At 35.0% G+C, this 72089-nt stretch overlaps 2 protein-coding genes across 5 annotated transcripts; one reads left to right on the forward strand and one right to left on the reverse strand.

Moving 5' to 3' along the window:
• The first annotated feature begins 14749 nt into the window (after positions 1–14749).
• On the forward strand, positions 14750–25284 carry LOC129899238 (uncharacterized). The gene is made up of 6 exons (XM_055974121.1): positions 14750–15065; positions 15143–15335; positions 16293–16379; positions 16536–16922; positions 23663–23816; positions 24252–25284. The coding sequence occupies exons 1-6, from the start codon at positions 14998–15000 to the stop codon at positions 25085–25087; spliced, it is 1725 nt and encodes a 574-aa protein (XP_055830096.1). The 5' UTR covers positions 14750–14997; the 3' UTR covers positions 25088–25284.
• Positions 25285–33848: 8564 nt separating this feature from the next.
• Positions 33849–37635, reverse strand: LOC129901439 (uncharacterized). Of its 4 annotated transcripts, none has more exons than XM_055976611.1 (3): positions 37454–37635; positions 35648–36256; positions 33849–34120 (listed from the first exon to the last, which is right to left on the reverse strand). In XM_055976611.1, exons 2-3 carry the CDS (start codon positions 36108–36110, stop codon positions 34071–34073), a joined length of 513 nt encoding a protein of 170 aa, XP_055832586.1. In that variant the 5' UTR covers positions 36111–36256; positions 37454–37635; the 3' UTR covers positions 33849–34070. The 4 variants fall into 4 exon arrangements, with proteins under 4 accessions (XP_055832586.1, XP_055832588.1, XP_055832589.1 ...); XM_055976613.1 differs by lacking the exon at positions 37454–37635 and adding an exon at positions 36709–37123; XM_055976614.1 differs by lacking the exon at positions 37454–37635 and adding an exon at positions 36363–36574.
• Between the last annotated feature and the right edge of the window lie 34454 nt (positions 37636–72089).

Genomic DNA, 72089 nt, shown 5'->3' on the forward strand with positions numbered 1-72089 from the left:
AATTACTATTCAATAACTAATTAATAGTTAAATCCCACCACTTATTTTAATAAACATGGACAAGTGGCATAACATATTAAATAAATTATCAATTTAGTCCACTAAATAAATTAATTATTTAAATTTACCCCTCAACTAAATAACTATAGTTATTGAATAGTCCAAAATACCCATTAAAAATTTATGGGATGGGTCTTTTATGAAATAAGAAGCTCTAATTCTCAAAACGACCTAATGGGTCGTTACAACAGATACCAATTTACCCACCGTTCGTCCCCGAACGATCAAAAGAAGAGCGAGGGTTGAAAAGGGTACCTGACTCGACGAATAAATGTGGATATCTTTCACGCATATCAACCTCAATCTCCCAAGTGGACTCTTCAATAGGACGATTCCTCCACTGGACCTTCACAGACGCAATCTCCCTTGATCTCAACTTGCGAACCTCCCTATCAAGAATAGCCACCGGCTCCTCCTCATAAGATAAATTCTCATCAAGCAAGACCGAATCCCAGCGAATAATATAGTTTCCATCACAATGATATTTCTTCAGCATAGACACATGAAACACTGGGTGCACTCCAGACAAACCTGGAGGTAAAGCCAATTCATAGGCCACCTCTCCAATACGCTTAAGAACTTCAAACGGCCTAATATACCTCGGACTAAGCTTACCTCGCTTACCGAACCTCACCACACCCTTCATGGGTGAAACCTTCAATAACACTTGCTCTCCCTCCATAAACTCTATGTCTCTGACCTTTCGGTCTGCATACTCTTTCTGCCTGCTCTGAGCTGCTAGAAGCTTCTCTTGAATGAATTTCACCTTCTCTAATGATTCCCTCAAAAGATCAGTTCCCCAAGGTCTCATCTCAAATGCATCAAACCAACCAATAGGAGACCTACATCTCCTCCCATACAACGCCTCAAACGGAGCCATATCAATACTCGAGTGATAGCTATTATTATACGAGAACTCTGCCAGGGGTAGGAACTGATCCCAATGACCACCAAAATCTATCACGCACGCACGAAGCATATCCTCCAGCACTTGAATTGTCCTCTCAGACTGCCCATCAGTCTGAGGGTAAAATGCAGTAGTAAGATCCAATCTAGTACCTAACTCAGCATGTAAGGTCCTCCAAAAGTTAGAAGTAAATTGCGTACCTCTATCTGATATGATAGAAACCGGAACTCCATGTAATCGGACAACCTCGCGGATATAGAGTTTGGCTAACTTCTCTGCATCATAAGTCACCTTGACTGGAATGAAGTGAGCAGACTTTGTTAACCTGTCAACAATCACCCATATAGAATCAAACTTACCCAATGTCTTTGGAAGGCCGACCACAAAATCCATTGCAATTCTTTCCCACTTCCATTCAGGAATGGGCATTCTTTGAAGTGTCCCTCCAGGCCTTTGGTGTTCATATTTTACCTGCTGACAATTTGGACAATGGGCAACAAAATCAGCAATGTCACGCTTCATTCTGCTCCACCAATAATGCTGTCTTAGATCGCGATACATCTTGGTTGCACCAGGATGTATAGAGTACCTCGAACTATGAGCCTCTGCAAGAATAGTCTGGATCAAAGTGTCAATACGGGGCACACATACCCGCCCTTTAATCCTCAAGACGCCTTCCTCATCGATCACAGCCTCTTTGGCCTCTCCCTGCAAGACCATATCACGAATCCAGCTCAGCTTCTCTGCTTTTCTTTAATCTTGTCAAGGAAAGAAGATTTTGCCTCTAAACAGGCCAAAAATCCTCCTTCCTCCGTTACTTCTAGCCTCATAAAGTCATTAGCCAGAGTTTGAACCTCTCTAGCCAATGGGCATTGGGAAACCTGCAAATGAGCTAAACTTGCCATACTCCCTGCTTTTCTTCTCAAGGCATCGGCCACTACATTAGCTTTTCCGGGGTGATAAAGAATAGTGATATCATAGTCCTTTAACAATTCCATCTACCTCCTTTGCCTCAAATTCAAGTCTCTTTGAGTGAACACATATTGTAAGCTGCGATGATTTGTATACACTTCACACTTCACCCCATATAGATAATGTCTCCACTATTTCAATGCAAATACAACCGCAGCTAACTCCAAATCATGAGTGGGGTAATTACGCTCATGCACCTTTAATTGCCTTGAAGCATAGGCAATTACTTTTTTCTCCTGCATTAGCACTGCACCTAAACTAGAATATGATGCATCACAATAAACAATGAAATTCTTACCTTTTACTGATAGGGCAAGAATTGGTGCAGTAGTCAATAAGGTCTTGAGTTTCAGAAAACTCTCTTCACACTCATCCGACCACACAAATGGAACTTTCTGCTTGGTCAGATTAGTCAGCTGGGAAGCAATAGAAGCAAATCCCTTGACGAACCGGCGGTAGTAGCTAGCCAAACCAATAAAGCTCCTTACCTTTGAGACATTAGTGGGCCTTGACCAACTCTTCACTGCTTCAATCTTCTGGGGATCCACCGTCACTCTATCTTTAGAAACCACATGCCCTAAGAAAGACACTGAATCAAGCCAGAACTCACACTTGGAGAATTTGGCATATAACTTCTTCTCCCTTAACAATCCCAGAACAGTTCTCAGATGCTCTTCATGTTCTTTTTGGATCTTTGAGTAGATCAATATATCATCAATAAAAACAATAACAAAGAGGTCTAAATATGGCTTAAAAATTCCATTCATCAGACTCATAAAAGCAGCAGGCGCATTTGTAAGCCCAAAAGACATTACCAAGAATTCATAGTGACCATACCTGGTTCGGAAAGCCGTCTTTGGTACATCTGTTGCCCGTATTTTTAGCTGATGGTAACTAGACCTCAAATCAATTTTTGAGAAAACATAAGCACCCTTCAACTGATCGAATAAGGCATCAATGCGAGGAAAGGGATACCTATTTTTAATAGTCACCTTGTTCAGCTGCCTGTGGTCTATGCACATACGAAGGCTACCATCCTTCTTCTTTACAAATAAGACTGGAGCACCCCAAGGAGAAGCACTCGGTCTAATAAAACCTTTACCCAACAACTCCTGAAGTTGGGCCTTCAACTCCCTCAACTTAGCTGGGGTCATTCTATAAGGTGGAATAAAAATAGGGCGAGTACCGGGCTCCAGATCGATACAAAAATCTATATCCCTATCAGGTGGCATACCTGGTAAGTCTGCGGGGAAAATATCCATAAACTCACACACTATCAAAATAGACTCAATCGATGGCACTTCAGAATGGTCATCCCTGAGATGTGCTAGAAAGGCTAAACAACCCTTACCCACCAACCTTTTAGCATGAAGAAAAGAGATAATCTGAACTGGGGCGGGAAGATAGTCACCCTCCCACACCAACTGATCCATCCCAGGCTTGGATAATGTCACAGTCTTAGCATTGCAGTCTAAGATAGCAAAATTTGGAGAGAGCAGGGTCATACCCAAGATTACATCAAAGTCAACCATCTCCAGAATAATCAAATCTACATAAGTTCTGCTCCCCACAAAAGTCACAAGACAAGACCTATACACTTTCTCAACTAGCACAAACTCACCAACAGGTGTAGAAACACGAATAGGCATGTCAAGTAAGTCACAATGTAAATCAAGTCCATCAACAAATGCGGAAGATACATAAGAAAATATGGATCCAGGATCAAACAATACGAAAGACAAGCTATCGCAGACCAGAAGAGTACCTGTGATAACAGCATCGGATGCCTCTGCCTCTAACCTCCCAAGGAAAGCATAACAATGGGCTCTGTCACCTGTCTGACTATTTCCTTTGCCGGGCTGTACTCCAGTAGTTCCAACCTGCCCGCCACCCCGGCCGGACTGGCGACCACCACGACCTTGGCCACCACGTCCTCTAGAATGACGGCCCCTACCATAGCCGTCGCCTCCACCTCTAACTGCTGGGACTCTATAACCCTATTCATGCTAAGCCTGACTCTACCTTGGACAATATTTTCTGATATGTCCAGGCTCACCACATCCGTAACAAGTCTTAGGGTCAAGAGTGGGTCTTTATGAAGACGAAGTAGACTGAAGATAACCCCCAAAGTTAGAAAAAGGCTGACTAGTCTTTAACGGACCTACATCTGAAACCTGCAATGAAGACTTAATAGGACGGGTCAAATAATCTCCAGAACTTTGCCCTCTGGAGTAAGAACCAATAAACTCACCTCCTTTACGAAACTTCTTGAATGTTGTCTCTTTAATGAAGTTATCTGGCTTCACCCCCTCTACCTCTATCACAAAATCAACCACTTCCTGAAAGGATTTTGCTGAAGCAGCAACCTGTAAAGCTGGGATTCGCAAATCTGACCTCAATCCCTTCACAAAGCGGCGAATTCGCTCCTCTGGACTGAAGCAAAGCTGAGTAGCATATCTAGCTAAGGCACGAAACTTGGCCTCATAAGCGGCAACAGACATCCTCCCCTACTCTATATTCAGGAACTCGTCTCTCCTCCTGTCCCTCAAGGTCCGGGGAATATACTTCTTCATAAAACAATCAGAAAAGGTTGCCCAGGTCATAGGTGGTGCCTCTGCTGGTCGGCACTCCATGTGAGACCGCCACCACATTTTGGCGTCTCCTTGAAACTGGTATGTCACAAACTCAACACCAAATCGCTCTACTATATCCATTTTATGAAGCAGCTTATGACAATCAACAAGGAAATCATAGGCATCCTCAGATTCAGTACCCCTGAAGACTGGGGGTTTCAACTTCAAGAACTTAACAAAGAGATCATGCTGGTCACTTGTCATTACCGGTCCTGTAGTCAATTGAGGAAATATGCTTGTCCCCAAGGACGCAGTCATGTGGGGAGCCATAACAGCTGCATGTTGAACTCTTGGAATATGAGGTACTGGGGGAGCTAGTCCCTGATCGGATAACCCACTAAGATAGGTGAGAACCAGGTGGATCATCTCTGGAGTAGGCTGGGGTGGTGCTTCCCTCTCATGAACCTGCTCCTCCTCCACCTCAACATCATCTCTAACTACCTCATCAGCCAGCGGAGGGGTCGCTGCTCTTTCCCTGGCTGGCCCAGCTGTTTGGACCCTGCCTCTGGTGGACTTTCTTCCGTGACCTCTACCACGGCCTCTCGTTGCTACTCTTCCTCTGCCTACAGCCCCAACGGCTGGCTCAGGTGCTCTTGTTGCTCTAGTTCTAACCATCTGCGAAAGTAAAGTGAAGAAGGTCAGATACCAATTTGTATCACCTAGATACCAATTGGATTCAAGTAATAGCACAAAAGCAAGAAGGAATGGAGTTTTCCTAAAGTCCTATAGCCTCTCGAAGAAAAGTAAAGGCGTCCCCGTACCGTTCCGCAAGACTCTACTAGACCTGTCCTTGTGTGATGAGATCGATGAACCTAAAGCTATGATACTAAGTTTGTCACGACCAAAAATGGGCCATGAGTGGCACCCACACTTAACCTCCTAGGTGGGAGAACCAACGATACAAACCCCAACTAATAAATATGATAATAACGCGGAAGCTCAATTAAATATGTTTTCCCAAAACCTGAAAGTCATCACATTAAGGACATCTAATTTCTAAAACTAAGTCTGGAAGTATCAAACACTAAAATAAACAAATAACAAAATATGTCCGAAAACTAAAGACACTATGCCATAACCGAGAGAATCCATCACGAGCTAGAAGGATAGCTCACCCTAAAATCCGATGATCTTAAGACTAACTAGAGCTGAGGTCGAGTTGAAGTCTGTGGAATACTCGCTGCACTCCACAAAATTTAACAAGAAAAAAAAATAAAAGTAGGGGTCAGTACAGGACAACATGTACTGAGTAGGTATCATCGGCCAACTCAAAATAGAAATTAATATGCCTTAAAGTTCATGCAATTTCCCATATATACTCCATTTATTGGGAGGAGTTTAAGGACACTTTTCTAGACCGTTCCTTCCCTTTGGAGTTGAGAGAGGTTAAGATCCAAGAATTTATCAACTTGAAACAAGGAAACATGAGTGTGAGGGAATATGCCTTAAAGTTCATGCAATTTCCCATATATACTTCATTCATGGTTGCCAAACCTAGAGCTGATATGAGCAAGTTCGTATAATTATGAACCATGTTTGAAGTCATGCATGCACTATGATTTTTATGAACTATGATCTAAGGATATTTCTAAATGAAGTATCAATATGAATTTTATGGGGAAAAAACTTGTCATGATTAGGATGCTTTAGATTAGTGTACTTTATGAGTATGTTACGAGATCCTGATATGTTCAAGGAGCTATTGTTACGATTTAAATATTTTATAATGAATTTGGTATTACTAGATTCTTATCATTTTCTAAGATTACAATGTGTACATGTTTATGTAAGATATTTTTTTGAGAGCATCACCTAGAATCGAGCAGACTTTGGAATGGAGTCTCTTCCGTTAGTAAAGGTCGGGTCTCTAAAAGCAATCCCCAAGTCCCATAACTACGTGCCACCATAGGAGAAAGGATCATCCGTTAATTGAAGCTTGATTCCTTATAGCTTAGTGGATCTACTTAGGCAATGTTTATGGTCCTTACCTTGGCAAGTAGGACAACCTATTTTTGGTGTGGGAAAGACATTGGACTCCATAGTATAGCTCACACATTTTATGTCGGTTAATAGTATCTCTTACAAAGCTTTATGACTCACACTATGTTATGTTTACCTTATGATTTCCTTATGAGTTTTTACATTGACCATGTCTTATGCTACTCATGATGTTTTAAAGTTTTTTACTGTCACGGCCCAAAATGGGACCCACACTTAACCTCCTAGGTGGGAGAACCAACGATACAAACCCCAACTAATAAATATGATAATAATGCGGAAGCTCAATTAAATATGTTTTCCCAAAACCTGAAAGTCATCACATTAAGGACATCTAATTTCTAAAACTAAGTCTGGAAGTATCAAACACTAAAATAAACAAATAACAAAATGTGTCCGAAAACTAAAGACACTATGCCATAACCGAGAGAATCCATCACGAGCTAGAAGGATAGCTCACCCTGAAATCCGATGATCTTGAGACTGACTAGAGCTGAGGTCGAGTTGAAGTCTGTGGAACACTCGCTGCACTCCACAAAATTTAACAAGAAAAAAAAATACAACTAGGGGTCAGTACAGGACAACATGTACTGAGTAGGTATCATCGGCCAACTCAAAATAGAAATTAATATACATAAAATAATAGTGAAAAATCAACAACAACACTTAACAGGTGGCAACCAATGAACAATTACATAACCAGTCAATAATATCAAGATCACACATAAGGACTCAAGCCTCCACATCACACTCTTTTGAAATATGAGCTTTTGGAGATTGGGTAGTATTAAGTAATTTTAATTTATTTCCCTTTAATATTACCGTGCCGGAACGTGACACCCGATCCAAATATACTGTGCCGGAACGTGACACCCGATCCAAATATACCGTGCCGGAACGTGACACCCGATCCAAATATACCATGTCGGAATGTGACACCCGATCCAAATATAATTAATTTATCATTCTTCATGATTACATTCCACTTCATTAATAATATTTTATCAAGCCTTCTTTATTCAAGACACCATTTTTGATAGGGCAAGTTCAAGATTATGGATTTCATGGCCTCGGGATTTTAGACCAATCACAACAACATATCAATCATCCAAACCACAACAATTAAATGTGTAGTAAACTTCACACATATTACTCAATGAATATCAATCACAATTAAGAGTCTATTTATGATATAGAATAAAACCATAACCTACCTCAACCGAAGAACCGAATCCAAGCAAATTAATTCACCAATGTCTTTCCTTTCTTCAATGCCTCAGAACGTTCCCAATCTACCAAATATATAATATCTATAAGTAAACTAGTCCGTAGACAATAATATTATTTATATGTTTAACCTAGACCCAGCAACTCACCAACTCTATAATTAATTTCCTAAAATCCAAGCCTATGGTTAAACCCCAATCCTTCAACATCATAACTTTAATGGTTTTTATATAATACAATACACCTAATATTTAGTTATATATACTAATTTTATCAAAACTTGAATCCTAATATAATTATAATAAGAAAATTCTGACAAATATGGACTTATATATTTGTTCACGGATGCAATTTGCAGAATGGGTCATATTCCTATTAACTACTGCTAAGAAATTGTTGCTTAATCATTGTGCCAATGATTGGCCACTAAATCACTTTTCTTTTTGCCCAAAATCAAAATGCCACTGTGTATGGCAATATGCATGTTTAGCTTTACACATTCAATTTCTCTCCCTCCTTCACAAGTTGCTAATATAATAAAATAATATAACTACTACCTACCTTCATAATAAAGACATGATTTACCTGAAGCAATTTGTGGCTTCCTTCAGTGCTATACCGCCGTGCCTTTCTCTTTTCTTTTCATGTTTCTGTCTCTTCCTTCGTTTCTTTTCTTTTACAAATTAGGGTAATTAATTACTATTCAATAACTAATTAATAGTTAAATCCCACCACTTATTTTAATAAACATGGACAAGTGGCATAACATATTAAATAAATTATCAATTTAGTCCACTAATTAAATTAATTATTTAAATTTACCCCTCAACTAAATAACTATAGTTATTGAATAGTCCAAAATACCCATTAAAAATTTATGGGATGGGTCTTTTATGAAATAAGAAGCTCTAATTCTCAAAACGACCTAATGGGTCGTTACATTTACTAATGTCTTAAAGGTGTTTACTAAAGCTTTTATGACTCACAAAGAGCTTTAATGTCCGTTTGAGCTTTAAGGACAAAGCACAAATAAAGAATGGTGTGATGAACCGCCACATCATCATGCCACATAGGTCTTATGTGGCATAAAGTTGTCTATGTGGAAGCTTCATAGGAAATAAGACCATCCTTAGTGAAATATTCTAGAGAAATGTGGGGATTTCCCATGGTAGATCCTAGAATATCATAGATTTACATAGAAAGTCTTTGAAATATTCTAGGATTGTAGAGTATTCTAGAGAAGGAACTTATTTGTAAATATGTGGGGACTTACACAATAATTATTATTTACATATTAGCTCCTAAGTTAGTAGTATAAATAAAGAGGCATCCATTTGTAAACCCATCAAGCAAAATAAAATCAATCAAAGTTCTCTACAATACAATTCTTCCTAAAAATTCTCGTGTCCTCTCTACCATTCTCTTAGTGATTCCTAAAGTCTTAAGTTGACTTGTCATAGTAAGATCGTGAGTAAGTAGTGCAAGAACATGAGCAAGTTGTCAAATATCGCATGTGTGCTTAGTAAAAGACTAAGAACGTGATAACGTGGTATCAGAGAAAGGTTACAACTAAGGAAATGGCAAACAACGGAGAAATCAACACTGCTAACACTTAAGCCAACGTCAACCAGGATGCATCGGCAAGAAGAGATATGGCAAAAAGAGGAATGCTGCCAACAAAAAATAGGTTATATCACTTGAGGTTGAGCCAAATGAAGGGATTACATTCCAAGAACCTTCTGCCACTAAGGTGAGCGAGGATGATATGGAGGTCTTGCCCAAGGACATCTCACTTTATAGAGAGTGAGTCACGAAGGTTAATGCAAGTATGGACGCGGTCAATATATTTGGCCAATGCTTGGGAAAGGTAGAAGTTACTCTAAACATCCTTAAGGGGCATAATATTGAAGGGATTGAAAGCATTCAAAATGATTTGTATAGGAGTACATAGATCGAGATGGAGACAATGCAAACCATTTCTACCTTAGAATGTAGGCTCATGGAAGCGTTGAGCACTATTGATGCCATAAAACCAAAGATAGAGGCACTCGAAGAGCAGGTCAACATTGGCGTGACTGAGACTCCCAGGAATGTTGTCGTGATGAGGGAGACTAAGATCGAAGCTTTCAAGCTACCAGTGTTCAAATGGGTTCGTAATGCAAAAGAAGTAGAGAACTTTCTTTAGAATTTGAAGAACTATTTTCGACATAGAAATGTGAAGGATGACAATGCCAAGATCAATACTACAATATTGTACTTGTTAGAGATTGGCATTCTATGGTGGACAAGTAAATTGACTGATGTCGAGGGAGGTTTGTGTACTATTAGCACATGGGATTAGTTCAAGGCTGAGTTCAAACGACAATTCTTCCCAAATAATGTCTTGTACAAGGCATGATGTAAACTTCGAGAGTTAAAGAAGACATGGAGAATACGTGATTATATCAAGAATTTCACATGTAATAAATGGTGCAAAATTAAAGTTAAAAGATAATGGCATGGATGAGCCTTTTCTCAATCGGCAATAGCATAGATGAGCCAAACTTTTAATGGATGGCATAAATGACCGTTTTCTCAAAGTTCGATGGAATATTTGAGTCTTTTCTCTTAAAAATATTACCTATAATAGGACTTAGGCTTATTTGATTGAAGAACAAGTTATCTCGAGATTAGTGTATTGTTATCCCACCCTCAATGTGGGATAAAAATAACACTACAATCTTGGGATAACTAATCCTAAAAAGTTATCCCATAATTTTTTTCCTACCAAACATGAGAGTAAACTCATCCTAAAATTAATCTCGGAATTAGTTATCCTTATCACAACTAAACATAGGATAAATCCATCCTAAAATTACTCTCAAAACTAGTTATCCCTTATTCCTCGTACCAAATGAGTCTTAATTTTTTAATAATTTATATGATGTTTGATAAGTAGATATAAAATAAATTATTCATGCATAAAATTAATACGATGTTTGGTTGATATTTAGAAATCTACATAACTAATATATACATATATATAAGTTATGAGGAAATCTATATATATTTTATGCAGGATAGAAGGTAGAATAACTAATATATGTATAAATAATGCATTAATACCTAATTTTTGCATAACTAGTACTTATATAAAATAATACATAGATTCACTCATAACTGGTCCTTACATTACTAATACATGTATAACTCTAACAAGCTACTAAATGACCCCTGAGGGTTGTGTAGCAATTTTTTCCTCTTTGTTCCTCTCTTTTGCCTCTCTCTTCCCTCTTTCTCTTTCGCTCCCCTCTCTTTCTTTCTCATCCCTCTCTCTATAGTACCTTTCCCTCCTCTCTCCCTCTCCCTCTCTCTATCCTTCTTCTCTCCCTCTCTCTCCTCATAAGTTGTATTACTCTATTTTTCACCCATTAAGATTATATCTAATAGTTGGACTCTATAGTAGAGATATAATTATATCAATATCAGAATTGATACAATATGTAATAACTTGATAACAACTAATATATATTTTATCAATTCTGCCATTGATACAAAAAGATAAAACCTTGAAAGAAATCCATTGATACACTTTGATACAAGCAACGATTTGTGGAGATTGTATGTGATACATCTCTACCTCGTGAGTTCATATGATACAATGTGATACATCTCTACCTCGTGAGTTCATATGATACAATGTGATACATTTTTCTCTCACAATTTCAAAGTAGATTATTGATATAGTCTGATATAGAAAATAATTTGATGGGATTGTATCTGATACAATTCCCTTGAATGATTTCATCTGATACAGTCTTCATATTGATTTAACTTGTATTGATACAACCGGTATTGATACATATCTAAGATACAACATGTACTGATACAACCTCCATATGTATTGATACATATTCATACAACTTGTATTGATACATATAAGAATTGAGATAACAACCTTCATATTGATACACATTGGTACAACCTATATTTATCGAATACAGTTTGTATTTGAGATAAGTATTAAAAATACCTCTGAACTTGACGCAAATAATTAGTTTCGTTTCTGAAATATTGACAGGCTTAAAAACACCCCTCTACTTGACTAACTAAACTTAGATACACTCTGATCTGCCACATGACATAACAAGTGGTCTCAAACTCTTGTAGGAACATGTGACTCTTAATAAAAATCTGAGAGAAGTGTTGAAAACACTCATAAACTTGTTGAAAATTTAGGAGTGTATTTTACTCATATTACAAGATCGAGGGTGTTTTTAAGTTCAATTAGTAAAGTAAAGGGATGCTTTTAAGGCTGTCAATATTTAAGGGATGAAACTAATAATTCACGTCGAATTTAGGAGTATTTTTAATACTTCTCTCTTTGTATTTAGTATCTCTCCTCTCTCTATCCCAGATCTTGCTCTCCTTTTACATCTCTCTTCCAATCGTGTTTGCCTCTCTCTTCCCTATAATAGCCTTTATGTATTGAATACAACTTATATTAGTCTATATGTATCAAAACTGTATTCATTGATATCAAGTTGTATCCGTTGAATATAGTCTGACGTCTATATCTAGCATCTCTCCATTCACTCTTTCTTACCTCTTGCTCGCCTCTCTCGTCTCTTTTCTCTCTTTCAATCTCTGTTGCTTCTTTCCTCTTTCAAATCATTGCTTTGAATCGTAGTTAGAGAACTGTAGCTACTGATGATAATAATGATTCAAGCTATTAACATATTTATGTAAGTTCTTCTTTGTTATTTAATTGTTGTTAATTCACGTAATCTTTAATTTTCCAATAGAAAAAAGAAAGAATTCTCATCTCTCCAATTTTTTTCTCCAAAACCTTATAGTTGTACAAAAGTATTACTTATATCATAAAAGTAAATGACCTCTCCGGCTACTTGGGGGGGGGGGGGGGGGGGCTTGTAACTTCTTCCAATAAAGAATATAAGATAGATTCAAACTTTATCTTTTTAATTATTGCACTAATAAAGAGAAATTATCAATTTAAAATGAAATAAATTCGTGGTAGCTAATTATGTCATATGTGTGGTTGATTGAGGGTGTCCCATTTTAGGCAAAGGCTCTACTTTAATTAATTCTTGAAAGTGAATTTCCTCGTACCTAACTGCAAATTAAGGAAGACTATTCTTCCATGTCCATAAAAAAATTAAAAAAAGGCAAAATGTTGGTTTGGAGGGTGGTCATCCACACGGATGATCTGAGATTGATCCCCTCTCAATGCCTTTTTACTCCAACCTATAGCACATGGATTGTCTATGTGCACAAAATGCTCACCACAGAGTGTTCACCCAAAGGGCAGAGGTTGTGGCAAAAGTTGCAGTAATTACGGATTATAAAAAAAAGGCAAAATGTGATAATTTTTTAAATCATGACGTTATATTGCGATTGCATGATTGAGGCCTACCTATAAACAAATAACTGTTAGGAATATTCTATTTTAATAACCACATGAAAATAATAATTTTAAATGGATGCATTTCTAGCAATTAAGGCTCTCTCAAAATATTGTATTTCTAATCACAAAATTAAAAGCTACATCAAGCATTGTATACAATAATGTACATTTTATCTCAAAATTATAACCTCTTCTCATAATAAGTAAGGTAACTAACAACAAAAATCACGACACATCCAATGTAATCTTATAATTAGGGTTTGGGGAGGTAGAGGGTAGAGTGTACACATATTTCACCCTTACCTTGGGAGGGGAGGTAAATAGGTTGTTTCTGATGGATCCCCAATTCAAGAAAAAACATATCTAAAAAATTGAAAAAGAATTAAAATAAAGTGAAGAAATCATGATAAAATATTTTGAAAAAAAAAGGAACAATAAATGCAATAAAATAGTGTGATAATCAAAGTAAAAGCAGAACTAGATAAAAACAGAAATCAAATGACAAGAAACTATACGAGAAATACTGCTACTACTATGGTATGAAAGGATAAGCAAGACAACGCTTCACTACCTATTAACCTTCTACACTAATATATGTCCTCTAAAACGGCATATCTTGTTAAGCCACAACTGCATCATGTCTTGTTTAATCATCTCTTTTTAATACTCCCTCCGTAGTAAATATGAACGGAGGGAGTACTTCATCAAAACTATTCATAGCCACCTTTGGGACATTTGTGTCTCTCCTTTTTATATATAAAAAAACCCATGCATTTTGTTAAAAGAAACATGTGGTTATTGTTAAAATTAAATAAAAAGAAATATTTTTATCCTAAAACAAAAAAGGAGAAACATGCGGTTTTGTTACTTTTTTTTGGTTGCCCATCTAGTGTTTGAAAATTGCATTTGAGCTTCAGTTAAATTTAAATTAAATTCTACACTGCAAGTTCATTTAGAAACAAAATTTTATTCATACTCATAACTCAAATTTAAAATCTCTAATTAAATCTAAATTGTCTCACCATTATATCACAATACATCCCGATGAGGTCTTATTACTTTGAGCCCGTTTGGTTTGGCTTTAAGTTGATCAAAATCAACTTAAAGTCCCTTTTTAGCTTTTGGACGTGTTTGTCTAATGCTGACTTTAAGCCATAAAGTTCTTAAAGTCAGTCAGAAATGAAAAGTTAGGATTTCTAACTTTTTTTTCCAAAGTGCTTAAAGTCATTTTCTTTAACCATGGAAATTACTTTTATATCCTTTATATTTTAACTAAATTCTTAAACTACCTTTTTTTATTCTTTTAACCCTAAAATTCACATCATAAGCACTTTTATCCAAACACTCAACTGCTTATTTATAAAAATAACTTTCAGCACTTCAAAATTCTAAAAGCACTTTATATATAAAAGTTACTTTTTTTAAGCCTATCCAAACGGGCTCTTTGTCTCATAAGTATTTTGGAATCCTAACCAAACACAAATTACTACTCTTTTTTTTAACAGAGTTTGCAAAGTTTTATCAAAAGAAGTTATCAAGTTCCATTTGACTTGGGACTCTCACCCTTTTTCTTTGGCCAACTCAGTAACGCGTGCCTCCACGCTCTCCAACGGTCAGTCCAAAAACGGAAACGGCGTCATTTTCTTCATCGTTCTCAGAGTCTCCACTGGTTTTTGTTCTTTCTCACTCTACACTAAATCTAAAACCCCTTTCTCTCTCTTCAATCAATCTCAGTGAAAATTTTCTAGTCTCGACATGTTTTTACGCTGAAATAGAGGAAGAAAAAAAGATCCAGAATGTTCGAGAAAAGGAAGAAACAGAAGTGTTTTGTTAGTGAAGAAGATATAGCCATTCTCTTACAAAGGTAGAGTTTTGTTCAATTTTTGGTTTTTTCATACTTGGGCTATTGAAAAAATTGGACCTTTTTGTTAATTATTGAAGGTATTCGGCAACAACAGTGCTGGCAATGTTGCAAGAGGTGGAACAGGTAGCAGATAAGAAAATTGATTGGAATGCAATGGTGAAGAAGTCTACTACTGGGATTACCAATGCAAGAGAATATCAAATGTTATGGAGGCATTTGTCTTATCGACATGGCTTGGTTGATAAATTAGATGATGAGGCTCAACCTTTGGTAAGTCAATTGACAAAAATAGTTACGTCTTTCATTAGCTTCCGTTTGGTCGTAGATTTTGAACTCGAAACTTGAAAATTTGAGTATTGAAGTTGTGTTTGAACATGCATTTTGCAAATATTTGAAGATTTCAGATTTTAAAATCTGATTAGATTTCATGGACAAACAGATATTTGAAATTAAATTTGCAAAAACTACTCCCTAAATCTATGGCCAAACGCTAGCTAAGTATGTTTTGGAATTAAAAGGTCCAAATGGATAGAAGTAATTCACAACTGAACCAGGTTGTTTTAGATGAACTAGCCCGACAGTTGTCATTTTGCATAAAAATACTCTTTTTGAATGAAAGTGACATTTTATTGAGATAGTGTGGTAACATCTGTGTATAAGAAGTGAATACTTTGTCGATGATCAGAAAGCTTAGCAAAAATAAAAAACACTAAGCTTGTGGATGATCCAAAAGTTAAAGACAAAATAAAAGCACTAAGCTTGTCGATGATCCAAAAGTTAAAGCAAAAATAAAAAGCACTAAGCTTGTGGATGATCCAAAAGTTAAAGCAAACATAAAAGGCACTAAGCTTTACTAGTAATGTCCCTTTCCCTCCAAGTACACACATAAGTGCTAGGTGTGTGAATTGCTTATTGTTATTCATACTCTAAGTTAATTTTGATAAATTTGGGAAATGTTATGCCTGTTAAAGTGGAGTAGATGTTTATCATCTGTTGTTAGTTTTTCAGTCTATTGATGTGGAGTTGCATTTTTGTCTATAAATTTGTGATCTTGTTTGAATCATTATGTGGACATAATTTTAAGGGCATGTGTCTGTTTACTGATGCATGGTGGTCAATATCTTTTGTTTTTCGTGAGATGAAAGATCCACCTTATATCTTGAACCATATGTTGGTTATTTTCAATTTCATGATATTATTTGTTGATCTTGTACTTTTTGATGATAGGATGATGAAAGTGATTTAGAATATGAGTTGGAAGCTTCCCCTGCTGTAAGCAGTGAAACCTCAGCAGAAGCTGCAGCAGGTGTGAAGGTAAGTCAAACAATCTGCCCAGAGTGGTAATTTCCTTAAGCAAATACGGTTATTTGTGAATAACTGTTTGGCTGAACTGCTTGCTTCTTTCTTTTACACTCAAATATGTTGCATATAACCAATTGTGTGGTTTGTGGGAATTTTGGGTTTGGACAGATGCTAATTGCTTCTGGGGCTCCAAATGATGTCAATATGTTAAATGGTTCAACCATTGAGGCTCCATTGACTATAAATATACCAAATGGCCAAACATCTAGAACTGCTATGGATAATTCATTCCAAGGTACTTCTATGCATGGGACAAATATTATAGTCCCAGTTGCAGTGCTAAAACAGCCACTGTCAACTGTGGTGGCTGCTGAGGGATTGGATACCCATGGACCAGGTTGTACCAACTTGCCTCCTCGGCGAAAGCGTAAACCATGGTCAGAAGCAGAAGACATGGAACTTATTGCTGCTGTCCAAAAATGCGGCGAAGGAAACTGGGCAAACATATTGAAAGGGGATTTTAAGGGAGACAGAACAGCTTCCCAGCTCTCTCAGGTTTTCCTTTGTATATGATTAATATATCTCTGTCTTTATCAATGAAATGATTAATATATCTTTGCATATTCTCCAGTTTATTATTAAACTGGAAACATATTCTGCAGTTTTAATTACTCTCTCTAGTTAGTAAATGATTTTACCTTATTAAGGGTTAGCACCAATGTGGTGCTATTTGGCATCATATTTTGGAAACTCTCTTTCCGTCAACATGATAGGTAGAAAAGTTTTGTTAGAGAAAGTAGTTGATCTTTCATTGCTTAGGTTAATCTTTCATTTGGAGGTAAGAATGTTAATTTTTTGAGTTTTGCGGTTCACTTAATTAATTCATCCAAAATTATACCCCTTCTATTGGCTCCAAAGAGTACAAAACAATAAAATAAATCGTTGTCTGGCTCAGTTACTTGGGACCGTGACTTTTGAGCCGAGGGTCTTTTGGAAACAGTTTCTCTATCTCCATGAGGTAGTGGTAAGGTTTGCGTACATCCTACCCTCCCCGGACCCCACTTTTGGGATTTCACTGGGTATGTTGTTGTTTGTTGTTGTTGTCCAGCTCAGTTAATTGATTTGTTGTAGATTTGCAGTTAGTAAAAAAGACAGCATATATCCAAGATATTTTCGTAATCATTCCAGCTCTCTAACTAGAGTTTGCTTCATTATGAATCTATTGATTGAGATACGGAAGGGAGATCTTATCAGTTTTAGAAAATGGAAAGCTGCTTCTGCCTTCTAGTGCTTCACAAATGATAGGAGAATTGGGAAGGAATAAAAAGAAATAAAACTAAATAAAAATTGAGTGGAATGCCCCCACTCTGTTAAATCGTAAGATGGTACTAACTACTAAGGAACATCGAAGCGTATGCTGGGCTTCTCCTCAATCTTGAACAGTTGGTGTGTTTACCTCATCTTGGATTAGGAAACTACCAACTCATGTCTTGCAATATCCAAAGTTTGATGGTTTGTGAATATATTGTTCTTCCATTCAGACTGACTTTGTTATCCAAGCATTAGGTTTTGATTGTTTCAAAAATGGCGAGGTATAAGTTTTTTTTTTTTTACCAATTCACATTTTAATAGGAATCTGTGGATGGATCTTCAATTCCTCCATGGAGCCGTTTTGTGCGATTACATGTTTAATTCTCTTCAAATTTATTTCTTCCTTCTCAAAAAAAAAAATTAAAAATGGCAAGGTATGATGCGATGCCTTTTGGCAGTTGTACAATGCATTTAGTAGTCTAGGTTTGCTGCATGCTTATGGTGCTTTCTTTCTAATAATATTATTTCCTCTGTCCCAATTTATGTGGCACACTTTCTTTTAGAATTTGTCCCCAAAAAATGTCACCTTTCTATAATTGTAAACAACTTAACTTTAAAATTCCCCACACAAATATCTAAGGTTTATTTTAGACCACAAATTTCAAAAGTTTTTCTTTCTTTCTTATACTTTATGTCTAGTCAAACGGGGCCACATAAATTGGGACGGAGAGAACACCTATTTTAAGGAAGAGGGATGGTGTACTTGACCAAAGAACAATTCAATCATTTGTGATCACTATTTCTCGATAGTCCCCAGTTGGTGATGGAGCAGTTATCCTCTCATCTATATGGTGTGAGATTATGGGCTAATTTCAAGAAATTTCTTGTCAGTTTGATGGTATAAAAGGAAAACTTCTTACTTCTGATATAGGACTGTTACATTCTTTAGAGAATAACTTTTCCTCCTTTTAACTCCTCATTATCTAATGAAACTTCTTTTTTTTCCCCTTCTTAGTATGGTAACATGTTATATTCATCAGCACCCAAAACAGGGATAGAATAAAATATTTACAAGTACGAACCTCTGTAATTCTTACAAGGACGCAAAAAGGTCTAACAATGATTCTGCATCATCTACAAGTTGTTTTTTACACCAAAAATAAAAAAGAGAAATGCAGATACTCTTGATTTTCTGGGTTAGGCTGCTCTTGCCTTCAAAACATCTTGTATTCCTCTCCTTCCAAATTGTCCACCATATGCAAGCTGGAACAATCTTCCACCAGTTCTTGTGACATGTTCTTCCCCTTATACTGTTCCAGCTGTATATCAGCCATCAGGCCAAAAGTGTCTTTAGGCATCACCCAAGTAGTTTCAACTAATGCTACAAAGAGTTGCCAGAGTTGTCTAGTCTAGCAATAACACAGTGTAGAAATAAATGGCCATTGGTTTCTGCTGGCATAGAAAGCATCTAGGACTGAGCTGAAAGCCTCTTCTCTGAAGAATTTCCTGTGTGAGTCAAGCTTTTCTTATAACTAGCCATGAAAAACAGACAACTTTGAATGGTGCTTTGATCTTCCGTACCTGTTAGTGTTTCCAAGTCCAGGAGGTGCTGTCCTGTAGATTATAGATAGTTTATGCTGCTCTAGTTGTGAATTTTGAATTGCTGCTTCCTTTTCATGTAAGAGAGTCTTCCTCCTCATTTAGTCCTGTAAAGCCTTTTAGCATTTTGAGGAAATCACTTCAGTGACTCTAGTAACTTCCCAGTTGTTGAGAAGCATTCTGAAAGATGAGTTCCAACCCTGGGAGCTCCAAGATTCTTCTATTGTGGCATTAGGTGAAGACGAGAGGACAAATAAATCAGGGAAAAGGTCTTTCAGTGCTCCATGAATATCTAATGAAACTTTTTGCTAATCCCTGCTACCAATTTGAACCAATCAATCGTTTTAGGATCACCGTTTCTTGGTATATAGCTATATCCACTCATCTATGTGGTATGAGGTTATGGGCCAATTTCAAGAAATTTGTGTCAGTTTTATGGTATATATGGGAAACTTGTACGGGCTCGGATGTATGACTGTACATTCCTTAGAGATAACTTTGCCTCCTTTTAACTCAATATCTAATGAAACTTCTCTACTGAATCCCTGCTACTAATTTTAACCAAAACCAATGTCTGAAATCCTATCTCCCATTTAAACTTTCTTTCTTTCTTTCTTTATTTATTTATTTATTGGGTCGGGGGGGGGGGGGGGGGGGAGTGGTAACAGTTAAAAAAAAACAAGGTGGTCTACTTGCTTTATGATTTTCCATCAGCTTTTGCATTTTCTTTCTATTGAAAGGAGAAAACTGCCTATATATACAAGTCCGTTTTATGAAGCTATTGAATGTGTACAATGAAATGATTTTGGAGAGCCTTAAATTCATGCTATTCCTTTGGACAGAGAGCCTTTCTCCTATGAGTACAATGCAATGGTATGGTTTAACTTGTATAAACAATGTGACAGGGCAACTATCAGAATACTTATGCCCTCGGCATTTATTATCAAATGTAAGCTCTTACAGTGCCATATGGATATACACATTATTTGCAAATGTTGAAATATTACTTGCAAATCAATGTTTGTCAATTGTCCATTATTTCAACTTGAACTACAAATAGAGAGTTTGAAGTTGAAATAATCATCTGACCAAATTTTATCCAAATTCTATCCATTGGGGTTCTTTTTCTTTTATTTTTTTTAAGGAAGATATCTCCTTGTATGTCTTGCAATTTATCATTCAACCTAACATTTATTACTACCTAAGACTTTCTTCTTCTTTGCTTTTTTTTTTCTCTTTCTAGAGGAGTCGGGTTAGAGTGAAAGGATTGTGATATTAATTAGGAATAAATTTTAAGGCCTGATAAAAGCACCAATGTTTAAATTGTCAAAGTTGGTTGTTCGGCAACAAAGTGTGATAAAGGTTGGGAATTTTTGATAGTTACTAGAAAATGTGGGGTATCAGTTATATATTGCGTTGTTTTGTAAAATTACTCCAAGCATTAACTTCATTCCAAATATTTTTGTAAAAAGTTTTTTTTTATTAAGAATTTTTGTAAAAAGTGTTATCCGAGCACAACATTTCAAATCAATAGTTTGACTAAGTCAACAACATAGCTAGTATAGTTCCCTGTATGTAGACCTTACCCCCTACCTTTGAGGGATAGAGAAACAACTTCAACGAAGTCATGACTTCAAAACAAAAACTTGCAAGCTATGTCCAAAAGCCTGCTATTGTTTTAGATGCTAAGTCGGGTTACAGTGTCCAAAAGCCTGCTATTGTTTTACATTCTTGTCATATCTTCTTATAGCCTTTGTCTGGGTGCAGTGTGGTTGATATTTCTTATCAACATAAATGTTCTAGAATATATTTATCTGATCAGAAAAGATCCTCTGTACCAAATGTATTCCCATGACCACCTCCTTACAATTGTTAGGTCAATTTCCGTCATAGTTCTGAGACTGCATATGCCATGGGGCAGTATAGCGTTGCTGCCTATGTTTTAAAAAATTGTGAGAAGGATAGACACCTTCTTTATGTAAGGACAGCTAAAATAGATTGTGAAACTCTCTGTACATGTATATTGCGAGAAATTATAATAGTATCTTTCTTCTTTCAAATATTTTGCTTTTTCATTCTATTAGATGGATAGAGTTGTATAGGATTTTGTTTTGAACATCTTTTTTTCACTTAGGTGAATTATTTTTTTAGTTTATGAAGTGAAGCATCAAGGGGTTCTAGCCCGTAACCATTCAAGCATAAGGATACTCAAAAATTTACCTAAAAGAGATTATCCCTCAATTCAACTCCTTTTCCTTTAATAAAGCTCCGTAATTCTCTTTCCCTACTGCAGTCTGTTTAATCATATTTTTGCTTGTTCCTCCACTTTCATCTTAAGACTTACCTTTTATTCTGATAAAGGTAATGATTATCGACCAATAGGACACTTCCCAGTATACAATTAGGGGTTGTTTGGGTTGAGATATAAGGATGCTTAATCCTTGTATAAACTTTGGGTGTATTCCTTAATACACCTTAGTTTTCCATATAATAGTCAGCATATACCTGATACAGTGTTTGGTAGAAAACTTAGCACAAGTTATGCCCAAATTTAGTTCCAAAAACCAACTGTTGTATTGCCAATACTTATATAACTTGTATCAGAACATGTGTGTTATTTTATGCATGATAGGATGTGGAATAAGAATAAATGTATTAGCAATACATGGATAAGAGTATCTACATAAAAAAATGTCCTTAAAGTAGATAATTTCCCGTTTATCAATCCACACCTTTGTTATTCACCGCATAACAACCAATACTTTATTATTCATGTAAACAAACTTTAAATTAATATATATTGCATAAACAAGCCTTGTATTATAACCTTACATGACTAAACTCTAAATCAATAGACCCGGTAGTACACGAAAAGTAAAAAACTTGCTCTATGGTTCTTTATAAGTAAATTCAGGCATCTAGACAAACAAGAATTTTATGGATGAACCAAAAAGTTTCTAAAACCACTGACACACTAGTCAGTTTTGGTTGATGGTGCTGAAACTTCTATGGATACAGTGATCAATGTGGGGACAGTTAGGGTTCAAATTACAGTTTAGGATGTGATAGTACTTGACCATTTGAACAAGGAATTGGAGATGCAAAGTATGGGATGTTACACATTTGAGTCTTATGTGTGGATAATTTGAAGAGAAAGTAAGAAAAAAGTCTTTCAACTTGGAAGGGATTGAAAATGATTTCATAGAGATGGGGCTTGTCTTAAATTTATCTTATCACTAGAACAACTTATTATTATCTTGTTCAAATTAAAGTACAAATAATTTAAGTAGCTAGTTATTGCTTACATTTAAACATATGATACTTCGACCAACTCTAGTGGCACACTAGGTTTACTAGTGAGACTTCGGGTCCACCAAATGAAGTTTTGAGACTTGAGTGTTGTTAAAAGCACACTTGAGGCATACTTAAGCCCTAAAATTAGGTGCAGACTGAGTCTGTGCTTCGCCTCATGTAGGTAGCGCTTGCACCAAAGCACAAAGAAATGCATCTCAACAAAAATGAACCCTTAATTTTTAAAAAGACCCACTAAAAGAAAATTATGTTATTACTTATTTGGAATAGAAAATTAGAAATTTAGTATAAAAAAGGAGGTCATCAAATCTAAAAGGCTAAAATTGCATCTAAATAAAAACTTAATGTGGTTTCTCCACCTAATTAACATGACTTTTATTCATATTTCACTTAATTGTAGTTTTTCCATTCCTTTATCTACAATAATTGTTTTTTGTGTATAATTATTTTTTCTTGCATTCTCCTTGTCAAAACAAAAAATATTATCTTGTTGCATTCTATGTATGAGCTTCTCTTCATCTGCGGAGTTGTTATCTAAAATGTGTGCATTAATTGCGTTTTACGCTTAAAGCCTTGATGGAACTTGGAGCATTTGGCAGTTTTCACCATTGACAGAACTGGTGAGACCTTTAGGTTGCAAGCTCCATCCATCCAAAGTGTTAACAAGATTTGGTATGCAATCATCTATTGGCAATATTGGTGACGTTGATGTAAATGGTAAATGGACTAAATTAGTAGTATTGTATGTCTTCATTGAAAAGAGTATTGTTTTCCTGTAACTTCAACCCAGCATTTTACTTTTCCTGAAGAGAATCCTCCCTGTGATATTCATGTCAAATCGATATTTGGAAAGATATAATAGATGTCCGTTGTTATCTAGTATGGTTAGAATGTCTGGGTTTTCCCAGGTTCAAATCCCGGCAACGGAATGAGATGCAAAAGTGTGTATTTGGTTCTAGCATGGACTAGATGCAGAAAATAAATAGGAGAAGTTATAAATATTTTGTGTCTGTTATAAACAATCATTTTTCCTTTTAAATTTACCATGAGATTGTGAATGTTTCTTTGTGCAGCGATGGGCCATTATTAGGAAGCGACAGGGGACCATGATCGGGACTGGCTCACAGCTTTCAGAGGCTCAGCTGGCAGCTCGTCACGCAATGTCCTATGCTCTTAATATGTCTATTGGAGATAAGTTGAAAGCAGCTTGTCCAGTTGGCACTGGCGGTAATTCTCTCAAATACTGTATGATGTAAACATATCTGTTCCCACAGAAGGAAAAGGTTGGGGATAGGAGGAGGTTAGTTATTGTTGTTATGCTGTCTAGGGGCTCCGCATTGGGTGTATCACGTCGCTGATAGGATCCTCTGATAACCTAAATGTATGTTGTCGTTTATGGCATCTGCAGTTTGTCTGCAAAGAGGGTAATTGATGATTCAACTGTTCAATGGTTATAATAAGATTCTGCTGTTAAAGAGACTTTAGAAGGTCTGAGTTCTATATTCCAATTAATAACGTCTGCACGCAAAATACCTGTAAAAAATATTGCATGTTAATCTCAGAAAAGCAGAAATTCCAGTGGCTTAGGAGCATTATCTCCTTCAACGTCTTTGTCTATCCTTGCATGCTGCAGTTCTAACCCAGGTTATTATGTAATTTCAGTGGGGCCTAATTCAGGTGGTGGACCTAGTAATTCTTCTCATCCTGTTACTGCCAACATGGCATCTGGTGGTGCACAGTCCCAGCATCAACAAGACCCGTTATCTTCAAAACCTCTGATAGTCCCCCAAAAACCAGCACCAAAGCCTACTACGTGGCCAGATTCAATGGTCAAAGTTGCTGCTGTAGCTGCAGGGGCCCGCATTGCTACCTCTTCAAATTCTTCCTCACAGGTGAAGGTACCACAACCTAAAACTCCCCTCCAAATACCTGGAAGAGGTCCTGCAGTCAAATCATCTGTCCTAGGTAGTACAAATGGCTTGCCCAGTAATGTGCACTTTATTCGTACTGGTCTGGTGTCCCATCCCTCTGCCCCATCAAAGGTCATGCATTCCGCTGGCCCATCAAATGCCTCACGACCTGGAGCTCAGCAGGTGTTGAACCACTCTTTGAAACCCGCTTCACCCACTGTTCAACCTAAACCAATTGGTAATTCATCCAGACGAAATGCTTTAGCTGAACGCAATGCCCCAACATGTGCTCCAGTTGCTGAGCTTAAGGTAAATGCTAAGCAAGAAGTTCTCCAGAAAACTCAACAAGATCAAACTCCTCCATCAGTCAACCCATTGATAAAGAAAGCCGGTGAATTAAAAGAGCACAAAAAAGAGGATCGAGATCCTGTTCATGCTAATGCTCTGGGCGTTCAGGTTCAAGAAAAGTTGATTAGTTTGCCAGGTCGGGAGATAACCAACAATGATACTAGTGATCCCAATAATGGAGGTGATCATCCCAATAAGGAACCGGCTGAAATTGAGAACGGGAAAAATAAAATGGAATGACTACTAGGTTGGACCAACTTTGAATGTAAAGTTAAATTCATGGTTGATTGTTCTTATCTACCCTTGGGTGGTTTTGTAAAAATGTGTAGGTTTCTTGCAATGCATTGTCTATAATTAGGTGACAAATTACAATTCTTTGATACTTCCTCGTCAATTGTTGAATATTTCCATGTGGTATTATTTTGTCTTGAGATCTCTTTGCAAGTGGGTTAAAGAGACTACTACACTAACTTTGTATTTTCTCTATTGATTTGATTACCTGCAAAAATGGTCATATTTAGTCCAGAGTGTTGAGGATTTACTAGTTAGACTCTGTGTGAGAGGCAGGAAATAAATTTTCCTTTTTTCTTGTGTTTTCATCTTTTTATATGTTGCCATTTTACTTCTTTTTCTTCTTTGAATTCAGAAAGGTAAAATGAAAAGTTAGCTCAACTGGGACGAGCTTCTTTTAATGACTTCTTTGTTTGAAGTTTCTTCCTTTCTTTTACTTATAATTATAAGGGATAATTATTGTTATACCCCAAAAAAGGAAACTATTTACCATTGGATATCCTATTACTTTCATAACCCTTATTTTTAACTATTTCGCGCATTTGTTACCATGAGATTATATAATATACTCCGATGGTATCAAACAGTTTTGCTGAAGCACTGTCTTGTAAGACCCCGTAAGTCGAAAAGTTGAAACCAAGGAGAAAAGTCTCAAAATTTCGAACCCATCCGAATGAACGAGTCCCTCTACAGCTCGTAAGGTTGGGTCATAGAGTGACCCTTCAAACAAAAGTTGAAGTTTCCTGAGGTTCTACGACCTTCCAGGACGAATCGTCCTTGTGAAGACGGGTCGTAGAAACCCCTCGTCAACCAAGTTCAGAGGTCAAGTTTCAAGGATCCCTCAGGCCAAGATGACAACTAGACAGGATGGCTCGCAGAAGTAAGGACGGCTCGTAAAGACCACCCGTCACAAAACTTCAGAGACTTGAATTTTGCAGGTTTGTGGGACCTGCAGGATGAGCCCAAAAGACGGGTCGTTTCCTTGACGACGGGTCGTAAACCCTGCCTGTTTTCAAACTTCAGAGACTATTTTCAGACCTTTTCTCAGACCTGCAGGACGAGTCGGTTAGACGACTCGTCGTTGCCAAGACGACCCGTATAATAGGGTCCGTAGGGTCAATTTTTTAGAATTAATGAAGGGCAATTGTGTCTTTTTCAAAGTTTGGTTCAATGAACCTAGACACTTTTATGGTCAAGTTCAAAGTCTATAAATACTCTTTTCTTCAAAATCCCCTCCTATCCAATTCATTCTCTTAAAATTCCTAAGGCGAGAACTCATAAGGTCTTTCAAGGATTCTCTCCAAATTCAAGCTAAGGTTTTCAGATTTCTTCAAGGTTCTTCTTCAATTCCTAGTGAATTCAAGCAAGGTATGTGAGATTGATTCATGAGCTCTTTCCACCCATGAAGTCCCAAAGATTTCTCAAATTTTCATTTAATTAACAATTGATTATGAACCCTAGTTTTGATGAATTGCATTGGGCTGAGTTGATTTTGTTTTTAGATGTTATCAATGATCTTTATATGCATGTTTTCATATAAATTGCATGATTTCAAGTTGAATCACAGATGCCTATGCATGAGTTATTTTCAAGCTATGATCATGAGTTAAAGATGATTTTTATGAGTTAATCATTAGTTAAATAATTTACAAAGATAGTTTTCAATGAGTTATATCTAAGATTATGATTTTTGAAGTTAAAGTTGAGATATTGACATTAAATGTTTAAAGATGGTGATAAGGACAATTCTCACCAAAGTTATAGATTCTTATGAATCACCAAGTCAGATGAGCAATTCCTAAATGTTTTAAAGATGGATTGATAAGCAGTTATTATCTTTCCCTACTATGTTATGAGTATATTTTACAAGTTTTCATTGGGATGTTGACTAAGCACCATGAAGACTTCTAGGTGGGGTTCGATCGGATGATGCAGTTGGTTATCCAAGGGAATTCTAGTAGCAATCTAAAGTCCCAAACTACGTTGTCCACGTAGGTTGCCTTTATGGCCTAGCTAGCAGGTCCACATAGCCTAGTTGAATTGAGTTGAGTTATCCTTGGAGTATGCCCTGGCAAGGTAGCTGTTATACCCCGTACATTTGTACATTGGAAGCTTCTTAAGTTCCTTAAACTTCTTAAGCTTTTTAAGTTTCTCGAAAGGTTCGTAGGCCTCGTAGAAGTCACCCTGTGAGCCGGATGATCTATAACGCTATCAAACAACCCTAAGAAAGGGAGAATGTGACACCCCATAGTAGGAAATATTGGAAATATGGTTATGCAAATCCGGAAGAAGTTGGAGGCCAAGTAATGAGTCGTAGGACTCGACTTACTTACGTAAGCTACCAACTTGAAAATCTTACCTTCTTAAGCTACTTGAGTTCATACCAAGCTTACGTAGCAAGAATTACATAGGTTTGTAAAGTAAGACGAGATTACAAACCCACGAGGAGGAAAAGAAAATGACACGTGGCAGCAGCTGGAGCAAGGGGTGGACCCCACCTTTCACGTGGCAGCCCATGGTTGGAGGAGAGGGTGCGTTGGCCAAATGAGGACATGACACGTGTCACCCCCTAAGGTAGTCTATATATATGTTTGATGACTCATTAAAATTCATTCTTATCCCATAAGATTCATTCTTCATCCAAAGAAAATTCTAGAAAAGAGAAGAGAAGAGAAACCTTGAGCTAGAGAGAGAGCGCTACGGTTTTAGGGATAAAAGATAAGTTCTCCGATTTCGTTCCATGAATTAATTATCTAGGGTATACCACAAGGGTATGATGGTGTTACTAATGTAAATTTATGGTTTGGAGCAGCCCCAAAACGTTAACAAACAGCCCTAAAATTTTAGATGCGCTAAAGGAAATTCTGAGGTGAGTTTCAAACAAGGTAAGGATTTTTCTTTCAAATCGAAGTTTATGGTGTTGTTATGAAGTATATTACATGTCTTAAATGAGGTTGTAATTGGAAAAATTGCATAAGGATGCTTGACGTTAAAAACAAGCTAAAGTAAAGTCGTTATAGTTAAATCGAAGTCGAGTAGTGTGTTGTGATTGTGGTGCTGTGGTTGCAGCTAGTTTGGTTGTGTTTTGCAGCGCTGGAAAGTGTTCTAAAAATGGTGTGGGTGCTTCTGGTTGTAGACACACGACCCTCCATTTCGTATGGTTAAAGTTTTTATGAAATAAAGATTAAAAACTCTATTTTGGTATCGTAGTTTTGGGCGAGTTGTGTAGAATTGTTATTTCATCGTATTGGGCTGATTTGATTGTGTATAGCTGCTGGTTGTTGTTGGTAATATGGCTTCTAAGATTAGGATTTGGATAGGGCAAGTTATAGGGGAGATGCTGCCCTATTTCCGGTAACTTCAGAACTAGTAATAAACTAGTCGAGGGAAATAGATACTTGGTTGTAGAGTTAGAAATTGGAAAGTGAAAGGTTATTAACCTTAGTATTACTTTCGTGTTAAATAGGTTAAAGGAGTAATGAATCGATCCTGGATGCAATTAACCCATAACAGGTATGTAAGGCTACTAACAACATAGATTGAATTCACCGTGTGCCCTACATCTTCTTTGAGATTGAATGTTCATAAGAATTGGGTTTTCTTTATAGATTTATGTCCTAATGAGTTTATACATCTATTAACTTGATTTTGTTATGTTGCTATTGATAAGTTGAGAAATTGATAAATGCTTCATGTTTGATATGAGTTGTTATACATATTTTGTTATGTCTAAGAGTTGATTGATATGAGTTGTTAAACATATTTTTGTTATAAACTTAAATATTTGAGTATCCTAAATTGTTGAGTTAGAGTCTTGGTGAGTCATGATTTAGCCCCAAAAGATTGGCTAAATGAATGGAGAAATAATTGGATAGAATTAAATGTTGTCATAAATGCATATCTAAACTACTCTTGGAAAAATATGATTGGGCTCGATTGGATAATATGATTGGTCAAGAGGCTTGATTGTGATAGAATTGATGAATTGATAAGGGTCCAAATGTGACTTGTCAAAATGACTAGATTGAACTGATTGGATAGAGTTTTATGAGCATTGAGTCTTGGAAGGAGTATCGAGCACCGAATTGGGTAAGAATAAGTAATAACTCAAATCCAATAACTACGTCGCCAAACGTAGGAGGGGATTGGACGTTAAAGTCGGATGTTTCCCAAATTATTGTCTTGATATGATAGGACTTGATTGGTTGTGGATCCATGATTTGATGATTCTTTCTTATCCTGGCAAGGTATGAACGGACGTGGCAATAACGTCGGCTTGTTGTACTATCACTGACTCATAAGTGATGGTTGTCGGATAAGAGAAACTCCCGTATAGGCCTTGATAGTACTCTGAGTCGGATTGGGATGGATTGGGTTGAATTGTATGAGATTGGTCTTGTCTAAATCATATATTTTTGTTTAGACTCAGGACATCTTGATTGAGTTGTTTCTTCTTCTAAGTTGAAGTTCCAAGTTGATTTGATACCTTGATGTCTGTTTCATTCGGCCATTTTACATACTCGTACATTCCACGTACTGACGCCATTTGGCCTGCATCATTTCATGATTCAGAGACAGATACTAGAGATCATCAACAAGGGAACCATTGAGGATCTATTCACTTCCAACTAGTTGGTGAGTCCTCCTTGTTTTCGGAGGATACCGTAGTTATCTTTTCAGCTTTGAGTTAGTTTTTTTTTATTTTGATTTGTGATAGCCATGAACCTGTCATTGGCACCTCTTATATTGTTGATAGAGGCTTCATAGACTAGAGTGTATATGATGCTGAATTGTTTCATTGTGACTAGTTTTATTTTTACTAGTTGTTGAATGGAGATGTGGTTAGCCTTTGGCCTTATTATGAATAGTATTCTTATGACTTGATTCTTCTGCTGATAGAATGTGATTGAATGAAAGTGTGATTGGACCAAGTGGTTTGCTTAAAGTCCATAAATAGTTTTTGAGTATCGTCCACGTCTAGGGTACCCTCCCGGGGCGTGACAGTAGCCTCCCCTATTTTGATGCAGGAGTCATAGATCTGTTTCAATGCAGGAGTCTTTAGATTCCATGTAGTAACTCGCATGGTTATAATTGTCGGTTAAAGGTCTTATCCCATACAAGTTCAAGTTAAGCTTTAAGATATCAAGTTATGAGTTGAAAGTTAAAGTTTTATGATATACATTGACCAAGAATTTCTTATGTTTAAAAATTGCTTTTAAGCTATACTCATGCTCATTATGATTGGTCTTGTATATTATGGAATATTGATTATGTTCTCTTACTTGTCATGCATACCTCACATACTTAGTACATTCAAATGTACTAACACATATTTTTCCTATATTCTCTCATAATGAAGGGAAGGACGACACTCACGACTACCCCGCTCGTGGCTAGAGTTTTCTTTAGATCTCCAAAGAGTTGGTGAGTCCTCATTCTACCGAGGACAAGACTTTATTTCATTTTTCTATTGCTTAGACATTTATTCTAATGATAGGGTGATCTAGGAGCTTGTCCTAAGCCCCCGTCGAAGGTTAAAATAGAGGCATGTTTAGGTGATGTATTGGTGTAGTCCGGTTTGGAAGTTTATAGAGTTGGATTTCCTTAAGTCCCTTACCCCACTTATGATTACTTCCGCTTATCTTTATATTGTTCTTTACCTTATGTATGTAATGAATGCTAAGATGGCTTATGGTTGGGTCCCTCGCATCCCGATCGACGCATTACGACAAGGCTCTAGGTCGGGTCGTGACACGTCTCTTTCTTCTTGATACTATCAGAGTATTATACTCTGGTGGTATTAAGAAAAAACTATTTAATAAATTGCTTGATACCATCAAAGTATAATAAACTCTGATGGTATCAAAAAAGAACAAGGAAAGGGGCACTGACATAAATACACGTTTGATACCATGAGAGTATATATGTTTGATACCATGAGAGTATATATATATACTCTCATGGTATCAAGAACAAAGAGGCAGTACTTCAGCAAAACTGCTTGATACCATTAGAGAAATATACTCTGATGGTATCAAAGAAGAGCAGTGATGTTGACGTCAGCATGACGTTATGCGCAAAATTAAAAGGAAAAAAGTGGGGTAAGAGGATAAATATTATGGGTCATGAGTCTATTAAGGGTAAATAGTTTGGGTTGGGTCCAATTTGGGTAAATAGTTTCATAATTGGTCTATTAGGTGTAATTTTCCCTAATTATAAAGGCAATATGACCACCTAAGGTTGTGGTGGAGTGGTAAGTCCTCTTTTATCCTTAATTAAAAGTCTTGGGTTCGCGCTCTGAATATGAGTGTTTTAGCCTCAAAGTGAGACTTATCGGTGCGAATTCAAATTAATCAAACATTGGTTAGAATTGCTGGTGCTCCGTTATTATTTCCCTTTTTCTTTTCTTTGTTTCTGTTAATAGCAGCAAAAAAGCATTTTTTTCATGGTATGGCAATCATTTTCTCAAGGTAATGAGAAGGATACTTTTTCTCCTCTTACTCAAACAAGGTTGTACTGTTGAAGAATGAATAGTCTTTAGAATCTTATGTTTATACAGTGTTTTGTGTAACCTCAATTACAAAAAAAGTTATTTGAAAAAAAATACATATCTTATTCAAATTTCACACTGAGCTTTTGATATATGTGTCTTAGTACTAATCTAAGAAGGGATGATATTTGAAAAAATCAAACAAGGTTCCCACCATTTCATTCTTTGTTAACAAGGGATGCAGTAACTCAAAATCTTTTGACATATGTGCTTTGAATTCTTCTCTCTTTTGAGACAAAGCGTCTACCAAACGAATCCTCTCTATCCTATAAAGATAGGAGTAAAGTTTACGTACATCCTACCCTCACTAGATCCCACTTATAGTATTGCATTGGCTATGTTGTTGTTGGTAAACTTGGCTTATGAAATGAACACATTTTAGAACAATTCATCAAACTAACTGAAGCCTCAGTAGGTGGAGGGACTAGAATTCAATCTCATGATATCAAACCTTTGAACACTTATAGTCGAGCCCTTAAACAATATCTCCAATTTTGCTCACAAGTTCGAAACTCGAGGGAGTACAAGTTTTCATTCTTCACCCGGTCCTTAGTAGCCTTTTCAAAGTCAACCCAACCACTTAGCTATGGAAAGGCATTAAATAGGCCTTCGCCCTTATGCATTTATATATAATAAAAGAAAATTAGAAAGTTGTATATAGAATTAGTCAGATCGTCTGAAGCATAAATACTAGGCTGGTCCTTTGCTCCCCACTTAAATATCAGGCTATAGTAAGTGACAAGATTCAAGCTCGTAACATGTGCCTGCTACACTTCATTGACTTGTCTGTATCACTGAACCAAAGCCCTGAGAGCAACTGCAACAACAACATACCCAATGTAGCCTCACATAGTGGGGTCTGGGGAGCATAGAGTATACACAGATCTTACCCCTCCCTCAGAGGTAGAGAGATTGTTTCTAATAGACCCCCAGCTAAAGAAAAAACATTCCAAAGCAGTTCAGAAAAAAAGTAATGGAAGTGAAAGCATAACAAAGTACTCCGAAAAGTAGAGACATTTATTCTTACTAATAACATCATAAGTATACAATTATTGCCCAAAAACACACATATTTACAACTGAAGAACCTATTCACAGATATTAGTCTCTGAAAACATGCGTTGCACATTTATCCCAAACAATAGTGTATTCATCAAATCTTCCACACAATCAACAAATTTTAAAATTTCAGAAATTGATATTGTGCAACATAAATAACTTGTTGTAAAGAAATAAGAGATTCTTACTAAACAAATATAATGAATCATCGAACTTATCAAATACAATTATTGTTATATTATGATGAAATCTCATTTGAGAGAGGATAAAAATGACAAACATAAATACAAATAAATGTGGTAATGCATAGATGGAAGAATCAAATAAAAGAAAGAAACTTTGAAATCAACAATTGAACACTACCATTTTTATGATTTATTTGATATTGTCCAATGTCTTAATTTATAGTTTGCATTGAAGTGTGTGATCATCTTATCTAAAAGTCTGGACTATGAGAGAGCACACTTTTATAATTTAATTATATTCTCAACACGCCCCCTCACGTGGGAGTTTGATTTTGTTAATGGGCCAAGCATGTGATTTTTTTTTTTGATATAGGTAGCGGTGAGATTGAATCTCAGAACCTCTACCTGTTCTGATACCATGTTAAAGTGTGACCATCTTATCTAAAATCTTGAGCTATTAGAGAGAGTACACTTTTATAATTTAATTATATTCTCAACAATTCGCAAGACCAACTTTTTCCTTCATTCAATATGAGAAAATGAAAAGATAAGAGTTTTAAAATTTAAATTTCAAAAATGAAGGGTCTTGAAACCATGATCTTTTCATTATCATATTCTTCAATTTTTGACTTAACACTATCACCTTTTGGTATTTAGTATAATATATATGATGTTATTTAATATTTAATTAATTAGATATTTTATTTAGAGTAGGGGTAAAATGGTAATCCTACTTTGCACTTTGGAGCTTCCAACTTTTAATAATATATGATTTACATCAAAGAATATTACAATCATAATCACAACCATTGCTTCTTAGCTTTCCCTCTTTTCTTTTTTCCCAATTTCCTTCTTTAAGCATCATTCCTCTCTTCTTCTTCCTCCAGACAGTTTGAATGAAAAATTCACACCAAATGTCAAGAGACAAAGTAGAGGATACAAATAATTCTGAAAAACACAAGACACACAAGGTACCGGGAGTCCCTAGACGATTTTTATTTTTTTACAGCTAACTTTTTATTTACTCCTAAGTCCATATTTAGGCTTGTAATATGTAACAAAAAACAGATTAGTGTTTGATCCACCGCAACAAAGAATCTGGAGAAAAGAGATCAAATCAACGGAGCCACTGCAGCATTTCAGCTATACCGCAAAGATGAGAGCCACTGTTCCATAAACTTCTTATTCCCTGCATGTAAAATCCAAATTCAATAAGCACAATGTACAGAACAGAAAAGTAAGAGCTAAAGTGATAGAAAGAGTGTACTGTTATTCAAAGCTATATACATTTCTTTTTGGTTTAAAGATCAATGTATCATTCAAAAGTATACAACAACAACAACAACAACAACCCAGTGAAATCCCACAACGTGGGGTCTGGGGAGGGTAGAGTGTACGCAGACCTTACTCCTACCAAGGTAGGACGGCTGTTTCCGAGAGACCCTCGGCTCAAAAAAGGCATAAAGAAAAGTTACATTTCAGAGGAAAAGAGAGTTCAGATTTGCGGATATGTAATGGCCAAGAATGATGTTGCATAAAAAATGAGAAGTCTCTTGATGACAAGAAGGTTCAAATATGTATATCTCGATTAGTAAACAGAACCCATGCTATCCGATAACTGGCTTGCAAACGATCTCACAGATTCTACTCCAAACAAGAAATCTGAATTAAGAACACAACTAACTGATATGATGCTAAATACATCTCAACTGATCAAGTTGTGTGTGACAAAGGACTAGATCTAACTTTTAGTTTCAAGAGGGAACTAGAAAGGGACAAGATCTAAGTTGTGTAGAAAACAGGACATATGAGTCATATTAATGTACAACATGTTATTCCGCAATAAGATCTTTAGGCAACAGCCACAAATCGTATACGAGAGCTCTTTATATACGTTAATGAGAAATTCGTTCTGGATATTGATTCAGTGCTGCAGTCATGACTTAAGATTATTAGTTAATAATCATTGCCAACCCAAAAAAAAAATCACCACCAACCATAGCCTTTCCCTCTGAAAAGGAGGGAGAGAAAAATATCTTGAACGCATTCTAATTTCTCTAGATTAGAGGACCTAAAAACATGATGAACGAGGCCAACGGAAGCAACCTAATTTAGTCACCACATTGAATGAAAGGAGCATTTTGCAATCATAACATTCTGAGCTAGCATGAGATCTGCTAATATAGTTTCAGCGGATTAACAAAGAGGAACGAAGCAAAAAGCGGGAAGGCTCAATTCATCAAATTCAGAATATGAAACTAGACTTTCTGTTGAAGTCGTTACTTGTCCTTTTATGAAAGATTTTAGTTACAGTGAGGGGAAGATGAAAGAACCTTTCGAAAGGTAATACTCCATGTGCAGATCAGGTATTTTCCACAAGCATCAAGTCTGTTTCAACATCAATTTACTTATTTCTCATTGAATTACTACTTACTAGTCATTTGCAACCAGCAGCATATAATTAACTGAGAGGCCTTTCTGTAAGGAGTTCGATATAAAAAGGGCAGTTGGAAGCATCCTGCATTTACATGGGGTCCGAGGAAGGGTTGCACCCCAAGTGAGTGTAATGTAACCAGCCAGCTCAAACCTATTGGTCGCGGAGACAACTCTACCCTTGTTCCAAGACCACCCTTCTATAAGGAGTTTGATATATTTCAAATAAATTTGGTTTGTATCTTCATATAAAAGGAGATTAGTTCAAGAAATTGATTCTTACCAGAAGCATGTATATCCCTGAAGTTTCCAATGGTCTGCATAAACTTGTCCTGCGCATTATCTTCCAAATTTGTGCGCCCCCGTCCATAGCAAGGAACTAGTACAGCAAAACTATCATCTCTATCATCATCACTCTGGAATCCAGGCCCATGAGGCTCCAACCATCCAACGGACCAGTCCGAATCATCAGACTCAGACCCTGAAACACATCCGCCATCCGATGGTACAAGAACAATATCATACTCCCTATCTATCTTCCGCTCCTCTCGGCTCTCCCATTTTCGCTTAACTTTTCTAGATGAGGAGGCCATATTCCTTCTCCTATCAAGAGTTAACTTCAAAGTATCCAATTCAAACAAACTCAAATCAGGTGATGAATTTACAGAAGTCCCTTTCGAGATTTTAGGTTCTTGATGCTTTCCACTCCAAAGCCACCATGACAAAGGGGTAAAGGCCAAAGCCATGTCTTAATAAATCAAGTAAATTACTTTTCCTTTATAGAATCAAAATCTGGAATTGAATTTTTGAACAAAAATGTTGGCAGAAACAATGAATAGTGGATTTTAGAGCCTGATGACAATTGAATGTACTATATAAGAGTTATTTGTTCCTGTACAAAAGAAATTCGTAAGAAGAATGAATACAATCAAAATGATACAAACATTACTAAGAAAACATGTTATGCACTTATGCTTAGCCCAGCAACAACAACATACCAAGAGTAGTCCACCAATGGGGTCTAGGGAGGTAGAGTGTACGCTCACTTTACCCCACCTTAGGAAGTAGAGAGGGTATTTTTGATAGACCCTCGGCTCAAGGAAAAGCATATCAAAGCAGATTGAAAAAGAAATAATCGAAAGTGTAGAAATCATGGCAAAATACTATAAAAAGCATGGCAAAGCATTCCGAAAAAAGAACAATAACTACAACAAAATAGTGCAATAATCGAAATACAAGAAACACTAGAGAGTAACAGAAATTGAAGGACAAAAAACTACAAGAAAAATACTACAACTACTAGTAAAGAAGGATAAGCGAGACAATGCTCTACTACATACTAACCTTAGCCAACAAGAATATATATTTTAAGTTCTTCAATTTTCAGTCCATCAAGAACCTAGAGTGTGCAGGCACCTTTAATCTTAAATAACAACAAAATCATGGAACATAAATAAAGTGGAATCTCCTTCCATTCATTATGACCCATAATGTTGCCATCTTTCTGATATTTCATCTTAAAATATTTCAAGAAATTCAAGCTCTTCCTTATTTTCCTCCTTTCCTTTTCTAGGTTCCCATAGTAATAAACCAGTCAAACAATATGTTCAGCTTATAACAAAGTCTTAGAAGAAACTGCCAGCCAATAATATTACCCCCTAGAAATAGGTCATGATAGAAAATTAGAACCAAGAAAAGGACCTCAAGAAAGAAGAAGAAAACAAAACAAAACAAAACATGCCTTTGCAATTAGCTCTACAAAGCTCTTCATAAGTAAACAAAAATAATGGCTTTAAAAAAAAAAATGAATCCAGCCATAAAGAAAGCAACTTTTTCAGAAACCCAATACAAACATAGCTTTGCAATTAGTTTAAAATCTTCATAAATGAACAAAAAAATAATATCTTTTTGGAAAAAGATGAATCTAACAAAAAAGAGATCAACTTTTTGAGAGTTCCACTATGAGTATCTCAGAAAGAACCTTAAATTTTCCTTCTCTATAAAGATTCATAATTGATCAAAAAAATTCAGTTGCAAAAAACAAAAAAACTCTAAATACATATAGAAATTTTTAGACCAATATATATACCTTGAAAACACAAAAGATGGTGGATCAGAGTACTGCTAAACCTGAATTTACTTCTAATTCAAAAAGGGGTCTTTTTTTTGGCTTCAAATCTCAGAAAAGAAAAAAAGTTAGCAATTATATTTTATTTTTACGAAGCTTTGTCATAGTTTCCTTCAAGAATTGAATCACACCAAACCTGAAGCAGAGTCTATAAAATACAGCTTATTTTCTGAATTTCGGAAGAGAAATTATCGTCTGCTTTAAGGTTCAGGTTAAGATAGCAAAATTTGATTTTCTATTGGGCAGGAATGAGGGCAAAGTTGACTTTTAGGAGTCATTCGCCAATTAAATTATTTAAAAATTATAATCTTAGTATCAAATGACACTGTTTGTTTATTGACTCCAAGATTATAAACCTAGAATTATAATCCTTCAAATAATTTATCTGATCAATTCCAAATTTGATGTGATAAGGTGGAATATTGTAGAAAAAATTTATACCATCAATCAAATATAACAGAATATAATTTTAAAATTAAACTTAATTTTAGGATATCTTATCTTTATCTCGGTGCCTTAATATGAGGATAGTTGTGGCATTTTGGAAAAGTGAGTATATTGATTGAAATTCTTTTATCATGGCAGAGACACAACTTAATTTAAAGCAACGGAATAAATTGAGTTGAACAAATATAAAAAATGCAAGAGAAATTTTGTGGGTTTGTTGATTTTTTTTTCTTTTTCTTCTTTTTTTCCTTTAAAATATTAAGTCAGTTTGAGAGATTTTATTGGATATTCTATTATTATTGTAGTTGTATGTTAGTTTGGCGAATTTATTTTGATATGATATTTTTTTTCCGTGTATTCATGTTTTGAGTTTTTTTTTAAAAAAAATAAAAACTCTTCTATAATTGTTGTGATTCCAAATATTCATTCTATTTTGACCTTTGTGATTGTGAATCTAAAATTTTGACTGTTACCTTTTTTAAAAATCTGAAACTTTCGACAAAAAATTATGAATTTTTTTATTTAAAGCAAAATATAACTACTCAAAGAAACGTTTTGAGAAAGTGTTGTTACACTAATAATATTTTATCAGTCCAATTTATTTAAGGTTTACAGTTGATGTAGAATGTAAATAACGATTTAATAAAATTTATATTTTCGTTTTAATCACTGTTACTTTTTGATTATTAGAAATTTTAAATAAAATAATATTTAAAATATTCTCTAGAGTACATTTACTTTATATTATTTATTTTAAAAAAATATTGTATTGTTTTTATTAAAATTTTGAAATAATAATTTATTTAATTTAAAGATTACCAGATTTAGAGAGAACCAACGAAACCTAATTTTTTTTTCTTTTTAGCGTCAACAAGGATGCCAACTTGTTTTCAACATCAACAAAAACGTAAAAAAAATTAAAAAGAAAATGCAAGTTTAGTTTGAACAGTTAAATATGTATTTTTGATTTTTTAAAAGAATCAACAGGATCATTATTTTATTTAGATGAAGAAATAACATTTATTGAAGAAGATTAGTTGTGCCTCTACCATGATTGTTATAAATTAACTAACTTGACAATTTTATAAAGGAAGAAGAACAAGAGAATAATATAGAAAGTATTAATAGAGAGAGTAGTAATATAGAGAGAGTAATAGTAATTCTCTTCTTTTATATGTTTTGTGTGTTTTTACATTGAAGTTTAAGGCTATACCATATTTACAAGTGGAGGAAAATATTAGTGGGCAATTTACCCACTTAAAAAGTAAATGGACTATCCACCATTTTAAGTGGACAACCATTTTACTTGGTTGATAATACTCCCCCTTGGATGTCTACGAGAAATGTGTCTCGTTAAAATTTTACAAAAAATAAAATAATATACATTGTTATTTTGAACATCCATAGATGTTGTGCCTCGTTAAAACCTTATTAGGAAAAACCCAGTGGGAAAAAGCCTAATGAAGGAAAAAGAGTACACACATCTGATAATACGCCTTGAGTGCTGCCTCATTAAAAACCTTATCAAGAAAACCCAGTGGGACAAAACCTTGACTAAGGAAAAAAGAGTACAGCGCGTATTTTGCTCCCCCTGATGAAAATATCACTTAATATCTCGAAGACGACGCATTCCAATTTTGTATCTCATTTTCTCAAAGGTTGAAGTTGGCAATGCTTTGGTGAACATATCTGCCAAATTGTCACTTGAACGAATTTGTTGGACATCTATTTCACACTTCTTTTGAAGATCATGAGTGAAAAAGAATTTTGGTGAAATATATTTTGTTCTGTCTCCTTTGATGTATCCTCCCTTCAGTTGAGCTATACATGCAGCATTGTCTTCATACAATATTGTTGGAGCGTCTTTTGTCAAACAAAGACCACATGTTTCTTGAATGTGTTGAGTTATTGATCTTAACCAAACACATTCTCGACTTGCTTCATGAATGGCTATTATCTCTACATGATTTGAGGAAGTGGCAACCATAGTTTGCTTTGTTGAACGCCATGATATAGCTGTACCACCACATGTAAATAAATAGCCTGTTTGCGACCGACCTTTATGGGGATCAGATAAATATCTCGCATCTGCATAACCGATCAATTGTGACGTGGAATCATTTGAGTAAAACAATCACATATCAATGGTACCTCGAAGGTATCTGAATATATGCTTAATTCCATTCCAGTGTCTGCGTGTTGGTGAAGAACTAAATCTTGCTAACAAGTTTACTTAGAAAGCTATATCTGATCTAGAATTGTTGGCAAGATACATTAATGCACCAATTGCACTAAGGTATGGTATTTCAGCACCAATAAGTTCTTCATCATTTTCATAAGGCCGAAACGGATCTGTATTAATATCAAGAGATCTCACAACCATTGGAGTACTCAATGGGTGTGCTTTATCCATATAAAATCTCTTTAAAATATTTTCAGTATATGTTGACTGATGGACAAATATCCCATTTATAAAATGTTCAATTTGTAGACCAAGACAAAATTTTGTCTTTCCAAGGTCTTTTATTTCAAACTCCCTTTTCAGATATTTTACTGCCTTTGAAAGTTCTTCTGGAGTTCCAATAATATTCAAATCATCAACATATACTGCTATTATGACAAATTCAGATCCAGACCTTCTCATAAAGACACAAGGGCAAATTGGATCATTTTTATATCATTCTTTTAGCAAATATTCGCTAAGACGATTGTACCATATTCGCCCTGATTGTTTCAACCTGTACAAGGATTTCTGAAGTTTTATTGAGCAATTTTCTCGAGAATCCTTGTACGCTTCAAACACTTTGAACCCTTCGGGAATTTTTATAAAAATGTCGTGGTCCAATGAGCCATATAAATAGGCAGTGACCATGTCCATTAAGTGCATTTCAAGCTTTTCATGAACTGCCAAATTCATTAGATACCTGAAAGTAATTGCATCCACCACAGGGGAATATGTTTCCATATAGTCAATGCCAGGTCTTTGCGAAAAATCTTGGGCTACAAGTCGTGCTTTATATCTTACTACTTCACCCTTTTCATTTCGTTTACGCACAAAAACCCATTTTTGCCCTACTGGCTTGACACCTTCAGGTATTCGAACTATTGATCCGAAAACTTCACGTTTTTCAAGTGAAGTTAACTCTGCTTGAATTGCATCCTTCCATCTTGGCCAATCATTTCTCTGTCTGCATTCATCGACAGATTTTGGTTCAAGATCCTTATCTTGTTGCATTATTTCAATGGCAACATTATAAGCAAAAATATTATCGACCACAATATTATTTCGATTCCACCGTTTTCGTGTCGAGACATAACTTATTGAGATTTCTTCATCCTCATTATTTTCAGGTACTTGGACCTCCTCGGTGGTATCACCATTTGTTGTGTCTCTGGGCTCTTCTTGAGCACTCGCCTCCAAATTATGATCATCTTGATCATTTATTCCTTTCCTTTTTCGAGGATTTTTATCTTTGGAACCAAATGGTCTTCCACGTTTTAAGCGTGGTCTAGACTCATTTGCCTGAACAAGTTGTCCTACCGGGACATCAACTCGAACTTGAGCATTAGCAGCTGGGATATGCGATTTAGTAACCCGTGGAAGGTTAGTAAATGCATCCGGCAGTTGATTTGCAATATTCTGTAAATAAATCATCTTTTGAACTTCTTGCTCACATTGATTTGTTCGAGGATCTAAATGAGATAGTGACAATGAATTCCAATCTATCTCATTTTTCAACTGCTTATGTTCTCTCCCTAATGTTGGGTATACTGATTCATCAAAATGACAATCAGCGAATCTTGCCGTAAATAAATCTCCAGTCATAGGTTCTAGATATTTTATAATAGAAGGAGATTCATACCCAACATATATTCCCAACCTTCTTTGGGGACCCATCTTTGTGCGGTGCGGTGGAGCAATTGGGACATATACCGCACACCCAAATATTCTAAGATGAGATATATTTGGCTCCCTTCCAAACGCCAACTGTAATGGGGAAAATTCATGATAATTTGTTGGCCTTATGCGCACAAGTGCTGCTGCATGCAAAATAGCATGCCCCCATACTGAAATAGGAAGTTTTGTCCTCATTAGCAATGGTCTAGCTATCAATTGGAGGCGTTTAATCAATGATTCTGCTAGACCATTTTGAGTATGTACATGAGCGACCGGATGCTCAACTTTTATTCCAACCGACATACAATAATCATTAAATGATTGAGATGTGAATTCACCAGCATTATCAAGACGAATTGTCTTTATTGCATAATCTAAAAATTGTGCTCTTAACCTTATAATTTGAGCTAACAATCTCGCAAAAGTCATGTTGCGAGTTGATAATAAGCACACATGTGACCATCTTGTAGATGCATCTATCAAGACCATATAATATTTAAATGGTCCACATGAAGGGTGAATTGGCCCACATATATCACCCTGTATACGTTCCAGAAATGCAGGGGATTCAATCCCAATCTTAGTTGCTGATGGTTTGATAATCAGTTTTCCTTGGGAACAAGCAACACAAGAGAATTCCTTAGATTGAAGAATTTTCTGATTCTTCAAAGTGTGTCCATGTGAATTCTCAATAATTCTGCGCATCATATTATAACCGGGATGGCCCAACCGCTCATGCCAAATGATAAAATCATTAGAATCAGTAAACCTTTTATTTACAATGGCATGTGATTCAACAGTACCAATATTTGTATGGTACAATCCAGAAGAAAGTGCAGGTAATTTTTCGTGCACAATTTTCTTCTCCATATTTATTGTAGTAATATAAAGGTATTCAACCTTTCCTTCATTTGCAGTCTCAATATGATAGCCATTTTGGCGAATAACCTTAAAACTTAACAAGTTTCTTTGAGACTTACTACAATATAATGCATTATCAATTACCAATATCGTTCCTCCAGGTAGTAATAAGACTGCTTTTCCAGAGCCTTCAATTAATTTTGTACTACCAGATATTGTATTGACATAGGCCTTTTTCATAATCAAATGATAAAAATATTTCTTTTCTTTTAATATCGTATGAGTTGTGGCACTATCCAAAATGCACATATCTCCATTATTCATCTTGAATCCAATTGAAGACTGATAAATTTATTTATCTTCATAAAATAAAAATGCATTGTAAGAAATAAAATAAGTAACAATTTTGCTAGAAAAACATAAGTCCCTTTTTTTTAAAAGTTAAATTATGGTAATTTAGAATTTAAAAAATTATATGATTCAATTATGATGAATGTTACAATAATTTAGTTTATGGAATTATATACTTATTAACCTTAAATAAATATTATACACAAGTATTAAAAACAAATATAAAATATTATAAAACATTAATATAATATTATTCATCATGTATAGATAATTTGTTTATTGACAAAAATAATACAATCATTATATATTATTAATGTCTAAAACATTAACAAGAATAAATAATTAGTATAATGACATTAAATAAGGTGAATATTATTTTTAGTAACAATATGATATTAAGATTAAATAATAGCACACTAATAGTAATTAATTACAACATTGTAAAATAGCACAATGTAATAAACAATATACAATTATCATAAAAATGTGACCTTGATTATTATTATTTTTTTCTTCAAATACATAAACGTAAAAACACAATAATTCGAAGTATATGACAACATATTGAAAAACATGAAATTAAACATCAATTAAGATCCTTAAAAAATTCTTCAACCTCCAAATGAGTAATATCATTGAGGTCATTAAAATCATCATCCCTTAAAGTCAGATTTGCTTCAATATTATCATTATTCAAAGGCCTTGCCTCAATATTATTTTCGAACGCCAAGTGTGACTCTATCCGAGCATTAGAAGAAGAGGCACCACCTCTATTTGCCTTTCTTTTAAAAGAATTTTGATAAATCTTACAAATTGCTCAGGCGTCCGACATTCATTTTTCTAGTGACCTTTCATACCACAACGATGACAGTTACTTCTTGAAGGGCCATTTTGAGAACTGATATTGTTCTCCCTTTTATGTTGACCACCACCTCGACGATTATTAAATCGTCGACTGTCATTGCCACGTCCACGCACATTATTATGGCCATAATTTTTATTTTGTCTTCTTTCAGATTGGCCATGTGCCTTTACCATATTTACCTCCGGTAACGGAGCAGTTTCAGTGGGACGGGCTTCATGATTTTTCATTAAAAGGGCATTATGTTGTTCAGCCACCAGAAGGCATGATATCAATTCAGAGTATTTTTTAAAACCCTTTTCACGGTATTGCTGCTGTAATATTACATTAGAGGCATAAAAAGTAGTTAGTGTCTTTTCTAATATGTCCTCATCATTTATAGTTTCCCCACATAATTTTAATTAGGAAGTTATTCTAAATACAACAGAATTATACTCAATTACGGTTTTAAAATCTTGAAACCGTAAATGTATCCACTCATAACGAGCCCTTGGCAATACTGTTGCCCTGAGGTGGTCATACCTCCCTTTTAAGTCTTTCCACAATTCAAGTGGATCTTTCACTGTCAAGTATTCCATTTTTAGGCTTTCATCTAGATGATGACGAAGGAAAATCATAGCCTTTGCTTTATCCTGACTTGATGTTGTATTTCCTTCAATTATAGCATCACCAAGACCCTTAGCGGTAAGGTGAATTTCAGCATCAAGTACCCATGACAAATAATTTTTATCAGAAATATCAAGTGCCACAAATTCCAATTTTGACAAGTTTGACATGATGAAAATTAATTTGAAAGTAACAAAAATAACTTAAAAATTAAATTTCTTTAGTAGATATACCTGATATAGAAGTTAATTTTCTGAAAAATTAGAGCTTCGTGCTGATAACGTGTTATAAATTAACTAACTTGGCAATTTTATAAAGGAAGAAGAACAAGAGAATAATATAGAAAGTATTAATAGAGAGAGTAGTAATATAGAGAGAGTAATAGTAATTCTCTTCTTTTATATGTTTTGTGTTTTTACATTGAAGTTTAAGGCTATATTTATAGCCATATTTACAAGTGGAAAAAAATATTAATGGACAATTTACCCACTTAAAAAGTAAATGGACTATCCATCATTTTAATTGGACAACCATTTTACTTGGTTGATAATAATGATAAAATTATTCTATATTGATTGGGTATGATCGGTGATAAAGCAACCGAAGAAAAGATAAGTCAAAATTTTAAAAAGTGACTGCCAGGTCAGATATTATGCCACGATGGCAGTGGGACCCAAGAGCTAAGATAACGTAGCTTGTCAATTTCTTGTGTGTGTGGTCCAAGTAATTTGGCAACTTGTTTAGTCATTTTGTTTTTTGGATTTTCTAGCCCGACTATTTTGATTCTCATCGCGCAGGAGCGAAGAAAAAACATATTTTATTAAGTATTTTTTTAGGATTCAAATTTAAAATCTCTAATTAAGAAAGAAAATGTCTTATTTACTATCTCACATTTTTTTGGTGGTTGTTTATCCAATTGATTAATGAAATACAGGCCTTTTTTGGCTCTAATAATATCTTAGCTGTACTAAGAAAATAAAAAATATTCCATCTGTTTAAAAGAAGAATGAATAAAGTTGGACCATAAAGATTAAATTCTTTAATTGTTGGTCCTAATTCACAAATTGATTATTTTAAAACTAAATTTTATATTATTGAATAAAATATATCAAGTGCCTTTAATTACCAAAAATATATAATTAAAATATTTTGTATCCAATAGTTATGGTCAAGAAAAATATGAGAATTAATGTCTTAGGTGTTTGCCTGAAAAATGGGAGAAGTAAATCTAATTTATTTGAGGACATTTTTGTTGGGTATAATCATTGGGTATTCAAGAAGGAAAATATTGGCTCGACTAATTTAAATTTACGTTGTTTAAGATTTTTAAATCAAGAGTTTTTTCTTCTATCATAATTTCTTTTATTTTTAAAATTCAAATTCGATTTTTAATTATCGAGAGATCTTATTCATTCCATTGGAATCGTTATTATTTGGTAAGCCAAAACTTTTTGAGTACAATTTAAACTCGACACCTATAGTTGTTGTTGGCCACACCTTTTTGAAAATGTTCCATGTTTGTCTATAATAAATAATAAATAAATGTATCTAGTTGTTAGATTGGTTAAAAGCACATCAATGGACAAAGACAATTCTATAAAGACAGTTGGAGAATTGGTCCAATACAATTTTTGGTTTACAACAACTTTGTTTTGGTACCTTGATTTGGGTTACTCTCTCATATTTTGTAAAGTTTGATTTTGATTAGTAAAATCATAAACATTCACAATAATTTCTTAGACTTCACAAGATAAGAATAAAGTTGACTTATATCATATTCTCTTGAACTCCTCTTAAAAGATTACACTGAATATATTTTTATTATCTGTAAGAAAAAATTTATTTATAAAATGATAACATACAAATTATCTAGCCCGCCTATTTGACTTAATATAATTTTTTAATTTTTAGATAACATCGTACCTCTTTACACCACTTATTTTAAAAGCAGTTGAGTTATTAATAAAAGAAAGAGGGTGAAAGAGAGACTTTTTATTTATAATCATAATGTTTCACACCAAATCTTAAAGTAAAAGTCTATCATTGTGATTCATGTACCTACGCTACAAATAGAATTTTATGTCACATTTGTCCTTCCAGAAAAACTACTAGTGACTAATTGGATCTGACTCACATGAATATCTAGGAAAAATAACAAAAGAAAAATAATTAAAAAATATTGTGACAAATAGAATGTATTTCTTCCAAAATATTTGCGGCTTGGTGGGGTTTAATATTTCATTTCAATTTTATCAGCTAGGATTAGGACAAGAACATGATAAGGACAAAATGGAAAAAGGTTAAAAACTGACACCTGTATTTCCTAAAAAAATAGTAATTAAGTTCTACTTATGGATGGTGTAAAAAATATTTGCATAATCAAGTTAATTAAAAATTAATTACAAATAACTTAATTTGTTAGCATTGATTTTTAGCAATATACGCCACAGAATAAATAGCAAATAATATGCTATAATGAGTAAATAACACTAATTATATTAAATAAAATATTTCACTATCAATGTACTTATGTTATGTACATAAGTTAAATCCTTCCAAAAATATTTCTTAAATTTTTATTCTTTAAGCATTAAATGTTCAAAATCTACTCATTCAACTAATTCGATTCAACTAATCGTATCAAGAAGAATAAGGGGAATATTAAGACAGAATGTGAATTTTAAACTTCCAATTAAAGAGGAACAAATTTCAAGTTTTTCTTCAAACTCATTAATAGTTGAAAATTCGCTTCTGCTTCAATCATTCATGGCATATGGACTAATTGACATCTTTATCAGTTTTTCTTCAAATGGGTGCACATGGTTTTGGGGTTGATTGGGATAAACTAACATACATGCGATTTCATATCGCGATATATATGAAATCATGAGATTAAATCAGTGTTTGGACATACAAGTTTACGCTTATTTCATCTCATTATTACATATCATGAGATGAAATTTCAAATTCTCCAAAAAGCATGATTTGGAAATTTCAAATCATGATTTGGAATTATTCAAATAAAAAAATTGACCCACAAGTTTATATTTTGTAAAAAAGATCCTAATTTATATCTACTAACCATTTATTTCACATATAAATAAAATTTATAATTCATATAATTACTTTTTAAACTATTTATATCTCGATTGTTCTCACCAGCATAAAATTTATTATTACTTCAAATAAATTCTTACTTTACCATTTATATTCACTAAATTCATTATTTTTTATCAAATTTATTTATCAACCAACTTTATTGCTACTTCATTCAAATGATCGAGAAATGAGATATACCAAGGACTTCTTGGTCATATGATCATCTTCTCGGTCATATGATCGATAAATGCAAGTTCAATGTGAGGTGACTGTCCATACTATGTGGGAGAATTATTTTAAAGACCAGTACACTACAATTTATATTCAATTTTTTTGTTTAATTAAAATTTGATCAATAAATATTGTATTTTTTTTTATAATAGCTTTGTGATAGTGTAATATGCAATTTTATAAACTTTTGCTTATTTGGTATGATTATATAAAAAAATGAGACAATTATAATAGTTTTACAACTTATGTGTTTTTATGTTTATGAGAAAACAGACAATATAGAAAGTCCAAATTGCATGTCCAAACAAAACTTCAACTTCATCTCATGATTTCATATCATGATTTCACACCGCATGGCCAAACGGGCCTTAACAAATACTAATTAGCCATTTTTAGTAGCACCACCTACTGGTTTGATATGAATTATATTTATGACTTCTTTTTTAGCTTTTTAAATTGTGGCCTATATTCATTCTTGAATTTCAAGGTTAGAAAGCATCAAATTTCTCTTACCAATTTACTCTCTCTATTTTAAATTATCTATTAATTTTTTTACACATTTTAAAAATATATATTAATTAGAATTAGTATTTTTTTAGTTGTAATGACCCTGAAGGTCATTTTTGGTAATTTTCATAAATGACCATTTTATCCCTCTCGGAAGTTGCCTCGAGTAATATTTGATCAGTATTCGAAGCTGGTTTTGTGAATATCTTTGAAAAGTTAAGATTTTTGGAAAGATTTGAGTTTTGAAGGTTTAAGTTGTCGAATAGTGGTATTCGGTGTCATTCGGTGTTCCGAGTCTTGGAATGGAATTCCGTTGATTCAATCAGCTTCAGAATATGGAACTTGGTCTAGGTGAGTTGACGGAAAAGTTCGGAGCAATATCGTGGATTTGAGGCCTTGAGTTGAATTTTTTTAGAATATTTAATCATAGAGTTGACTTTGGTCAACATTCGGAGATCGCGTGCTCCGAATTGAATTCCGATAACTCTATTGGATTGGAGGGGATGATTTTAGGCATAGGAGTGGTCTTGGTTGAATTTTTAGAGGCCTCGAGCTTGATTAGGTATTTTGAGGCTTAAAGTTAGTTTCTTTGTAATCTATCATGTTTCGGTTCAAGGAGACCTCGAATTTGAATTCCTATGGTTCCATTGAGTCTGGAACATCGAAATTATTATGGTAGCATATATGGTTTGTGTGTACGGAATTCTGAACGAATCCGGGGGTCTATTCTGTGACTTGTGCCTTAGGTGTTTTGCTAGTTTCTGGTGTCTGAGACACTCTTCTCCGCGTTCACGAAGGTCAAGCTATTCCTTCTTCGCGTTTGCAGAGTGTGTGCAATTCCTTGTTTGCGTTCATGGAGTGAACCTGAGTCTACCTCTGCATTCACGTAGTAAGTTGGCCGCATTCACGGAGGATAATAAACCCCTGAAAAATGACTTCTCCCCAAAGACGAGAATTAGACCATTTCCCTCCATTTTTGTGAATTAGGAGCGCATGGGCGACGATTTCAAAGGGGATTTTGCAAGGATTTGTTTGGGTATGTAATTTTAACCCATAACCTTCATTACCCACCGAATGTATCTTGATTTTAGCATCAAAATTAGTGTTTTGAGTTCATAAAATTGGGTTTTGTTCACGAACTTGGATTTTGATAAAATGGTGATTTTGAATTAGTTTTAACTCTATTTTTGAAATTTTATTTGTCAATGAGTTCCATAAACTTCAAAGAACATTTTCGTATAAAAATTTTGCCTATGAGTTCCATATAGTTCAAAGAACATTTTCGTATAAAATTTTTCAGATTAGACCCCATTTTTAGAATCGGATTTTTGAGCCATTTTGATCCTTTTTTGAATTTCGTGTTTTTGATGTCGTTAGATAGTTTTTTTTGGTTGTAAATCATTATTTTATTAGATTGTGGTGAGTTGGATGCTATTCAGAAGGGAAAGGCTCAAATACTTGATTGATCGGTTATTGACTAAGGCAAGTGAACTTCTAAAATCCTATAAATCTTGTAGATTACTTGAACTTGCTTTCGTATGTGTGTTGGGGAGTAATGGAAAAAGGTTTAAGGATGATAATCATGTGAATATGTGCTTAATGAAAGATTGGGGTTAATAAAAAGACTATATGTGCTATGATTGTGATCGGAAACATGAACCTCTTGACTTGAACTTGGTGCGAGCTTGATGAAATCCTATACTAGTCTTAATGTGATTGTGAACTTGATGAAATTGTCATTTGCTCATTGTTGACTATGGGAATTAACTTGGAAATACTTGCTCATCGATTGATCTTTATTAATATGATAAAAAGAGGGTAACAAAGACTTGATGACTTATAATGATGTATTTGTTGATGTTGATATACAATTGATAGTGTGGCGTGACTGTTATGTCAAAAAATGGACAAAGTGTAAAATTAATTTCATCTTTATAAGAAAAAAATCAATTTTAGTAAAAGAGGAGTCGCCACTTAATTTTTTAAAGAAATTAAGAAAACTTAATTTAAAAGACCCTAACAGATTTAAGTCTTAAAAATTTAGAGAAAAGGGTACGAGGTTCATATTACTATTTTAAGAAGGTTTTAGCACTTAAAATAGCCGCTAACATGCGGTTGTCCGATGATTTGAAAATTATTTGACTAACTTTGGGAAAATGTGTTAATTTGAAAGAAAACAAAGACTTTAAATTTTTTTTTTAGAAAAAATGATCAAAACTTAAACATTAAAAATAATATACATGTATATAAAAAGAGTAAAAGTTTACCAAATGACTAAGTAAAGCTAGAAAATTATTTAAAGCGTAATATTAACATGAATTGGTTTATCTTTAGGAGAATCTAATTAAGTTAAAACAAATTAAAATTAACATCTAAGCAAACATAAATAACATAAGTAAATGAATTATTACAACCCGAATCAATATAAATACAATAAATAACAAATGAAAATATGGCCCGACACTTAGTTTCTGTACGCCTGGACTAAGCTGTTGGGCCTTCTGCATTTTGGGCCTTAAGCATAATTCCACAGTATATCGCAGCTGTATATACACTATATATAGTGTATACAATATTATTTCTGTATATCAAACTATATACAAACCGTATGCCACATGTTTGCTCCTTGTATATGTTGTATATCACTGTTATACACTGTATACCATGTTTGTTCCCTGTATCTGCTGTATATCACTGTGTATGAGACTGTATATACACTATATATAGTGTTTGTTCCATATATCTGCTGTATATCACTATATATCATTGTATATAAGACTGTATATACACTGTATACAGTGTTTGTTCCCTGTATCTACTATATATCATTGTATATATACTGTATATAGTGTATACAACATTATTTTCCGCATGTATTTCGTGTATACAGCCCAATATCAATATTTAAATCATAAATATTACTTTTCTTTCCATGTATCAACTTTTCAATAATTTGAGCAAGATAATGGGAGACTCAAAACTCAACGATATGTAAGGATGGAGTCCAAAGATGGACTCGAATTGTATCACATGCACCAAAATAAAATTACAGTAGAATCTACTCATTTTTTAAACTAAACAAAGGAATATATCATGATATGTTAAGGTATCAAATTGATGGACATCCTAGAAGTGACTAACAACATACTAACTAACTTAATTTTAAAGAAAGAATTAAATCAATTAGGCCATGAAATTTCTAATTAAATAACAACTTTAAGCATATTTTTATTATCTAAATCATGTTAAAAAGAAGAAATTAAAAAAACATGAAAGTCTATATTGTCAAGGAAAACTACTTGAAAAAATAATGAACAAAACTAAGTGCTTTCATGAATTAATCATAACATATGCTAGCTAATTAATCCTAATACATGCTAACTATAACGAATTTATATTATTAATCTAATTATTCTTAATACATACTAACTAAAAAAAATAAGACTATGGATCAACTAAATATAAAACATGAAATAATTAAATAAAATATAACTGAGAAAAGATTTTACCTCTTTCCGAGCTGCGAGATTGAGACGATGAGCGGAAGACAACTTCACCACTATCCAAAAGCTTGATGGAACTCCAATCTACAAAAAAAATAAAATAAAAGATTAAAAATTTAGACTCGAACCTTTGTGGGTTCGACATTATAAGAACACTGTTCTTAGCCTAAATTTTGACTTCAATCTCCTATTTTTCTTGAAGAAAAATATAGATTGAAAGCTAAAAATTTTCACAACTTTTAGGCTGGGGACAAGAGTCCAAAATCCTAGCCAAGTTAAGAAAATTTTTAACTTTGGGTGGCTAAAAAGCTCCCTTTTCTCCCCTCTTCTTATCAAGAATATGAGCCTTTATATAGGCTTCAAAAACCCCAAATCCCTCAAGGATTTTCGATGTGGGAGATTAGGGATTTTTTTTAAAAGAAAAAACTAAAAATTTCAAAAATGCAAACTATAATTAAACTAACCTAACCAACATTGTATTTAGTAAAATATAAAATCTTTTGAGGTAATTTTCGAATAACCAAATAAATATTAATCAAAGATATAGTAATATAGAAATATGTATATTATACTAATTTTTTTAAAAAAGAAGATAAAAATAGTTAAGAATAACATGAAAAATATTTTTATTTTTTATAAATGCTAATTATTTCAAAATGTTCGAAATTCAAAGAAACTCGATAGCTAATTTGCGTTGTGGATGGTCAAAATTGGGTGTCAACAACGACTTGCATTGATATGAATTGCGTTGTGACTGTGGACATGCCGCGCCCCATATTTTCTCAAAACGGGATAGCAATGACGTGACAACTCTTTTTAGGATTCAAAAAGAGAAGAGTCTCCACCTAATGAATTAAAGGCTCGTTAGGGCACCATTCTAAACTAAATAGTAAATTAATTAAATTAAAAGGTCAACGAAATCAAAGATCAGGTAAGGATTTAATTACCTCAAAAGGAAGGTGTGATACACCTTTCGAGGTTCATAAATGTGGATCCCGACCGAATCATATGTTTTATGTGGGGTTTTACAAATATAGCAAATAACTAATGAAGGTTTCTATTTATTTAATTAATTATAGAACGACTAAGTGATAAAAATAATTTGATACCAAGTGGGTGAAAAGTTTTTTTTGTTTTTATTAAACATTAACAAACATAAAACATAAAAAGGAAATAGATAAGCGAGAAGGTAGAATTTGCACAATTAAATATGAAATAATAATAATTTTTTAAATAATTAAGCTACCCCAAATAAATACAAATAAAAGTACTAAGGATTAACAAGCTAAAAATTTTATCCTACTCGGATCAGCGCCCGACTTATTAAAGGAAGACAAATATAGAGTTTGTCATTTTCTGTTCGGATCGCCTTACATCATTTCCGAAGAGCCTATTTACTTTTCCCCTCCTAGATTCATTTATTATTAGCCTAAGCACGATCTAGAAGGAAAAAAAATACTATCGTCCTAAAAGGTGCTTAGTGTCCCAACTTAATGTCCAAGAAGTATTTGACTTACTATTAAGCTAGGTTCTAGAATTAAAGAAAAATCTAAAGGCTCGTAGATAGACACTTCGTCAGAAAAAACATGTAGGACGAGCATTTAGCACATAAAGTCTCAAATAGGCCTCAAATTTGATTATTAGCATGCTTGAAAATACATAAGAGATTGTGATGGTCATAATAAATATTATATGTGTGCATACAATCAGATATAAGAGGCATAATGCAAAACCCGAACATGAACTAGATTAATCGTTATAAAAGAAAGACATTCTTGACAATTTTAGTTGTTAACTAAAAGTATTTATAAAATTCTATGAGCATAATTTTTAATTAATTGCATGTTGAAAATTTATGGCAAGTACTATAGGCATGATCCTTAAATAAGATGCTGATAAATTTATTAAAATTCTATAGGCATGATTTTTATATAAAATACCACGATAAAAATTTATTAAAATTCTATAGGCAGGTTTCTACTTAATTACAAGCTAGAAATTGCATACGAACATGATTTTTATTCACATGAAATACCAAAATATTAATTAAAGCCTACATACATATTTTGTATATTCCAATAGCATGTCTTCGGGATGAAATAAAGTTGGAAACATTTAATTAGTTGTAATGACCCTCCAGGTCATTTTCTTCACTTTTTGATCTTCTCAACATTTAGAGCTCTCCTATAGAGACCCCAAGTCATTTACCACTTACTGGCACTAACAGTTCGATTGTATGGTCGTTCATTTAGGTTTTATGCCTGTTTCCCTATTTTGGAGCTCTTAGAGTTTGAACGACTGATTTTGGTCAAAACTCTAGGAAAGTTACCTCAGAATGGAATTTTGATCATTCCATCAGCTTTAGAATGACCAAATTAGGCTAGTAGCATGATCAACACGAGTATCGAGGCATTCAGTGCGAGTTTGAGGTCATTTGACACTTTAGCCTTTGAAATTTGGTTTAAAGTTGACTTTGGTCAATGTTCTTGCTAAACACGTTCAGATGAAAATTCCATCAGCGTGATTAGCTCTGGAATATTGAGTTTGGTCTAGAACCACTTTTCGTGCTGTTGACGAGGCTTTCGATCTCATTCCGAGCCTTCTTGTGGATTTTGGCTTAAAATGGTGCTTGGGTGTGGGACCCACTTTTGTCGAGATGAACTCGGATGGAAATTAAAAATTTGTCATTGAGTCGGAAACATCAAATTTGGTGGGGTAGCATAGTTCTCTTGTGCATACTGGATTTTGAACAAATCTCGAGCACCCCATCGGAGATTTTGGACTTTGCCAAAAACTGATGTTGCAGAAAAATCTAGTGTAGGTCAAAATTGGCCTTTGCATTCGCAATCCCAGAGGACTGCATTCACGAAGCTCACCAGCCCAAACCTTAGCGTTCGCATGGAGACCTCTGTGATCATGAAAGGTAAATTCTGATTGGTCTGCAATCGTGAGCCTAGGGCTCCACGATCACGAAGAGCTAATTCATCTGGTTCTTTCAATTAAGACTAGACATGATTAAGCTTTTATTCCAACTTCAAACTTCAATTGTGAGATTTGTCGATGTTCAAATTGGGTGATTTCAAGTCCTATGTGTTCATATTGATAGTGGATACGTTGTGGATGTTTAGGGGCTTCAGAATGCATCATTTTGAGGTAAAGTTCATCCCAAAGGGGTTGGTATCTCTCTTCTTAAAGCTTTAATGGTGGAAATTATGCATGAACTGATTCCTTCATTTTTGAGCATCGAATTATGCTATACTTTTAACCACAAATTTATTAAGCTCAAATACTCCTTTTCACGGAGTTGAATTTGGGATTCCCAGTGTGGGTCCCACAATTTTGTTTTATGCCCAATTTTGTGTCTGTCTCTAAAAAATGTAATTTTGATGTCAAAATATTCGTATTGACGTCCTGATCCATATTTTGTTAGTGTGGGAAATTAGTGGTGATTCGAAGGTCGAAAGCCTCAAATTAGATGATTTGGAATGTAATGACCCTTTTACTCATTTTCCTAATACTGTTTCCATTTCTTCGCTTAGAGCATTGCTATAGCGACCCAGGTCATTTATGACTTTTTGGCGCCGGTACTCGGTCGCCTGGTCGTTCATTTGGGTTTTAGACCCATTCCCTATTTTGGAGCTTTTATAACTTGAAAAGTTAACTTCGGTCATGACTTTAGATAAACAACCTCATAATGAAATTCTGAAAGTTCCATTAGCTTCGAAATTATCAAATTAAGCTAGTAGCATGGTCAGCATGAGTATCGAGGCAATCGATATGAGTTTGGGGCCATTTGACGCTTTTGTCTTTGAAATTTGGCCTATAGTTGACTTTTGTCAACATTCTTGGAAAATGCGCTTGGATGAAAATTTTGACAGTGTGGTTAGCTCTGAATGTCGAGTTTGGTCTAGAATGACCCTTCGTTCGATTCTTGAGGTTTCCAGTCTAATCCCAAGGGACGTTGTGGAATTAGGCTCAAAGTGGTACTTGGGTGTGGGACCCACTTTTAGTTGTAAAACCTCATACAAAAATTTTGACTTCTCCATTAATTTCAAAACATCAAATTTAATGGGGTAGCATATCTCGTTTGCACGCCCGGAATTCTGAATGAATTTCGAGCAACCCAATTGGAGTATTTGAAATTGGTGAAAATCAGTATTTCAGCTATTATCTGGTGCAGGAGAAATTGTTCTCTACAATTGTGGGCCCTTGGCTGCATTCGGGAGACCTCGAGTTTTGTTCTCCGTGTTCGCGGGCCTCTGGCTGCGTTCGCGGGCCACTTAGGCCGCGTTCGGGAAGATTATGTCCTTGGTCTTTTATTAAACGACCAAGGACAAACTCAACCATACTTGCATGTTATAAACATCGATTTCTCTTCCATTGCTCGACCAAATTTGGTGATCCAAGGGTCTAAATTCAAGGAAATTGCTTGGAGAATCCATTGGTGAGGTTAGAAACTTGTTCAGGAGTTTCGTTTGAGGTAAATTTTCTATCTTAGCTACTTCCATTATCATTTTCAAATTAGAATTTTAAGGAATTTTGGAGGAGTATATCTTGGACATTTTATTGTATCTTGGCCATTTTAGCTCTATTTTTAGTGATTTTTGAGGCTAAATTGTGGGTTTTATTTCAGTTGTGCTCTTTATTTTCATTAATATTTACTTTCTGCTTATTTGGTTTATCTTCCGCTTGGTAGCCCGTTACCTCTAGTTCTAGGCTAAGGGTTAAGGGTTAGGCTTACCTGATGGTGGTTATTAGCAAGTGTCATTATGACCTGAGAAATAGCATCATGACAAGTTGGTATTAGAGCCCTAGGTTGACCGACATCGTTGGTATGAGGACAATGCCTAGTAGAGTCCTATAGATCGGTGTTGAGACATTAGTATCCTATCTTCGGGAGGTTATGGGGCATATTTAGGAAATTCTGTTCTTAAATCCTTATCATTTGTCCTTGTTTTGAATAATCTCTAAAACTGATCCTTTGGAATCCATTCTTTCTTAGAGGGATAGCACAAGGTTTCCAGTGGACCGAGCCAGAGCGTTAGCAAATTCTGCCAAAGTTTCAACCGATGGTTTTTAGTCCAGGGATGGGTTAGTGATTTCCTAACAGGGTTCATCATCAGTATCAGAGTATGTCATGGGATTTCTTTAGTGAGCTGGGCATGACCCCACATCATCCCCTACGGATTGGGATATGAGTTGGAAGTTCATCAGAGGGTTGTCGTTTCCACTCTGTCTGGTGTTAAAGCACTTGATAGAGGCTAGATCTACCTTTCCTCAGGTTGCTGTGGAGAAAACATGTCTTGATGCTTACAGAGATAGTAGTAAGAGGCCTTGCCATTAGCACACTGGTGACAACATCCCGCTTTAAGGCGAGTATCAGTTTAGTGAGGTTCATCTTCCTTCTCGACCCATCAGTCCTATGAAGCTAGCACATCAGGTTCCAAGAGGTTCTAAGGAAGTTCATGGAGCATATGGTGGGCAGAGTTTAGGTTTAGGATCTCGGGGTTTGCAATTTGGACATCTAGGTCATCTGAGCCCCGATGTAGTCAGTTATGGGTGAGGACTCTTATGATAGGCTCCACCAGAGGTTTCAACAGAGTCAATCTAGTCGGCCTATTCTGGCGGCATTGCATGCTTCTAGAGGTAGCCAGCACCGTCAGGGTGTTCCTAGCACGGGCCAGAGTTGGAGAGGTTCAACTTCAGGTTCTGCAGACTGTGGTGGCTATCTTATTATGGGTCGTACTTCTTAGGGCTGTTATGATTGCAGTGACCTAGACCGCTGATCCAGGGATTGCCCTAGGCGAGGGATGATCCTTCATACACTTATAGCTTCTTCTACTCCCAAGACCAGATTTGTTGTGCCTTGTTGTATATGTGGAGAGCTTGGCCATCGATCTAGAGAGTATTCTCAACATGGGACCAGTACGTAGTTTGCTCAACTAGGTTAGTATCATGTGTTCACATCATCTCCAGTTAGAGGTAATGCTGCTAGTACTGCAGGTGTTCACGCTAATTTTGGTTACAATCCGTTCTATGCTCCTACAGGCCAGTAGAGGTCCAAGATCCAGGTATCATTTGTATTTTCTCGATTTCCTTGTTTTGCTTTGTGTTGCTTATATCATATGTTTTGGGGTTTCTATACCCATACATGCCATTTTATTTGTTATCTGTACTATGATTTTGGTAGTAGCCTTACTTTGACTTATGTTCTTTTGCTTTAGTATTGTAGCCGATTTCTTTTTAGTAGTGGATCGACTAGGTTGAGTTTTTGTGTTGAGTAGTGGTAGTTGAGTAATTTCCCGTGTCTATGCCTTGGTGGCTGTGTTATGAGTTTTTGACCAAGCTAGTTAGCTATTACTTTTTATCTCCCTTACTGTCAATTTTGCTGTGGTATCGACCCATGTTAGATAGGTGGGTAGACCAATTTTATTAGTTCTGGAGTTTCGGTGTTTGTGGATCTTGTAGTCTTAGAAGGTCTCCTTAGTTGCATATTATCCCGTTGGGTTAGTGGTTAAATGGCGTCTCTTATCTTTGTGCATAGCTAGCCTTACCTCGATTAGTATTTCTCTTCCACCATTTTGGTTTTTCTTGGCTCAAATGGCTATCTTTGTTGCTTGGCATTGTTTGGTTCAGTCCTTAGGATGGGAATTTAAGGTTGCTCTTTTACCTACTTGGTTAATTCCTTTATGGCGGTCTTGGTGTTTAGGTTTAGTGATAGTTGGGTGCTTTGTGGATGTTGGAGTTGTGAGCAAGGTAGCGTAGACTTCTGTGGTGTGGAAATCCTAATGGTCCGTGTCTTTCCCTTGCCTTAGTATTATTCCCGAATGCGAAGTGGTGGTCCATTCGCTCAACCTGTTGAAGCTATATCTTTTGAAGGTTTTGGTGCTTGGCTATGGCTAGTTGTGATTTGGAAAGTGTTATCTTTCGTTGTGCCTTATTACTGCTGTTATTAGTCCTTTGCGATTGTGTTGGTAGCTCTCAAGGCTTTGGTTTTCAGTTAGAGATGGAGAAATGGTGTTCGTTGTTGGCTTCATATGTAGCCTAAGCTGGAAGATGGAAAGTTGTTTAGAAGGTTCATTTACATGATGGGGTTAAAGTAATTCGTGGAGTTTGTGATTTGAACTTGTTAGGATGTGAGGTTCGCCTTTGGCGTATTAAGTAGATTGCGGTGCTTGTGAGTCAGAGTTAGTTCTCTTGGACCATTATCGAATGACTGTCCATGTTTATGCACCGCCTACCGGCTTGGTTTCTCTTGGACTAGGATGGTTGGCTCAGATTTGAGGTGGCAGAGTGAGTTGTGGGCTTATATGATGATTGTTAAAAAGTTCCTTTGGTAGGAGTAAGTCATTGGGGTTGGACTCAATGCGGCCTTGTCGTTTGCCGGATAATCGTCCTTTGGAGTGGAGTGTTTAGTTTCAGAAGGTGGGTTTCAGCTTGGATTGTTGGTTAACTACTAAAAAAATGGTGAAAAAAAGACGGAAAGAAAAGCGACGGATTACATTGATTATAAAAAGCGACGGACAAAGGGATACCGTCCGTCGCTTATATTTTTTTTTTAAAAAAGTGACGGACAGTGACTCTATTTCTGTTGCTGTTTTTGATGGATTTTTGCGCTCAAAATATTTTTAATGAATAATTAATTATTTAATATAAATTGCGACGCTGTCTGTCGCTTCTGTTTTAATTTTTTTTATAAAGTTTTATTTGATAATTTATAAATTTTTAATTTTTTTAAAAATAGTGACTGCTTGTGTCGCTTAGCCCGTCGCTTTTTTGGTCAAATTTTTTAAATGGAGCGGCGAACTTTGCGACCCTGTCTGTCACCCCCTACTTAATATCATTCACAACTTCTATTATTTTTCTCACTTTGCATATACTCTTTTTTCTCTCTCTCTCTCTCTCTCTCTCTCTCTCTCTCTCTCTCTTTGATCCCCTCTCCCAAACCCGGACCTCAACGCCGACGCCCACCCCCACCTCTGTCGCAGCTCACCAGCACTCTACCGCCATCGTCACTCCCCCTCTCTCAGGTACTCCGTCCAACCCCTCTCTCTCTTCTCTTTTTCGTCCTTGTTAAACTTAGTTAGGGTTTTATTTTTTTTCTAAATTGATTTTTTTCAATTGTTAGTTAGTTTATATCACTTATGTTGTTGAATATATTTTGTTAACATAGTTAATTTATAACATTGATTGTAATTAGTGAATAAAAGGTTATAGTTTTGATTTTAGGATTTTACTTTGAATTGGAGTATTTTGAATTAGTTTGTGATTTGGGTTTTTTTGAGTTGGAATTGAAGTATTTTTTGAAGTTATAGAGTTATTAATATTGTTAGTTTGTATATTTAATTATGAATTAGTGAATGAAGATTTTTGGGTTTTAATTGAATTGAGTTTTTTAATTAGATTATAAATTTGGGTATATTTTAGTTTAAATTGAAGTGTTGTTTAAGTTAAAAGTTAGATTTAAGAAGTTTAGAAGTTAGAAATTTAGAACTTATTTAGAGCTTCTAATTACAACTTAGAACTTAATCATAACTTGTATTGAATTTATAACTTGAACTTTACGCCGAAATTTTTAAGTTGAACTTAGAATTTTTTTTGGTGTAATATTTACTTATTTGAACTTAGGTTGTGATCTTTAGAAATTGTGAATCATTTATGTTGTTCATGAAGTTATTAACTTTGGTTTCATAACTTTTAGTCTTAAAGAATTAATTAAGCATAAACTTTAGAAATATTGAATTATTGTACGATATATAAACTTAAAGTTGTGAACTTTCAACTTAAATTTTCAACTTGGAATTTAGGATTTTTTATGTTGACTTTTAGGATTTTTTAACTTGAACTTAGATTTTAGAACTTGAATTTTATGATTTTTGAAGTACTTAGGATTTTTTTTGGTTTGTATAAATTGTCAACTTTAGATACTTGAACTTTGATTATACTTGAAATTTGAAAGTTTGTACTTTAACTTAGAGAAAAACCAAGTTGAACTTTAGAAATGTTGAACTTGAGAATTCTTGAATTTTTGTAGGATACGCATGTAAACTTTAAGTTGTAAACTTTGAAGTTGAATTTATAACTTGAACTTTAGGACTTTTAAGTTGAATTTTAGGATTTTTTTAACTTGAACTTAGATTTTAGAACTTGAACTTTAGGATTTTTTAATTGAGTAGTTAGAAATTATTTTGGCTTCTATAAATTCTCAACTTTAGATACTTGAACTTAACATACTTGAAATAATTAATTAGGGTTGAATATTTTTGTATAAAATTTTAAGTGAAGTGGTACAATCTAATTAAAGATTCCAATATTCGACGCCGCCAAGCCCACTGTCACCAACCCCTTCATCTCAGCCCTAATTGAAAAAAGTTGAGGTATTTTTTCCTCTTAAATTTTAATTATTGTATATGTTAAATTTTTTTAATTCAATGTACAACACTTGCATTTTTCTTAGGGTTGTTTGATTTCTTAGGATATGTTTGAATTTTTAGAGTTTACTTTAGTGATAATGTGTTAGATAGGCCAATAAGTTACAACACTAGTTGATCCTATTGATGACAAAATTAATTTTCTTGCAAGATAAATTTGTGTCCATCTAGTGTTGACACTTAGCTTTGATTTGGTTTAGTTGTTGGAATTAGTTTGTATTTTAATTATTAATAAAAATCCAACTTGCACTTTAGAAATGTTGAATTATTGTAGAATAATATATGAACTTTAAGTTGTTAACTTTGAAAGACTTTAAAATGTTGTAAATTATGACTTTATTCTTTTTGAGTATTTAATTATGAATTCGAATTTGTAATTACAACTTAATTATAACTTGAATTTAATTATAATTAACTTGAATTAATTAGAACTTGAACTTAATTATAACTTAAATTAATTAGAACTTGAGATTAATTATAACTTGAATTAGTTAGAACTTGAGATTAATTATAACTTGAATTAATTAGAACTTGAACTAATTAGGTTGTGAACTTAATTATAAATGGAATTAATTATAACTTTAATTATTTAGAACTTGAATTAATTATATCTTGAATTAATTAGAACTTGAATTAATTATAACTTGAATTAATTAGATTGTGAACTTAATTATAACTTGAATTAATTAGAACTTGAACTAATTAGGTTGTGAACTTTAGAAATGTCGATGAATTGTAGTTTTTATGAACTAATTAAGGTTGAATATACATAATTTTATAGATAGATCATTGTTTGTGGATGTATAACATGCATTATGAAGTTGGTGGTGGTTTGAAACCTGAATTTATTGATGGTCTAAGAAGTTTTATCGATCATGCAATGACATTTGATATTTTTAAAAAAAATGGATTGGTTAGGTTATCCTTGTCGTGAATGTAGGTGCTTAAATTTTTTTAAACCAGATATAGTTATGGTTCATTTGTATGGTAATGAATTTAAGCCTAGATATTTTATATGTGTTGATCATGGAGAAATAGATGGATTGAATAATATATTTCATAATTTGCTGCCCGTGAATGAATATAATATGCTTGCACCACATGGTCAAATTAGGATTGAACATGATAGGGTTCCGTATGATAAAGTACAACATGATACATTTCAACATGATGGAGTTCATGAAATGGTCAATGATGCTTTCGGGGTTCAAGGTGGGATGAAACCCGATCAATATTTTGATGAAGCTCTTAATGAAGAAGCAAAACGCTTCTATCAACAATTAGAAGAGGCTAGTCGTCCACTATGTGAAGGGAGTCCACATTCTGCTTTGTCAATTGCAGTTAGGTTAATGCTTTGTTAGTTCTAGTTAGGATGCCGAAGGGCTATGCTTGAAATTCAGGAAAGCAGACAGATATGAATGAAGGAAAGTTGAAAGGTATGAAAAGTCATGTATTCATGGAAACTTTAATTCCTATTGGTTTTAGCCATCTACCTGATAGGATATGAAAACCAATCACAGAGATCAATATTTTCTTTAAAGAATTGTGTTCAGGAAAGTTGTTGCATAGTAGTTCAGACAGGATGGAGGAAAATATTCCTGTTATTACTAATAAGTTGGAGAAGATATTTCTATGTGGATTCTTTGGGAGGCCTAGTTCAAACAAGATGGATGTATGCATTTGAGAGATAATGTTATTATTTATATTAATTAAGTTATTTTTTCTTATAAATACTACAATTAGTAGCTAACTATAGCAATTATATACATATAGAAAAATTGGCAGTTGCAAACAAATAATTAAGCAAAGGGGAAAAATCTAAGGATAAGTTGTTCAAGGTCATATTGCAAGAGAAACTGGTGATTTTTATTCTTACTACTTTGGGAATGAAATGCCATGTAGGAGAACTAGTCCCAATCTCAATGATGAGGTGATACTGATCCTTTATTTCCCCCGATATCAATTTTAATCAAAATGGTCGGGGATCTAAAAAGCGAGGCTTTACTAGTATGGAAATACAATCAGTTGTGACACATAGTTTGCTTAATTGTCCAGAGATTCAACCATATCTCGAGTAAGTGATAAAGTATTTTATCAAATTACATACTAACAAATGTTTATTAACTAACAAAAAATCTGAATGTACAATTATCAGCTTGTTCATAAACACATGAGGTAATGAAGCCATATATACGAGGTTTTCCAAATTGCTAAAAGAATATGTAAGTGTGCAAGCTTACATTAAATCAATAAGTATAATAATGTATTCCATTTATACTAAATTATATTATTTGGAATAACAATATGCAGGTTTACGATGAATATTCAAATGTCGAACATTTGCAATTAGTAAGAGAAATTACACTTGGAACAGAATCTCAAATTCAAACAATGAATAATTATTGTGTGAATGGTTTTAAGTTTCAAATTGAACAAGTTTCTAGGTTTAAGAAAACTAATAATAGCGGTGTCTATATACAAGGTGATGCTGATGGTTCTGGTCAAACTATTGAGTATTTTGGTGTTATTTATGAGATTATTGAAGTAAGATATTCAGGCTGGTCAAAAAAAAGAATCGTATTGTTTCAGTGTAAGTGGTTTGACCCATCACATATAGGAACAAGAGTGGACCAATAACATAATATAATTGAATTAAGCACACCAGACAATACATAAGTTAAGATCCTTTTATCATTGCACAAAATGCAAAGAAAGTCTATTACGCTCCATATCAGTTGCGTAGAGACAAGACTGATTGATGGATTGTAATAAAGACAGAGCATGTGGGAAGAATTGAAACTGAAAATGTGTTAGATGTGGCGTACCAAAATAATGTCGCACTTGTTCAATAACAAGTTGATGTTGAATTGGAAATCATACTAGAACATCCTCAACATATATTAGAAGAAGTTTATGATGTTGAGATAATGGCAAATATCGAGGAAGAAATAAATGAGAATGAAGAATGCAATGAATCATTTGAGGAGGAAGAATGTGACGATGAAAATGAAACAACAGAGGAGGGAGAATGGGAGAATATTGATGAAAATGAAACAAGCGAGGAGGAAGAGTGGTAAAATGATAGCTTGTAGCTAGTATGTAAGTTAATTTATTTTGCTAATACTAATTTTATTTAATCATTTTTATATATTGTAATATAATTTTCATACAGATGTTTGGTGATGGTGATAGATCTCGGGATCAACTTGGAATGACCCCGCCTAGTTTGAGTAGGAAAAAAAGTCTAGGAGACCTATAGAGGCTGAGGATACCATGCTTTGTTTTGCCTATGCCGAAGCATATAGTGCAGTGTAGCACAGATACACATGTATATGTTGTTATATTTGGGATAGAAAATCCCTTAGATTATCACCCTCATTATCGGAGACCAGCGGGTGCTTCTTCTTCATCACAGTCCTTGCCTCCATGTCACTACATTGTCCTACCTACAAAGGCTTATCATCGAGTACGACCGTTATCGGCCAATAGGATTTCCTCTGCAACACCATCTCCTTCTCCACCTCCCTTAGATTCGACATCTCCTCACCTATCTGCCATGGGACTTAGAGACATGAGTACTGAGTCAGATGCTATGGCTGCTACTCCTTCATTGACTCAGCATTATGTGCCTCATGGTGTATCACATTCACCTCCACCTCCTTTGGTTGCTATACCAGATGAACCACTTGAGCTAGCATCTTGGCAGAAGAATAGGCTCAAGAGAGTCATGATTGAGCTCGATGGATCATCATAAGTTTCTTTATTTTATTTATTTCTTCGCTGTTAATTTTTAATAATTGAACTAGCATGTTTGTCTTGCAGGTGGCATCTTTCTAAACCAGCTGCTGGGCTCTACAGGAGAGTGTTTGGAGGCTCTATACAGAGCCCTATCACTCTTGGGGCGTGATTTCAAATAGGATACGATAGACCATGTTTAATAAATTATATATATATATATATATATATATATATATTTACTTATACATATTTTAGTTTATTAGCTTATCTATTTTTTAGTATACTTTATTAATTATATAACACTACTAATTCTTTTTTTCCCAGACTTTATGTACTTGGCAGTCAAAGTAAAATATGGTCATTTCGACCACATTTGAGAGAAACGTGAGCTCTAGACTGTCTAGCTGGCTTAAGTTGGCCCAGAATTCTATGACACCTCCTAGTTGGATGTTACCACTTATTTTTAAGGAGTTGTGTCATTATTGGAAGATCGATGAATTCAAGGCTATGTTCGATCAAGCCAAAAAAGCTAGAGGCAGTTTAAATGGTGGCTCGTTGCACGCTGAAGGTGCAAAGATTGTTGGGTCGATTATAAGGGAGATGGTAAGTTTTCTAAATTTAAAATTTTAATTCATATAAATTTAGTTCCTTAAATATTATTTGATTAATATTATCTAAAATTATATTCTTATTTATATGAAAAAGAATTTGGGCTCCCTCCCCTTATTTGTGAGGTATTCAGGAAGACTCATGTCAAGAAGAAGATCAATTAATGAGATTTGGTTGAGTGGGTGGAGGAAAGGACCGCACAAAGTTATATAAGTTATTTAAGATAAATAATGCATATATATGAATTGAAATTTTATGATTATAACTTTTATTTTTATGATAACTTTTATTTTTAAATGCAGGATATGTACCAGCGGTGCATTGATGAGATGGGAGATTCGGTTTAGCTTACGCCATAACAGTCCACTAGAATTTGGACTGAAAAAGTTATAAGAGAGATGCATAAGGGCATGATCCACAGGATGAGCTCTCAAAATGACATTCGACGACTGCAATCAGGTCTACAAGGTATTTGGGCGTTACGCCAAGCCAAGGCAATTGACAATGTTCAAATAGCTGAGATGTCGAGGAAAATCTTAGACCTTACACGTGCATTGACAGCATCTAAGGAAAGAAGACTTGCAGAAAAAAAGAACGAATGAAACTATCGAGCAAATCAAAGAACAAGTGCTCAACCTCGCTCATAGGCCGTCCTGTTCTTTAAGAGCATCCACTTTTGGCAATGACTCATCAGAGGATGAAGAATACATAGCCCCCACTCCGTAGCTACATTACTCCCTTCGTTTTTGTATATTTTTGTTAAGGTTGGGATATTTGACTAACTTTGGAAGACTTTTACAAGTCTTTAATCTATTAATTTTACATCTTTGAATATTTTTTTAAGTTATGGAAGATATATTGAATTGATTATATTGTTTGAGCTTGTTGTTGATTGTGTTATTTAGGATGTTATTAGTTTGAATTGATTGAGCAGGTGGGTAGCAGAAATTACAGGTTTCTTCTGTAAAAAAATGTAGAACAAGTGACGGACAAATCCTTTTTGTCCTTCGCTTTTTCTGCATTTTTTAAAAAACTTTTCCATAACTTACGACGGACAGGGTTTCCTAGTCCGTCTCTTGGTTATTTGTAATGAAGAACAATGAAAAACATAGCGATGAACATAACAATGTTGTCCGTTGCAATTTTGAAAATTAATTATTTTTTAAAAAATATAAATTAATTATTTTTAAAAAAATATACAACATGCGTCATTCATAGTGACGTAGTCCATCGCTTTTTGAAAAGCGTCAAGGAAAAAAATGACGAAAGTGACTACATCGCTTTTTCATTAATTTTGACTAAACAATGACGTAGTCCATTGCTTTTGTCCGTCACTTTTTGATAGTTTTTATTAGTGGTTGTTGAAGTTGAGATTGGAATTTTGGGTGTTCCCCTAGGCTATCATCCCTTGAAGTTTAGCTAGAGTGGGTGACTATCTTGTGGTTTGCGTGGTGTGGTGGATAAGTAAGGTTCAGATTGCGTTGAGGGTTTTCAGGATAGCTAAGGACTAGCAAAACACCCTTGGTGGCTTGGAGAAGATGGAGTTAGAAGCTTAAGGCAAGTATTTGAAATTTTGAGTTGAGTTGCATCTGCCATGGTCCTTTGTTTCTTATTTAATAGGTTTCGATGTAGTTTGGTCTTCCTCAGATAAATCTGGTATTTTCGGTCAAGTTTCGATTGATGGGGGAGGGGGGGTGGAGCCCAATAAGGGATTCAGAAGAGTTTTTGGAGTTTGAAGTGAATTTGAGGCTTTTTCTTTCATCCTGAGTACTGTGATGACGTTGTTCGACCTGAAAGGGTGCTTAACGCCTAGCTGAGCGTACGGGCCCAATACCCTCATCTTTTTGTGCCTACAGGTTGTGACTTTCTTTCTACTTTTATGTATAAAAGTCTTGTTTAGTAGTGAATGTTGTAATGACCCTCTAGGTTATTCTTTGTTTACCAATATTTTAAGCATTTAAAGCTTTCCTATAGTGACTTCAAGTCATTTATGACTTCCTGGCACTGACAGTTCGGTCGCCTGGTCGTTCGTTTGGATTTTATGTCCGCTTTCCTATTTTGGAGCTCTTGGAGTTTGAATGGTTGACTTTGGTCAAAACTTTAGGAAAATGACCTCAAACTAGAATTTTAATAGTTCCATTATCTCCAAAATGGCCAAATTAGACTAGTAACATGGTCGACATGAGTATTGAGGTATTTAATGTGAGTTTGGGGCTATTTGGCATTTTAACCTTTAAAATTTGGCCTAAGGTTGACTTTGGTCAACATTTTTGATAAACGTACTCGGATTTAAATTTTGTCAGTGTGGTTAGCTTCGGAATGTTGATTTTGGTCTAGCACAATATTTTGTATGATTTCTGAGGCTTCCAATCTTATTTCGAACCTCATTGTCTATTTTGGCTTAAAATGGTACTTGAGTATGGGACCTACTTTTTCTCGAGATAACCTCGGATGGAAATTAGATGTGATCTATTGAGTCTGGAATATCAATTTTCATGGGGTAGCATAGTTCATTTGCGCGCACGGGGTCCTAAACGAATCTCGAGTACCCTGTCATAGATTTTGGACTTATACAAAAATTGATGTTGCTTCAAAATTTTATGCAAGACAAATTTAGCCTTCGCTTTCGCAAGCTCATGGGGCCGTATTTGCGAAGCTCACCATCCAAACCTTTGCATTCACATGGAGACCTCTGCGATTGGAAAGGGTAAATTCTAGTTGGTCCGTGATCGCGAGCCTAGGGCTCTGCGATATCGAAGAGCTAATTTGTTTGGTCCTTTAAATTAAGATTAGATACGATTCAACTTATATTCCCACTTCAAACTTCAAGTCTTATGTGTTTATATTGATCGTGGTTATATTGTGGATGTTTGGGGGAGGGGGGGTTTCAAAAGGCGTCATTTTAAGGTAAATTCTTTCCCGAAAGGAGTTGCCCTTTCTCTTCTTAAAGCTTTAATGGTGGAAATTATGCGTGAACTGATTCCTTCATTTTTGTGGGTCGAATTGTGCTATATTTTTTACTACAAGTTCATTAAACTCAAATACACCTTTTCTTGGAGTCAAATTCAGGATTCTCAGTGTAGGTCCTACAATCACATTTTAGACCTACTTTTGGGTCCATCTTCAAAAAATGTTATTTTTGTGTCAAAATATTTGTATTGACATTGTGATCAATATCGTTTTAGTATGGAGGCAATTGGAGGTGATTTGAAGGTCGAAACCTTTATATTAGAGGATTTAGAGCTGCTGATCGGCTTTTAGGTAGGCTACGGTCTTCTATTTTGACTGAGCTTCAATAGATATTGTCTAGTATATATTTCATATGATTTAGGTTCGTATTTGCTGAGCTTAGGGCTTCCCTCCTTCTATTCCATTTTTTGACTCTAAGTTAGCCTTAGACTAGCTTAATCTCTTGAAATCCTTATCTTAGGCCTATATATTTACTTGTGTATCGGACTGGTGAGATTATCCTTATTAGGATCGCTATTGATAACTTTAGGCTAGGTTTGAGCATTAGATGCTTTAGCTTGTGTTTCAGCGCCCTTATAGCTAGGCGTAGCTTCTAGTAGGGCTTGTTATGGTTATTGTGCTTTTGTGCTAGTTCTTGAGAGCTCTGTGGCTCGTCATAGCCGTAGGTTTGGCTTAATTGTGCTCGTTGGGAGTTGAGATGGTATAGTTTGGGGTAAGGAATCAATCCTAGAGAAATTTTCTCCCTTGATCTGATATTAAGCCGGTTTCCAATTACTTCGCTTTTTGTTTAGCGGTAGGCTTGTGATTCCATTATATCAATTATCTTTCGTTGGGCCTGAGGCCATATTCGAGAAGTGATTAGACCCCAGGTTAGTTCCTTTGCCTTGTTAGTATGGTATGAATTGGTGTATTGTTCAGATAGTGTATGTGTGTTGTTTGGATTCTGGTGATGGTATACGTGTATTTGATTGAACATTTTTACATGTTTTATGGTACGATCCTGGATTCTTTATGGGTTTTTCACTCTGCTTTTGAGAAGTCTTTCTCAAACTTTTACTACTTTTAAAAAGGTTATAACGGGAGTCGTACCACATGGATCAGTTAGACCTTATTTTGACACTTACGAGCCATCGAGGATGTACTCCTTTTATACTGATAGTTTCAGAGGCATCGAGGATGCACTGAATTTTATTGATATCCAGCGCATCATCGTCCTTTTCTACATCGCCATGGTTGCTCACTCTCCAGTACTACTACTGGGATATTATATGTTTATGTAAGACCTGATCCATGCCTATAAAGTGTATACGGACTTCCCGTGTCCCCTATGAGCCCCTATGGACAATACACCACCGAACTGGATAAGGGAGCTACATAGGTCCCACCTGGTAGGCAAAGGGACGGTGTCACGACCTAATTTCTCAGGTCTTGATGACACCTGCTAAAATCCACCAATAGGTAAGCCTAACCCTTAACCCTTATCTGTTAGCTCGGAACCAGAGGCAATGGGCTATCAAATGGAAGATGAATAGATCAAGCCAAAAGTAAGAAACCACCCCAAGATCCGGCATCAGTCGGTAATCGAGCATCTAAATTAAAATACGAATACAAGGCTTTTATAGATACAAAATAAGTACAGACAGTCTTCAAAAGCAAGTAAAGACTAGTCCCAATTTGTCATAGATGAAAATCGACAACTCTGAACGCTAGGAGCTCACCAAATCTCTGAACCAAAAGCTGCTCCACACCAGTCCAAATCAATAGTGAACACCCATACTATGATCTGTAGAGGCCAGAAGTGTAGTATAAGTACCAAACAAATGGTACTCAGTAGGTATAGGCTGACTGAACTCCACAGATAAAGCAAGTATAAATAACATATATGTTACACCTCACCCTTTTAAACTCAGAATGTTTCATAAGTTCCTTGGACATTACCATATGAACCGGATATGCTACGACACTATCAAATGACTCCAACGAAGGGAGGATGTGATACCCCGTAGTAGAGAAGGTTGGAAGGAGAATCATATAAGAATCCGGAAGGAATAGAAGGCCAAGTAACGAGTCGTAGGACTCGACTTATCTACGCAAGCTACTAATTTAGAAATCTTACATACGTGAGTTACTTGATTACATACCAAACTTATGTAGCACGGATTATATAGGCTCTTAAAATAAGACGAGATTACGAACCTACGAGAGGGAGCAAAAACTAGTTTCCGAACTTACGAAAGTGAAGCAAGCAGGTGACAAGCAGGCAGGTGACTCACCTACTTGGGATGGACCCCACGCTGCCACGTGGCAGCCCCTAACTGGTTGCATAGATATGGTGGACCAATCACGGCTGGACACGTGTCACCCTAGGGGGCTGACACGTGTAACCCCCATAGCCACCCTATATATATGTGTATTGTGACTAATTAGTTCATTCTTAGCCAGAAAATCAGTCCAAAACATGGAGAGAAAACGTGAAAAATGAAGAAGGGAAAGGCAGCCATGTCTGGAAGAATTTAAGGGTAAGTTCTTCAATTTTCTTCCGTGAATTAATTATATACGGTGTACCTTAAGTACGTGGATACGTATATATGTATTTTAAGACCTTCATGGAAGTAAAACTCCAGCTTTGCAATTGGAATTTGGAAGAGAAAATAAGAGAAAACGTTAATTAATAAACCCGTTTTTGGAAGGGACAATGGTTAGTAATATTGGTATAACTTCTTGTGTACAGATTCGTTTTGAGTGATTTAATATGTTTTGGAAAGGTATTTCGTGGTTCTATAACTTTTATTCATACCCCAAAATCCATTTCTACTTGTATCAGCTTGAAAAGTGGTGATGAAGTGTAGAGGAGGTACTGCTCAAATTTGGTTTTGGAAATTCTACACGGACAGCTGTAAGTATTTTGGTCATATCTTTTTGTACAAAATTGATGTAGGGATGATTCGAAATTGTTTGCGACCCTAAGACATATGTATATAACTTTCATGAAGGGCGTAAATCCTGTTTCCCTCCATTACCCCTTCGAAACGAAGCGACAAGGTAAAACAGTAAGCTGTCCAGATTTCACATTTTGGATAGTTTTGGCGAGTTTGACAAGTTTAACGTAAGGTAAGGTTTCTTCTTTAAATTTGAGCTTTATGTGTTCTGATGGAGCATGTTACACTCCCTATTGGTGGCTGGAAATATGAAAATGGCTTAGAAATACTTGGCGTTCGGAATAAACTAATTTGTAGTCGTTATAGTTGAATTGTTGTCGAAACAAAGTGTTGTTCTTGTGAGTTGCTCTGCAGGGGTGTGGCTTGTTGTTGCAGGGCCTAAATATGTCCTAATGTGGTTTAGGTTGCTGCTGGTAGAAGTCACATGACCCCTCGTTATGTATAATTAAAGGCGTCACAAAATAAAGGCTAGACGCCCTATTGAGATATCGTATTTTTGGAATAAGTCGTTTGGAGTGTATGTTGTATATTGTTGGTATGAATTG

The sequence above is a fragment of the Solanum dulcamara genome, chromosome 8 (assembly GCF_947179165.1).
Source record: "Solanum dulcamara chromosome 8, daSolDulc1.2, whole genome shotgun sequence".
Classification (NCBI taxonomy): domain Eukaryota; kingdom Viridiplantae; phylum Streptophyta; class Magnoliopsida; order Solanales; family Solanaceae; genus Solanum; species Solanum dulcamara.

Coding starts and splice junctions, on each gene's coding strand:
- LOC129899238 (XM_055974121.1), top strand. CDS start 14,998: ATGTTCGAGAAAAGGAAGAAACAGAAGTGTTTTGTTAGTGAAGAAGAT. Junction 15,336..16,292: donor ATGATGAGGCTCAACCTTTG/GTAAGTCAATTG, acceptor TTTTGATGATAG/GATGATGAAAGTGATTTAGA. Junction 23,817..24,251: donor TTGTCCAGTTGGCACTGGCG/GTAATTCTCTCA, acceptor ATGTAATTTCAG/TGGGGCCTAATTCAGGTGGT.
- LOC129901439 (XM_055976611.1), bottom strand. CDS start 36,110: ATGGCTTTGGCCTTTACCCCTTTGTCATGGTGGCTTTGGAGTGGAAAG. Junction 34,121..35,647: donor CAGGGATATACATGCTTCTG/GTAAGAATCAAT, acceptor TTTTACATGCAG/GGAATAAGAAGTTTATGGAA.